The 68,576-nt window shown below is 54.1% G+C and overlaps 9 protein-coding genes across 9 annotated transcripts in view; 3 read left to right on the top strand and 6 right to left on the bottom strand.

Annotated features, from left to right (window-relative positions):
• Window positions 1-1,582: 1,582 nt before the first annotated feature.
• Window positions 1,583-4,491, bottom strand: NCLIV_044090 (putative cytochrome c oxidase assembly protein; the record flags this gene model as incomplete). The annotated part of the gene is made up of 4 exons (XM_003881328.1): window positions 1,583-1,711; window positions 2,270-2,476; window positions 3,043-3,286; window positions 3,626-4,491. The coding sequence occupies 4 exons, from the start codon at window positions 4,489-4,491 to the stop codon at window positions 1,583-1,585; spliced, it is 1,446 nt and encodes a 481-aa protein (XP_003881377.1).
• A 4,361-nt stretch (window positions 4,492-8,852) lies between these two features.
• NCLIV_044100 (conserved hypothetical protein) lies at window positions 8,853-10,949 on the bottom strand (the record flags this gene model as incomplete). The annotated part of the gene is made up of 5 exons (XM_003881329.1): window positions 8,853-8,995; window positions 9,146-9,250; window positions 9,647-9,842; window positions 10,079-10,185; window positions 10,802-10,949. The coding sequence occupies 5 exons, from the start codon at window positions 10,947-10,949 to the stop codon at window positions 8,853-8,855; spliced, it is 699 nt and encodes a 232-aa protein (XP_003881378.1).
• Window positions 10,950-14,239: 3,290 nt separating this feature from the next.
• NCLIV_044110 (putative PHD-zinc finger (C3HC4 type) protein) lies at window positions 14,240-17,543 on the bottom strand (the record flags this gene model as incomplete). The annotated part of the gene is made up of 3 exons (XM_003881330.1): window positions 14,240-15,478; window positions 15,959-16,116; window positions 16,244-17,543. 3 exons carry the CDS (start codon window positions 17,541-17,543, stop codon window positions 14,240-14,242), a joined length of 2,697 nt encoding a protein of 898 aa, XP_003881379.1.
• A 2,003-nt stretch (window positions 17,544-19,546) lies between these two features.
• On the top strand, window positions 19,547-20,949 carry NCLIV_044120 (conserved hypothetical protein; the record flags this gene model as incomplete). The annotated part of the gene is made up of 2 exons (XM_003881331.1): window positions 19,547-19,958; window positions 20,783-20,949. The coding sequence occupies 2 exons, from the start codon at window positions 19,547-19,549 to the stop codon at window positions 20,947-20,949; spliced, it is 579 nt and encodes a 192-aa protein (XP_003881380.1).
• A 1,874-nt stretch (window positions 20,950-22,823) lies between these two features.
• NCLIV_044130 (putative ER lumen protein retaining receptor 1) lies at window positions 22,824-24,883 on the bottom strand (the record flags this gene model as incomplete). The annotated part of the gene is made up of 5 exons (XM_003881332.1): window positions 22,824-22,942; window positions 23,447-23,534; window positions 23,972-24,060; window positions 24,248-24,380; window positions 24,707-24,883. The coding sequence occupies 5 exons, from the start codon at window positions 24,881-24,883 to the stop codon at window positions 22,824-22,826; spliced, it is 606 nt and encodes a 201-aa protein (XP_003881381.1).
• Window positions 24,884-32,063: 7,180 nt separating this feature from the next.
• Window positions 32,064-41,634, bottom strand: NCLIV_044140 (conserved hypothetical protein; the record flags this gene model as incomplete). Its single annotated transcript, XM_003881333.1, has 6 exons — window positions 32,064-33,229; window positions 33,552-33,955; window positions 34,241-34,301; window positions 34,698-34,834; window positions 35,912-40,730; window positions 41,268-41,634. 6 exons carry the CDS (start codon window positions 41,632-41,634, stop codon window positions 32,064-32,066), a joined length of 6,954 nt encoding a protein of 2,317 aa, XP_003881382.1.
• A 4,717-nt stretch (window positions 41,635-46,351) lies between these two features.
• Window positions 46,352-51,787, top strand: NCLIV_044150 (conserved hypothetical protein; the record flags this gene model as incomplete). Its single annotated transcript, XM_003881334.1, has 11 exons — window positions 46,352-46,400; window positions 46,725-46,888; window positions 47,258-47,394; window positions 47,703-47,772; window positions 48,387-48,458; window positions 49,071-49,134; window positions 49,413-49,487; window positions 50,279-50,343; window positions 50,788-50,839; window positions 51,211-51,269; window positions 51,698-51,787. 11 exons carry the CDS (start codon window positions 46,352-46,354, stop codon window positions 51,785-51,787), a joined length of 897 nt encoding a protein of 298 aa, XP_003881383.1.
• A 5,604-nt stretch (window positions 51,788-57,391) lies between these two features.
• Window positions 57,392-60,259, top strand: NCLIV_044160 (hypothetical protein; the record flags this gene model as incomplete). Its single annotated transcript, XM_003881335.1, has 5 exons — window positions 57,392-57,703; window positions 58,020-58,291; window positions 58,507-58,624; window positions 58,786-59,974; window positions 60,240-60,259. The coding sequence occupies 5 exons, from the start codon at window positions 57,392-57,394 to the stop codon at window positions 60,257-60,259; spliced, it is 1,911 nt and encodes a 636-aa protein (XP_003881384.1).
• A 1,899-nt stretch (window positions 60,260-62,158) lies between these two features.
• The window catches only part of NCLIV_044170 (putative myosin head motor domain-containing protein), a gene marked incomplete at both ends in the record, with an annotated part of 16,516 nt that continues 10,098 nt past the window's right edge, over window positions 62,159-68,576 (bottom strand). Inside the window, 8 exons of the mRNA XM_003881336.1 lie at window positions 62,159-62,535; window positions 63,187-63,679; window positions 64,377-65,597; window positions 65,822-65,985; window positions 66,463-66,777; window positions 67,023-67,077; window positions 67,470-67,581; window positions 68,009-68,100. Coding sequence (XP_003881385.1) covers window positions 62,159-62,535; window positions 63,187-63,679; window positions 64,377-65,597; window positions 65,822-65,985; window positions 66,463-66,777; window positions 67,023-67,077; window positions 67,470-67,581; window positions 68,009-68,100 — 2,829 coding nt within the window. The remainder of the gene's footprint in view (window positions 62,536-63,186; window positions 63,680-64,376; window positions 65,598-65,821; window positions 65,986-66,462; window positions 66,778-67,022; window positions 67,078-67,469; window positions 67,582-68,008; window positions 68,101-68,576) is intronic.

The following is a 68,576-nucleotide window of genomic DNA, read 5'->3' on the forward strand; positions in this document are numbered from 1 at the left end:
TGATAATCCTGCCAACATAGCGACTCTACAATACCGCGACTGCAATGCTATTACAAGTAGCGGACCGCCGTCAGGTGAAACACTGATTGACATTCACTTCGTTCCAGCCCAGTTGAGTAAGTCAAAAGACACTTAATAGGACACTCCCAGCAAAAGGAGTTCTCCTTTTCCAGACGCGTTGTCGTTGCTACACAAATCAGCTGGGTTTATACAATTACCGCTGGCGGACCACGTCTGCTCTTTCTCTCCAAGGAGCCATTCAGTGTCGGAACGACAAACAGAAAGCGCTGTTTCTTGTACAGACAACTTCCACTCCTTCCGCGAGTTCTCTTCTCCTGAACTTGGGGACCTCGACAGCACCTGCGTGCGCCTGCGCCCTGCGGCTCTTCTGCTCTCCACAGTCTATACTTTCTGGTATACATTTCAGTTTGTCTACCAGAATTTGGTGGAGTCATAAACCCTCTCGTACACATTCAACTTTCCTTCTGCACCCACGCTCTAAACGGCGGAGAGTCATACGTTTTTTTAGAAAAAATTGCGACTGTAGAAACAAGAGACTCCATGCTCAAACTTTTTTCAGACACAATAGGCCGTTATCCACCGCACTGTCGACTGCTGAGCAGAGCTCCTTTGAGAAGGCGTCCCGGCTCTGAAACTGACTCGGATCTATGCACAAGTCGAGGCGGAATTCATGGCGACGGCGGCTTTGGCCGTTCTGAAGGTTCCCGGCAGCTTGGCGACGGGTGCCCATCTGTTTTTCTTCCCTCGCATGCGCCAGAGCCAAACTGCGGGAAAAAAAGTGACGCGGCCTGGCTGATGGGACAACCTCGCTGCAGGCCAAACAGGTGTTCGTGTGGACAGAACTGCGATAAGGTGCATCTCACCCGCCCAACGAAAGTACTCTCGGGGTGCCCAGGAGGTCGTCCGTGGAAGAATTGAAAAGCACAGCCAGCGTGTGTCTTTTCGGCGGATGCGTTGCGTGACACGGAAGGCTGTTGTGAGGAGGCAGACACAGTGGAGGGCTTTGCTTCGCCTTCCCCTAGCACACGCAACTGGCAAGTCGGTTCTGCATCGGCGTTCGTGCTTGTTCCGTGTGACATGGGGCTCACGCCCATTCCAGATGTCGAAAAACCTGCTTCATCTCCGTCTTCTCTCGCAGAACGCGAGCACTCCGCTGAAGCTGCATCGCTGAACGTCTCCAGATGGCTTTCTCTGGCGCGATCCTCTCCCACCACTCCTGTCGGAGGCACGCCTTTGCCCTCACATGTTACCTGTTTCCGTCTGTCTTCGTCTCCAGCACTCAGGGCCGGCCGCGCTGTCCCTCGCTGTTGCTCGTGCTGATCTACCGGTTGCTGGTTTTCACAACGCTTCCGACGCAGGATGGGGCAAAGCTGAACGACTCCCAATTCCACTTTTCCGTAGAGAAAGCACAACGTCCGAAGTGGTGTAGTGAGCACCATTTGGACGTATGAGCAGCCCCCACGGTCTGCGCAAACTTCCTCCTCTGCTGAGGCCACGCGACTGGAGGTTCGGCAGTCCTTTTTCGAAGGACGATCAAACGGGGAAGCGGGTGTGACTGGTTTCATGTGGTAGACGGCAAGTCCGAGTAGAAGCATAATATGCCACAGGGAGTGAAGAAAGAAATGCCTCCCGCTCGCCTTCTCAGGACGGGCACAGAACCGTCGAAAAGACTGCGCGATAAAGGCATTTGCTGGGAGAGAAGAAACCACGAACATCCACGTTGTCACGCCCATTGTCGACGCTGCCTGAAAAAAACGTAACAGTGAACAGTTTCCTGCGTGCGAAATTCGGACGAATGGAAGATTAACACCTGACACGGCAAAGACACTCAAGGACCACGTTTCCTCGCGGGGCATACTGCTGGATTCTAAAGTGCCGTCCTTCCTTCACGCAAAAGGACATCGTATACCCAGCAAGACGGGTATGCTCACAGCGCTTGCAGCAGCGTTTCCCCGAATTCCTACACCACCCCTCTTGTCGGATACGCCTGCTTCGCCCGTCGGTGAAGAGCGTCTTGTAAGCGGAACACTGAGTTTGCACCGACGCACTGTAGCGCTCACTTCCCAGGAGAACAAATAGCAGGAGAGGCAAACTGGCCCTCGTGATCCGAAAGAACACTTCCTCCTCGCAGCAGTGGTGAGGGAGCTCATAAGCATGCAGCAGATGACGGTGCACCAGCTGCGCGAGGACCCGTAAGAAGAAACCAAAAGAAGCCATTGAAGAAAAGAATCCGCAACGAGTGGCCTACCAAGGGAGTGAGAAGAAGGGCACCCAAGTATCGCCGACAAAGAAACTTGGTTTGTACCGCGTGCTTGTCGTCCGTGACACCAAACATTTTGTATCCGCCGCGCTGGTAATCTGCCCGGTGAAGCCAGCAGAGCATGTAGAAGTGTGGAAACTGCCACAGGTACTGCAGCGCGAATAAAATCCATGGATGCAAGCACGCCAGGGAGCCCTGAACAGACACCCGCAAAACATAACGCACGGAAACGCACGAGTGAGTCCTCTCTCGTCAGAAAGGGGCAAAAGCTCGAAGTCCGTCGAGAACGGACGAACTGTCCTGTACCCACGTCCACAGCGTGAACTCCACGAACTATCATCTTCACTTGGACGACACACTAACGGGGTCACGTATAGACCACAAACGTTTGCAGTCGCGTCCCCTACATGATGGTGTAGATAAATCAACCTCTCCGCAAAATAGTCCTCAGCAGCTGCCAAGCGGTGTCTGACTTCACGTGCGGGCGAGTCAGGTAACTGCCGTGTAGGGCGCGGTCGTCTCTTCCCCCTCCGCCAGCGCCTCATCGCATGTCTCGCGAAGAGCCCCACAGAGACAAAAACACGAAGAGGTGGACACGTTGGAACGATACACAAAGGCATTGACGCGTACGCATTAATACCGGAGCAGAGAGGCTTATCTACGCACGCGTCCCGAATTCTTTGTAAGAGAGCATTTGTGCTCAAGACAGCCACGTCAGGACCCAGGAAAGGCAAAATATCAACTTAAGGTTTCAGTCTTACTCCAGCAGCGCTCCAACCAATCAACAAGGGAATGGCGCCTACAACCGCGCCAACGTGAGTGCTATACGGATTCTTCGTCTTCAGAGGTGTGTACACTCCCGCGTAGAGGGCAATGTTGAAGGTGGCCAAGGCGGCAGCCGTCATGTTAGGGAAGTGCGCAGACAGCAGCGAGACTCCCGCCACAGCCGACAGTGCCGCGAAAGCGGCACAAGCAGGAGGTGAGAGGTAACCGCTTGCAACTGGGCTGCAGGCAAGGAACGATTCGCGGCCGCGTTAGAAATGACGGGTGCTACACGTTTTCCTGGTGTAGGCGATTTTCCACAGTTCCACAAGTCCGCAAGAGAAAATGCGCAACGGTTCCATCTTTGGAGTCGTGGACGGTCAATGGTCGCCAGAGGTTTCCCCTGTATCACGGTTTCGCCGCTCAACACGATGATTGTGAATGATTGTGACGGCAGCACTGTGAGCGGGAAGCGACAGCGCCGGAGAAGATGGAAAACAGGAAAGAAGAACAAACGCTACACACGCGAGTTTTCTCTAAAACCTAGACGGACTCGTTTTCTCTACTTCATATGTTTCTCACCGGTGTCGTGTACGCTTCATCAAACTATCTAGCTTCCGCTCGTAGAGTTGATTCAGTGCATTCGCCGCAGCAGAACTTCCAAAGACCCCCGCGAACAACGCCCCGACGGATGCCGCAAGTTGCGCCGCTGTTACCCCGGACACGACCGCCGCCAACGCACTGGCCGCCCCTGTCGAGGCGCCAGATTCTGCAGCTTCCTGGAGCAGGAGCAGACCAGTGGAGCCCACGCCGCTGTCTGCACCCGCCGCAAGACCCGTCCAGAAGTCGGGCAGAGCCTGGATCCCACCCCCGTAGCCAGCGAGAGTGGAAAGTGCTACCCACACACTCAGGCGACCCTTCGACAGAGCCCAATATGCAGCGCAGTCCCTGGGGAAGCTCCAGGGACGAAGCGGTGCAATCGGGCCGTTGCTGGGCGACAGCAGTCCTGCTTGACGCTCACAGGCTCTCGACGTAGACGGGGGACAGGCTGCGTTCTCATCTCCAGTTGTCTCTTCCAAAGATGACGCTCGCACCTTCCTCGAAAGGCTTTCGCCGTCAGCGGAGCCTGACGAGCCGCCAGCCGACGCGAAAGAGCCTCCTGGGGCCTCGCACTTGGGTGCGTACGACGCGACGCGTCTGGACTCAGCGCTATCCACCAAAGCGGGGGAGTCACCGCAAATCCGAGTCTGGGAAGAGAAAACTCGAGACCGATTTCCAGTGCAGAGCAACTGCCATGACGGAAAGATAGACCGCCCAAAATGTCGAAGTAGGAGGGCCTTCGTGTGGATCATCCTCCCGTGTGTCCGCTTGAGCAGGTGGCGCTCCGGAACAAGGTCGCAGTACGACCAGAAATATCCCCACGCGGGGCATTCAGATTGCCTTTCCATGCAAAAGCCGGCTTGGGGGCCCGCTCTACGGTGCCCAGAGCCATTGTATGCCAGCCTTCTCGAGTCCTTCCAACTGCATCGGGCTCCCGGGAAATGGCGAGCAGTCGCGTTCGGCCGCACATGCCCACTCAAAAGTGGAGTGAAGTTGGGTTGCTGTCGGCCACGGTGAGACTGTGCTCCCATGCCTACGGCAATAGTGCAAGCTTCTGTAACGCACGGTGTGGCCGACACCCCAGTTTCCAGTGAAGAGAGAGACGGCAGGAAACTCCTTGTTGGCCTCATTCGGTAACGCGCACACGCCACACTGGGGGGATCACAAGACCATGCATGCCGACGATGGCAGCTATGGAGGAGATGCTTCGAGCCCACACCCTGCATTTTTCAGATTTCAAAACGAGGTCAGCGGGTGAGGAACTACATGGTAGCTACAAATTTGCCACCCCAGAACAATTTTAGTTGTCGGCCACCTTAGGTAAACGAATTCCGGGAGCGGAGCCGTTTGACGAAATCAAGGTGGCAGGTCATGGATTCCCGGCTACGCAGTCCACGGGTATTATCCTGGAGCCGCCGATGCGGTAAAAGACGCAAAATGGGAACCCAGTGAACGAGTCATGGAGATTCCTCAAAAAGCATATCGAAAGAAAACCAATTCCAATTCGATACGCAAAATGGAAAGCCACACCGTGATTCCAAATGTGGATTTATTGTCACAGAAGGGGACCTATCTACGCGGCTCGTTTATGTCGTTTTATCCCCGACTTGCCCAAGACCTGCGGTCACATCCATCGCGCCTCTTGTGTCGTTACAGCCGAAACAGGACAGTCTCATCGCCTCAGAGTTCCTGCAGTGGACTCGAGGAAATTCACTCACGCGTTGTTACACATGCAACGCACGTTTTAGCGGGCCTGTGAGTACACAGAAGGCTTTTGTCCGCATGAGACTTATTCAACGGAAGCGGCGGCGTGTAGATGTGCTCCAGTGGAGGCTCAGGACGATTCGCTAAAACAGATGTGCGTTCAGCAAAAGCCTACGGACGCACCTACTGAACGAATCAACAACCTCACCGGGCAGAAAAATGCGGAAAGAAAAAACGGTACCATCAGAACATGGCAGGATTCGCCTGGTCTACTCGTGTCGCTGACTGCAGAGCACGCAGCAGCGGGTGAACGCATGCAGTTCTGTTCGCCGGAACTGTCAGCAGCCTTGTTACTCCGCCGCATGCTGCATGCTGGTAAAGATTTGTCCAGCAGGGGCTTGAGTGTACTTTGGGGTACTGTCCGGTACCGGCATGCATCAACCTCAACTCGGTCTTGAGGTGTCCCAAACAGTACACGAGCGCTACGTTTTGCAATTCAACAAGTGTTGCAGCCTTTAACAGGATCCCAAAATTTCCACGGCCATTAGCGTGTCCCAGCCCTTCCTCACGTAGAGAATGCTTGATAGGGGCTGGCTGTTATCTTACTCGGCTTGTGAATATTTCTCAGCAGGTGCACGTAATCACCAAAGTGTACATGTGGAAGTGTATCAATATCTCCGTACTAGCGGCAAGAATCTGCAAAGGTAGGTGCAATGCAAGGGGAAGCAGAAGTTATGGTCTAGCGACCCCGTGTTCGATCGGCTGTGACGTGGTACTCATGATGCTCAACAAACTAGCGATGTAAAGCAGACGTCGTTGCAGAAGAACCCACGATCAAACCTGAAGCCAAAGATAAAATCATTATGCACGAATATAGAGAAAAAAAATGCTCACGCAAACACTGAAACCTTCTGCTGGGACACTGTCGAACAGTACCTATGTTTAGGTGAAGCTGGTTCGGGGAGTGTAGTGTAGAAGGAGCTTGGAAAAGACATATGTAAGCGACAACAGGCCATATTTATCGGTGCACAGTAAAGAAGGTTGAAGCGAACTAGTGGATATCGCGAGAGGACAGTAGCCTTGTGTAGCCTGAACTTTCACCAGACAACTGACTGACCCTCGGCACCAAAGAAACCTGTAGCGTCTGCTCGCCTTCTAGACACTGCCCATGCCGACTTCTGTTTCATGTCTTGGTGCTTAATGCATATGGATGCCCATCTTACGGCTACATATAGAGGCGTAAGTTCGGAAGAATATATTGGTGCATTGTCGTCGACCTGGATGTTCATAAAATCTGTCAGGGATAAAAAATTGAATAACTACATTTTTAGAATTTGAAGTGTCCGAAGGCTTCTGTTGATGAAATGTACAGACTCGTGTTCTCTGGGAACTGTTGGATACTCTCCCATCGTCTACCGATATCATCAACCCTGAAGACCAGCATCTATTGTTTTATAAGTCAGCCCCTGTTCTTATCCTGGACGGCAACTCGGAAAGACACACCGATAGGTGAGCCCATATACCTATATACAAATATTTTGCTACCCGCTGCAACGCTACAGATTCAGAGGACGGCCTGTCTCCAGATGTTGGCTGACAGTGGGCAATGTACCCCATCGACTGAAGGGAATAGAAGAGGGAATTCGCTCAAATCGGAAACGTGTGTCGCAAAGGAAAGCGGTATCATTCTAATACTAATAGGAGGCTGATCCGGAATGAAAACAAGTAGTGAGAAGTAACCGCCAGCAAACGTCGTTGCTGTCTGTGAGCTCTTACTGGTTTATTTGTGGAGGACTCGCCCGTCGCAACCGGAGACACCCCGAAGGAAATTGACACGGAAAAAATCAAAGACACTTCAGAGACACACCGCCACTACGGAAACCTTTTTCAGCGCGTGGACGAACTCAATACAACGCAAATATACCAACCCACATTAGGGAGGGAAGGACTAATACGTGATAAACAGCCTCCCAAAACGACCACTGAAGCAGAACAAATATTCCCTCCTTGCGTGCATGCGCGTTCACTATAGCTGCAACCCAGTTATGTCGAACTCGCGGACGCAGTGTTCTTTTCGGCAAACAAGTAAAAACACGTTCATCCATATACATGTGTTTCCATCCACCGTTCGCTATATCGACGCGTCCTCAGCGAAAAGATTACATCACTGGCTTCCAAACCGTGTATTTATGGTGCAAACCCGCGTCATGTCACCGACTGTGCACCGCCGTTCGTTTGCTGCGGACTCAAACTATCGTGGTTCTTTGCCGTTGTAGAACCCTTGGAACGACATACGGCGCTCATAAGTTGCAGCTCTCCCAATCTCGAAATAAACTTGAAAGACAATGCTAGCAACCCACGCTCCCCGGCACGAGCTGTGTGGTCCTTTGTTGCATTCATTCTCAGGCTTCTGCCGTCGGTGAACAAGAAAACAATGCACTAGCTTCTGTCATATTCTCCCTCTGGAATGCGTGCCTGTAAGAGTTTTCTGAATGCAAGACTTTTACTGACCCGCCGGACTGAGGTGAAGACGGTCGCTCAAGCCTCACAAACCATGCCGCTTCGGCGTAGACTGTTGATCAACACATCCAGCAGCTGCCAAAGATCGAACTAACGATTCCGGGACTCGATAAGTAGGTATACGCATTCCGGACAAGGAACAAATTCATTAGCCCTGGCAACTACAAGTACCCGTGGATCGTCTCCGCTGCTCATATCCTAGATACACCATCTACCCATACGGACACTGGAAGTTCCCACGTTTTGTCCGACCCCCACAAGATGCCAGTCGGAGCCAAAAGACGCCGGAATGCAGCGACCGCCACACCCCGTGAACCTTTTTCCAGAGACGGAACTCGAAACAGGGCGTGGTGCTGTTCTCTGCTTCTGCTTCCCTCACGAGAACGTAATTTCTCGGACATTCACAGTCAAAGTTATGCCAAAGAAAGCCAGTTTACAAACTTTAGACACGGAGGCGGGCCTCATGAATGGCGGCGCCATCCCGCCCCACCCGCTTGAGAACCCAAGCACTAACGGTAACTCGACACGAGATAGCTAGAGCGCCTGCTGCCCCTTATGTATGGGAAGAAGGCGGCGAGTACGAGAACTGAGATTCAGGTTGCGGGCCTATATACGGCTGCAAAGCCGTCTCCTCACGTTTCCCAAGCCTGCACACAGTAAGGTGTGTGCACTCCCTATCGTGAAGGACAGCAGAGCAGTTGGGGCTTGTACGTCGGATTCTTCCGTTCTCGCGTTGCTAGCGAGGCACTGATTACATCCGAAAACCGGAGCGCCTCTCTGAAGCCGTCACATACTTTTCGTAACTAAAAAAAGGCCGCATAGCAATTAAACGAGACGATCGCATGCCCCGCTCTACAACGTCAAAACAATACCGAGTACCATGAGCTACCATGTTGGAACACTTTCTCAAGTCTCGGCCGCGGCCTCAGGGATTACGGGTTCCAAATACGATGCCCAGAGCCTGCTCTCATCGAGGGCAAGGTACTTAGTTGTTCTCGTCTTCCTCTCCTTCGGATGCCATGTCCTCACTCTCATCTTCGTCCTCCTCGTGTTGCTCAGCCTTCCGTTTCTGCCAGTTCCACGCTTCGCTCCCTTGGACTGCGCGCTGCGCCTTCAGCTTGAGAAACTCTGCATTTTTATATGGCAACACCCACACCCGACACACGGCAAGTCTATCACACGACTAGATCGGAGACGTGTAACCCAGCCGCTGCTTAGAAACGTAACAAGGGACTGCCTCGAGGCCGACGATACAATGAACCGTAGAGTTCCTGTTACCTGGATCTTTCATAAGCTGGGCAAGAGCTTGGTACGTGAATCGCCGATCTGCGAACTGTTCTGGTGTCATGGTATTCGAGCAGTACATGTGTTGGGGAGGCGACACTGCAAAATCAGACCACAGCACATGACCGTTCGGCACGTTGCCCCAGTAGAGAACCCTGGACAGTCTGAACAGTCACTCAAACAAGCTGCCATCTGGGAAACTGCCAAAGCTCTAGCCACTAAATGGGAGCATTGTTTTGTGCACCGAGGCATCGAACCCGATTGCTCCCTGCGGCTTCACCCTTGAACATAAGGCACAGGCCTCCACAAAAGAGTCAAAGTAACCATTACATTCACAACAAATCAGCAGTCTCATATAGAACAGATTTTGTCCTGTAAGCCACCAAGTGGTCTCTGAGTGTGTCCCTTGGAGCGGGATGTACCAGCGAAGGGTGCCCGATTGTGGACTGGAGACGAACCAGGAGGAAGCATCGGTAGGATACACCACTGACATACCCTCGATTTCTCTCTCCTTCTTGTACAGCCAAAGACCTCGTACGACAGTCATTGCCAGAAGAAGAGCAATGGCCGCGAAGCCGGTTAGAAAGGCACACTCAGTGTGGGGCCACGCAACGGCCCTGTCCAGGTACTCGGCCACGCGTAGATGACCCGCCTCTCTGAGTGCGTCCGCCGCTTGTGCGAGAAAGGGAGTCTGAAAACAAAGTGGAAAAAATCCAAGCAAAAAAGGAGAGCACGTGCATGAACAGTCTTTCTGCCACTGGAACAACGAGAAGGTGAACCGTCTCGAGTAGTCGATAGAGAGGGTACGGTGCAGAGCTTGGTAGGACGATTGAACTGCTCAGATGGCCTATAACTCAGTCACAGGAACCATCTGTCTACCCTGCGGCAGCGAAGCGCTAGACACTCACTAGCAGTCTAACGACCTACCACCTCAAGCGCGCGGGAAAGACCCAAACGAGGGGCGTGATCAAGCACGAAGCCAATGTACTCCTGTAGGGGGTGATTCGACGGAAGGGAGAGGTGAGCAATTCCAGCTGCACAGGCGACCACAAGGGACACTTTGAAAACAGGGTTTCCCAAGGCAGGCAACGAATTCCGTCTGAAGGGTGTAAATCCTCGCATCCCCTTGCACTGTGATATCCTCCATGACCCCCCCTCAGGACTAGCGGCTTCTGGAGATGCACCGCCTCGTCCACGCCTCCCAGTGAAACGGAACTGCCATAGAATGGGTGTCCCCCGCAGGTGATACTGCAAGGAACGACGAGTTCAGGGAAAACTTTGACGTCGCACTAGCAGCCCATTTCACAAACAACAGACCCAAACAAGTCCCGACGCACCATTTGTGACTGATGCTGTGGCAAATTGCGTGCGGGCTCAGCTGTACCTTCACAACAAACGGAATATATGAGTAAGATCTCGAGCTTTTCGTGCAAGCAGGAACGTGGCATGGCACGCTGAAACCTGTGCAATCTGATCTAGCAGTTTTGTCTCCTGAGAGGTTCGGTTTCCCAGAAATGCTGAGTGGTATCTTTTTTCTTCCTGCCATCCCCCCCCCCCCCCACACTAGGGCAATTATAGAAATAAAGGCTTCGGCCACAGAGTTACATGCAATGCACGTTCCGGATACAGCCTGTGCAGTACATAGCTCACCAGCGGTGACCACCACGATTACGGACAAGAGCAGGCCGAAGAGGAAGTTAACAAGGGCGCTTATAGGGAGATGCGACCCTCCTCTGTGATGCACCACTGATCCGCCTGGAAGCTGTTTTCCGCCGTTTTTCGTTTGGGGTTGTTGCATGTCTCGCGTAGCGAACCCCCTCGTCGACGAAGCATCTCCCCTCGTCGACGAAGCATCTCCCCTCTGGTCGTTGTTCGAAGTACTGTTGTCAGATGCGGATGGGGCCGTAGTTCTACGCGTCGTCGAACCAGAGTCTCGAGGAGACCGAACCCCTGACTGGCTCTGGGGAGCCGGTGCCTGAGATTGGGAGGAAATGGTGGCAGATGTCATTGTTTGGAAGCTGTCTGCGGGAGGGGGTGAACGACGGAACTTTTGATGACGTTGGTTTATTGACGAATGCTACTGAAGTAAAAATTTTACTGTAGACAAGAAGACGGGATGGCCAGAGCAAATAAGCTGGTTTGCACCGGAGAGACCAGAGTGGAGAAACTTTCGGAACAGACACACACAAGGAAAAATAAGCGCGGCGACAACAGCAGAAGGCGAGAAGAAAAGACTGTCCAAGAAGCCACACACTTCGAGACAAGATCCCTCTGGGGTGATGTTTATCCCCTTCACAGAGTTTCGCAAGGAGTAACTTTCTGGAACTTGAGTGTGCACACGAAAAAACCATCGGTTGTTACCTCGTTGCAAGCGACTGTGTGCTGCTACTCTCCTAGTTACTAAGCTGCTTGGTAGCGGTATGCACATCTGCGTTATGTTGTGCGGGAGAAGTGGCTGTACCCGGCTGGTCTGAATAACACGAGTTTTCTCCAGCGGGTGGTAAGTGCAACGCTCGCATCGTTCTCCACATACGGATTATCGCTGCGGTGGTACCACACTTCTCTCTCATGGGAAATTTGGACAGGCAGTTCCGCACATGTATTTTCGGCAGTTGAAATTGCTCCCTTTATCACAAATGCGTAGAAATAGAAAAACTATAGAAAAAATTATCAGGAGCAACAACGATAACAATGGAAAAATTGTTCTTCGCGTCTGCCAAGCAATTTTGAACTGGTAGAGGAATGCATTAGGGTACCTGTCTGCTTTCACCTAAAACGAAGCTGACAAATATTTGCTTTATAATGGACCAGTTTTCTGCGTTTTGGAAGACGCTGCAAGTCTGTCCTAGTATGCTGCCGAAAAAGTTGCTCTTTTTATTCCATGACGGTGGCCGGCAACCCTCGGTGCTCCGCGGAGGCACCAGCACACCGGAGATGTGCTTCCCCGTAGACTGAAACTTTTTTCCGCGTTCGCATTTGCGTTAGCGTGGTAAGGAAATGGTTCCACTCGGTACAACTCTACGAATTCGAGACAAACCTTCGCTTCTCTCGTTAGCAGTGGCGGGACCGGCAAGCGGTTCGCCAGACACATGCACACACCCGACAGACGTAATCTTCCACAGACAGCTATTACTCCTGCTTGATAAGAAAGACGCCGGCTGGCCACGCAAGACAGGAGAAGATGGTTTCAGTACGTTCGCCGATCCGCTTTATACACCTCTTCTCAAGTGGGATGTGTCTCTGCTGCTGCACCACTCAGAGGCGTTACGCAGCACGGAAAACTGCAAGCGGTCCAACACTCAATCCGTTCAGTGCGAACGAGAGAGCCAGCTCAGCACGGTAATTCACAAAAACACAGATACGAACCCGCACAAGGCTCACGTGGTACAAGTCAGTAGTTATGTTGTGCTTGGTTCAACGATAATCGTTCTTCGCTGGGCTGTGACTCCGTATACTCACGTGGACCGTGGCACACTGGTCTCTAATTGACACATCCATGGCTGTTGCTGCGCAGACAGCTGATGAAACAGCAGTGCTGCGAAAAACACACGATGCTCCCTAAGACTCATGCCAACAGCCGAGAGCTGGCCACTTTCAGCAAATGGTACAACATGAGAACGCAGCACCCTAACGCGCGTTGATGGCATTATGTTTGCCAGGGGGCTTCACTGGGCCACTCTCTACGGGACAGTCTTCGGTGTGCAATTGCTTGGTGAAAAACTAGCTTGTTGACGCTCGTGAAGCTGCGCCTTTACACTCCACAGTGTGTGTCAAAACAAACAGATCGATGACTGCCTGGTTGCAAATCTGATTCTCCTCTACAACTCTGCCGATGTCGTCAGTGAGCCCTTCCACGGAGCCTCTTTTTTCACAAGCACTGTCCTACTCGAGGTTGTTTCGGAGGTATTTTAGGGCTGAAGTCAGCTATGATCTTCATAACCGAAACGCAATAGGTGTTTTGGATCAGAGCTGCAGACGTGTTCAGCCACTTAGGGCATCCAGCCCTGCGAAGAGTGGCTCATGACAGTGGATTCAGTACCTTCGTGGGACCACGGCGATACCTTCGAGCCTCTTGCTGTCTCTTCGATTCACCCGGCGGAAAAATTCCCTACACGGATGAGGCGGAAATGCCCCACTTCACCCGCTCCCCAATAGAGGACTAGAAGACACTCTAGTGGTAAAACAGAAATTCCACAAATGACACACTGGCACGACGGTGGCCGCTGGCCAGCACCTTGATACAAATGGAGTCGCCAAAAATCCGGCCACGGTGACCGCGAATCGCTTGCAGTCCCACTCACACCGAAAAGCAGCGAACAACAGACACAGCAAGACTGTCAAAAAACCGTTACAACATCCCTTCGGAATTCTCGCACGGTTTGGACCACCGCTCAGCTTGGCCCTGCAGACTCCCCAGCATCAGAAGAGAGGAATGCCTTAGAGACAGCGGCACGAATGATATGCTCGTGCTGTTGCCAGAAGCTGCTGGTTGCAGATTTGTCCATTGGCAGACTGGAGGCATATTTCTCGGTGAGATCTTCACAGATCTTTCGACATCTTGCCTTGAATTCCAAGCGGTAAGCCTCAAAACTTGACCAACGTTGGGCCTTTAACTGAGGCTTCACAAGCTGCTTTACGAGGTCAATCTGCATTCAAGAAAAGTTGCAACGCACAACAACTCGGTGGACACACTCCACGTGGTTTTGCTCATTGTATCCACCACCCTCAGAAACAAGACTACCCTCTAGAGCCCACCTCTGAAATGGACAGAGAACCTCACACGATTGGTAACCGCTGAAGCAACAAAGTAAGCTTACCAGCGCGGACGACGGCCTAATCTTTTTCCGCAGGCGCGCTGCGGCAACGGCACCAAGCGACTCGTGACTGTCCGCATCAGTCCCGAGGGCTTCGAAACCTTGGCCTGGTCGCTTTTTCTGCTCTCCACCTCGACCGCTTGGGGCATCCGGCACAGCCTTTCCCTCAAAAAGTAACACCTGCTTGGACGATCCTCTCTCCGGATGTACGCCTCCTAAAAAAACACGGGCAAATGCTGCACGTGCTCGTAGTTACGAGTAAAAGAAGCGCATTTTACGCCGGAGTACAAGGTGCGTGAGGAGTCCTGAAAGACACTTCATGACCAGAATTTCCTCCGAGCGCCAACAAAGTCTCACCTGGACGGTCAACGCGGGCGGAAGTATTGTGGTGGACCACTGCGTCGGAATCTCCCTGGCTCCTCTGAAGCGAGTGATGGACACGATATGCCTCTCTGCCACCAATGAGGTGACCCGCATGAGAGAAGCCATCTTTGCCTTCTGATGTGGCAGGAAAGCCTTCTCGTCCATCTTCCGAATGATGCGAGGCGACGTCCACTTTGTTCCTCCTTTGCTTGCGAAGTAAAATGCCCTCAGCATAATCCGGGTCTTTGCTACGACCAGGCGCGGGTGCATCGTTCCCGCCGACGGCAGCTACATTTCTGCTACAGTCCCCTTTGGCGATGCCGACAAACGGAGGGGGATTACGAGATGCAGACACGCCCTTCAACGGAGCAGAGGAAGAAGACACAGACGCATTCGAAGAACAGATTGGTGAAGAATCTCTAGAGGCTGCAGCAGCCAAAGAGGAAGGGTACGCACCAGGGCGGGCGAAGGCGACACCGGACAGCGCTGAAGCCGGGGTAGCTGACAGTGTGGACCTAGAACCGTTGCAAGTCCCGGACTTGGCGTCCAGCGCCTTATCTGTGAAAGTGCGTCCGGCCACAGAAACTTCACTCGAATCCGCTGAAATACCTGACTTTGACCGCGTGTCTTCGAAGAAAACAGATTGACAGTTTGGTGTGTACTGATTATGATCACAGTCCCGATACTCAACAAAACGGGAGCCTGCCGCAGTTTCTGGTCTGCTGGAGACACGTCTGTGGCACGGGGCCGCCTGGCGTGGCACACCACTGCGTCGATTAGAAACAGAAGAAAATTGCCTGCGTCGCGCGAGCAGAACTGACGAGGGACCAGGAAAATGAATCTGACGTTTAGGTCGAAATGCGCCACAAGTAAGCATTTCCGTATTGATCGGGATCCGCCGGCGGGGCGGAGGACGCCAGGGCAGCCCAGGAACCGGCTCCGGAGACCCTGTTGCGACGCCGCAGCCAGACACGGATTCTTTCCTCACCGCTTCTTCGTCCCTGTCCTCATTCGGCGAACTTGGTGCCAAGGTAGCTGGCTGACCCACAGTCGTGTTCAGACAGTCGCTCGGACCTGGACACCGGGAATACTCCCAGCCCATTTCCACCAGTCTGGTTAAGTGCTTCTCCAGCGTTAAAGCTCTCTGTTGCTGAAAAGCATCCGCTTGGAGACCTGAGCGGTCGGACGAGGATGCCGACGAGAATGCGGCGCTGCCACCAGCAACAGATGACGAGGAGGAAGACGAAGAAGATGAAGATGAGCAGTTCGACGACGAAGAAGACGAAACGGACAGGGAAGACGAAGAAGATAAAGACGAAGAGGAAGACGAAGCCGAAGAAGATGAAGACGAAGAAGATGAAGACGAAGAGGAAGACGAAGCCGAAGAAGATGAAGACGAAGAAGATGAAGACGAAGAGGAAGACGAAGAAGATGAAGACGAAGAAGATAAAGACGAAGAGGAAGACAACGAAGAAGACGAAGAGGAAGCAGCCTGCGACAGCGCATGACCTGAAGATGACGATGGCGCTGCAGATGACGAAAGTGAAGTTGCCGAAGTAGTACATGTAACGGTGCGAGAGGAGGCAGAAGCCGATGACGTACAAGAGGAATGAGCCGATCCCCGTTGTACAATAGAGTCGCCCCAGTTGAGAATGTCCTCGAGCCAGTGGACTGATGTATCGTCTCCCTGTGGCGTCCCCGCCTTCTGGGGCCCTTGAGCGGGTTCCCCATCGCGATTGCTCTTCCGAGTAGCCCTTCTACCGCCGTCCTCCGAGGCAGATCCTGATCCTTGAGAAAACGCGTCCACAACATTCCACACACAGCAGAGACGAGGCTGTGCGGAGCTCGCAGCAACACGACCCTCGCGTCTTGTCATCCTCTCACCCTTCTGGAGTTCACGAGAGCAACCAGATACGGTAGGACACAGGTGCTCCACCCCTCTGGTATAGTGCTGTACCTACGCCTTCACCAAATCTTGCGTTGTCCTTGTTCCCCCCGGTTGTGACTTTCTCACCTGTCGTTTCCTGTCCTGCCGCGGCAGCCGCAGCATCGCTGCGGTCCGTCAGAGGCGGTTTCTCGTCGCCTCCCAAAGTCTGAGCAGTGACCACCCTGTTGTTAGCACGAGTGTCATCGCGCCGCGATTGCAAAGATTGGGTCTCCTCCAACTCTCGCACGTTCGCGCGGTCGCTGGTGGGCCCGTCTGGAAAATCGCTCTCGCTGAGCTCCCTCAGGGACAGCGCCCGCCTTGACGTGGCCGAGCGACTTCGCCGCTCTCGGCGGCTCGACACACTCGACCTGCCTTGCCTTCTCTGTGGCCTTCGTCGCAGCCTCCGTCTCGAGTCCACGAATCCATTTTCCATGATCTGATGCCGCGGAATCCGCCTGCCCTCTTCATCTATACAGGGGCGACCGGACTCCCGACAGAGTGGACAGATCCACGGCCCGCTGTGGTCCACGCGAGACGGAAAAAGGATGCAGCACGCGCGATGGTACCGCTCACCGCAGAACTGGTCCTCACACACGAGGATGTTGTCGTCATTGTGGACGTTCTGACCGCAAGCGGGGCACTTCCCAGATCCATAAACATTTTCGACAAGGGCGATAAGGTCGTCAGAACTATCCTCCTCTAGCTGCGTATTCTTTTGATCCCGTTTCCGAACTGGTACTAGAGTCTGTCGCTCGCCTGTTCGTGAATAGCGCGCCAACCAGGAGAACCTGGACTTGCACTGGGGGCAAGAATTCTCCCTCGTGCAACCCCATTTTTCGATGCAGAAATGGTGAAAAACGTGAGTGCAGCCGGAGATCAAGCCGAGAGGCAGAAGAGACGGCGGGGAATATGACAGTAAGCCGCGTGAAGAACGAGCAGGTGGTGGCAACCGAGACGGATTTCGCTCGGGGCGAAGAGACGTTGAGGAGGAGGATGGATAACGGGAAGACGAAGGATCGCCGAGAGAGAGTTCTTCAACAGGACTCTCCGAAATCTCGATGAGAACTTCACTCGGCGAGGGTTTCGTGGCAGTTGTGTCATGGCTAGTGTGATGCCCTTCTGAGCAATGGTCATCTTGGAATTCCCCGAGACACACGCCACATGCGAGGTCTAGATGTAACCGAGAACGTGGCACCACTTCGGGGAAAACCTCCGTCATCACATAGTGCTTCGTCAGGCGCTTCTTCGCCGCAGGTTTGTTCCTGGCAGGCGGTTGTGAAGTCGCCATCACGTCCAAACTCCACAGTCTAGTGTTTCCTTCCCCGACCGTCTCAAAAACATGACATGCCTCAACAGCGGCAACGTCTGACCGACGCCCATCCCGAGGACAACACGGATGGAAACGGCAACTCGGGTTCAAATCAGAACGGAATGAGAAGCGAAAGTATTCTTGTGTCTCTACCGGTCAAAGGCAGAGACAAATACGAATCAACGAAAGGTCAAACATGAGGCGAACTTGACTGAACTACAGGGCCTTGCTTTCCCGAGCCAGCTGAAGCGTCGCGTGGCAACTCGTGGCCGTACTATAATTCCTCGAGGAAGATGCAGAGGGCAGTCTACGTAAATGAGAAGGGAACATCCGCAAAAAAGGCAAGAGCAGCTACGAAGACATCACCGACCAGCTCAGAAAGGAACTACTCATTTCATTGGTCGCCTGAACGCGGATACTAACGCGCAAAATCGCGCTGTCGTGACAGTTCGTTTCCTACTTCTGTCAGGCAGCTCTTTTTTCCGCGACGAATCTGGACGAGTGCGGCAGCTGCTGCAGAGAGCTATGGCATGTAGATCTCTATAGGAGAACACGCGTTTCTCCTCTTACCCTTTTTAAACCTTAAGCGAAACTCGCATATGGCCGGCGCATGTGAAGAGACACTGCGGGTGTGGACTCTACTTGAATATAAAGGGCCTCTCCCTTCAACTCTTTAACTCCCCGTGCTCCCCGCCTTCCACGTGTCCGCGATGTTTGTGACCCCCCCTCCCCCCCCGACTGTAGTGCGATAGGCAACCGTAACAGTGGTACGTGTGGTCTGTGACAGTACCAGAGAAACGCGGTTTAAGTGACGCAGTAGAAGGGTCCATCATTACGAATCCACCCCAGATGTGTATTTCATACGCCATACAATTGTCTGTGTTGCTTGCGAATTCCGTGCTAGATGCAGAGCGGTAATTCTGCACTTCTCGTGTTGGCGGATAGGGAACCACGCCTGGTATGTATGATGATACATGGTCGTGGCTGGGTTGCTGGCCTAGAGAGATATGGACGACGGGCTAGCCGGTGGCTGTTCCGATGTGCCGCCCTCTAGGAGCCTGCTAGTGGTGGTGGCAGCAGTACGTCGCAAAGGCTTTCAAAAATGCCGTGTTTTTAGTAATCAAGAACAACTTCTACGACTTCCTCCCTGTGGCGCAGTTCTCCTTGGGAATGATGATCCCTTTTTTTCGAGTCATGCTATTTCCGAGAAACGGGCGCGTCGCAATGCATAATCGATGTTGTCGTGTGAATTCCGCCTGATCTCTGCATATAATTTATGGGCACACCAGAAAGTGATCACATCGCTGCTGCTGCCGTCCAACAGCCTCGTCTTTTCTGAGTGCTAGGGGCACCGAAACGTCCACGACCACCGTTAATCATGCAGTTCGTACGATTTGGATTTGGTGTAGTGACTTGGTGAGCACGGTGCCCGCACTTAGGGCTTTAGCCCCGATTGCATAAGTACTCGCGAAACAGGTTTGGTGACACGATTCTCATTTGTTTCCCCCCTGAAAACGTCCAGATATTTCCGCTCGCGGACGCAAAGTGATTCCGGTTAACGTTGTGTACAAATCTGGCAACAGGTACTTCTTTTGTTGCGGCACGGTACTGTTGGCCTAGCTGTACAGTGACTCTTGTTCGTAACCTCCTCACTCGGAAGCTTTCCCCATAGGAAACGCGAGACGTTTCTCCTCTTGAGCGTTCAAACGTTTGCAAGAGTTCAGTCTCCAGTCTTCTATGACATGACCTACTGTTTCCCATTCCTGAACGACGAATCGTGGCATTCTTTTTCGGACGTTGGCAAAACGCAGGCTTTCCCTGTTGCACTTTGTACATCTTCCTTCGGAACTTGTTTTCAAGAGTCACTGTGCTCTCTTCTTGACGTTCGAAGGCAAAAGAAAGCCTGACTGGTTTAGGGCGGGGTTATTTCACCTTCCCTTCGTTTCACTCTTTAAAACCGTGCCCCGTCTGCCCGGTGGACCATGGATCCGCGTGTAGCACAAGCATCTGTTTCCCCTGTTACTGACCGGTTGGCAATATTGACGGCCCGCTGCAGAGGGCTTGTCACAGGTGCCGGTTCTATGGTCTGTGTTCTGGTGGTGTTTCTTACTTTTCTTGGATGCTTCGAGGCATCGCTTGTGGTCGGTGTCGACGCACGGATTGCAAAAAATGATGGTCTAGCGGTGCCTAGTTCTCGGATGGAAGCTGTCATCAGAGCGCAACGAATCAGCGGGACTGACGATGATACGGCAGGAGAGAGTTCATGGGGATCGATCATCACAGCGAGAGTCCCTGGAGAAATCCGGATTGTTGTGCCGGAAAATTCTTCTAAGCGTTCAGTGAGCAGCGACGCTGCATCGAGGATCGACACACTCGCTTTCTCGCGGCATGAAAGTAAGCTTAGCTTGACATACTCGAAGAATGCAACGCGTTGCAGGGATTCACTCGACTCACATCGAGACGTGTAATGTAGGCACTTGCCTCAACGTACAAATTACATATTAACTGACACGCAGACGGCTGCAGGCAGGCATGCGTACGCACGTAGACTTACGTGGATGCTTGCGGAGGCACGTTCTCAGGAAGAAGTTGAAGCCACTTGTGGGATCTCTATTGGTGGGACGTCAGCTAGGGCAGACACTCGCAAGTTTTGACGTCGTTGAAGTGAATCATGACCTCTTCCGCTCAGTTGTAGAAGCAGTACGTTACAGAAGGAATATGATCGTTTGTGGCACCGTGTCCCATAGTTGCCGCTTTGAGCCGTTACTACATCTCTTGCGATGAAAAAGCAAGAGAAGCTGTGTAGGACTGGTAGGGTAGACCGGCTGTCAGCACGGGCGAACATTTGCATACTCCGATCGTTCTGTGTAGCAGGGTAGGTGAAGAGTGGTGCGGTTTCAGAAGAGTTCTTGCTGAATTAAGGACGGCGTTCACGCTTGCTACTGTTTGCCTGTTGGGTGTCGCGTGAATGAGCGCAGGCGTGTTTTGTCACGACTGACTCTTTCTGTTCTCCACGTTAGCTGACACGCTGGCTGGCGCAACGCCAAAGCCTTGGCAATTCACTAACACTATGTCTTTCTGTGGTTCCAAACGTCCATGGGATAACACCAGTTTGAATAGCAAGCATCAAATTTTGCAGGGCGGGGGTGTATTGCTCTGCAGGACACGGTATTGAATGCCGTTAGGAAACTGCTGTGGATTGATGTGTGCGTTTGCAGGGCCAGCCGACCTCCCAACCTCCTTTTGGGACGAAGATTCTGTGGACAACTGGGGAGATGCCGACGACGATGCCGATGATGCAGCGGACTTCATGCGTCCAAACAGAAGTCTGTGGTCGTTCTTTATGCCTGGTTTTTCTGGACCCGGCGTGAGAGCGAAATATTAGTGCGAAATCAAGGCTGTTCAATGTAGATGCCACAGGCGTTTTCCGTGGCTTTTGGAATTTGTGTCCCGTCCTGTATTCAAGTTCAAAAGATCTTTTGTCTACAGTACCGAAGAACGGACCGCCGCCTTGCGCTTGAATGCAGTAATAATGACACTAAATCATGATTTAGGAACAATTGGCAATTGAAGGGATTAAGCACGAATTGGCGGCAAAATCGCATTTGATGAGGATTCCTTGGCTCATTTGCGTTTCCATTGAGAACTAGGATAGCCATGCGGTGTTTCGTGTGTAGTGGCAACTCACTATCGCAAAGCAACTTGCTTACATGAATAAGCTCTTCTCATTTCAGGAGGAACTGTTGGTTCGATCACAGCCCCGTACGGTAGGATGAGCTTGTACTTATTTTGATCGACACACAGGAGTTATTGGTTACGCTTCGGCCGCACACCAAGCGGACCGGGGTGGACAGATCAGAGGGAGGGGCGAATAATTCTTTAAAGCTCAGTGAATTTCTCTTCCCCAAAGGCACCGCTCCCACAATTCTTTCCAGTCAGAAAGAGTGTGTGACTTGGGAAGCTGCTGAACAGATATATATTCCTGTGGTGTCTCTGCAGCCACCAGGAAATAAACACGGGTGACTCCGTACACTGCAAACGAACGCTGTCTAACGGCTCCAGTATAGCTGTACTTGTTGCTCTTTCAGGACGACTGTCAGTGCCTGATTTGGGATGGGATGTGTAGAAGAATAGATGATGTGAGCTGTGCATATCTGCCCTCTGTTGGTAACGGGGCACATCCTCTACGATGGTATCCTTGAGATGCGTGGGGCGAACTTGCCTGCGCGTACTCGGGTCAACGTAAAGGCCACCTCTGGCAACGATGCCGCAAAATAACGCTGAACGAGTTTTAGTTGTCTGCGAATTTGGTCACGACCCGAGGCCGCAGGCCACAGACTTAACGCCAGGCTCTCACCCGTGCAAAACAAAAATTGGATCACCAGAGAACACGAAAACAGAATATCCTTCGTAGGCCTCCCGAATTCTAAACTGGCCATCAGTCGTTCACCTGCAAAATACCCTTCTTCGGTGGCAGCCTTTCGGCAGCTACCCGAAAAATGAACACTTTCACTAGAAAAAGGCAAGCGCGCTCTTTCATCATACTCAATTGCACTAAGCGCATCTACAGCACACTCTGTACCTGAATTTTTTTCGGGATCGAAAATTGGTGTCTCAAGTTCGTGAGCTAACTCTCCCGTGCTCTATGTACTCACAGGTGGGAACTACACTACGTTAGCTTCTCACAAACCACCCCTCTGCTGAGTAACCTCCAAGTGCAAGACGGAAACGGTCCTAACTCCTGAGTTATTGGTAATCTTTATCCACAAACGGATCTTCACGTTCTGATGCGCTTTGTTACCCCAAGTTTACATTGCCACGGTTTGTTTGCTTTACATCCGTAAGCTACTGACGATTCCTTCAGCGTTCAGTAGACTAGTGCTCTAAACCTCAAGTATCCCACGTTGTCGTAACTCAACAGGCGCAGCACTGCAGCAGGCGAATATTTTTCGGGGCTTCACGATGAATGGCTGGTATACCTTGGTACTTTTTTCCCCTAGCCACAAACTGCCTCGGAAAAAGAATCCGCTTCCAGAGGCCGGCCTACAAGTGACACAAACTCTGAACACAAGAGGCAAGCCGCTCATACACCTAGTATAACCAATAGGCTAAGTCCACTCTGACTGCGCCAAGAAATGATTTCTAAGTGGCATGTTGGAACAATTCGAACTCAGGATCGCTCATTTGCTCTCTGTTGAAGAAAGCAGATGATTCTTTCACTATCCATTCGGACTCCGTACTACTGGAGACCTTGCCTAGCTATATCTTGTAGATGAGCGCTCCGCCGTGCCGCAGCTTCCGACACCACATAACGAAGTAGTCGGCAGCCAGGACGCTATGAAGAAGGTCCGCGAGAAACAGACCCAGAAAATGTTCGCCTGTGAATGCAAAGCAACCACACACGCAATTAGACAATTTTCTTTTGCATATTGCCGTCTTGGTTCAGGCGGAGTCGTATATTTTAAATATCCCGGCGCTGCCTCTGAAGCAATGAAATCATTGCCATTGACCCAACAGAACGGAAGCAAGGATTGAAAGTACCTCAACAGGGCTTACAGGAATTGTGCGTTTCTTATACCCACCAATCTGCGCTACTCATGCTTTTCTGCTACTCCTCCCACAGGAAGGCTGTACCTGAATCTCCGTCTGTTGCAATGCCGAGATACTAACGGTTCGCAACAACGGTAAAACAAAAACTTTAAGGCAAGCACAGAGCAAATTCTTCTGCAGTTCTGTGTGTCGACGTCCTCCGAAGGACTGGAGGGTATCTTTAATTTGCTCTAACAATCGTGCCACGAATGAGTTTGTTGCCCCTAGCATCACTGACACCGAAATAAAAATCCACTACTAGTGCGTGGAAACATTCTAGCTCCAAGACGTACCCTGGAAATAAAGGGTGACCCAAAAGAAGAGTCTCACGACGCGAGACAGCACAAGGAGACCAACGTAGTGAGACGTCAAAGGCTCGATCTGCGAGACAGAAAGGCATGAAGGCAACGTTGACCAAAACTCTAATTTCACCTAAACAGATTCTTGATTTAATGCGTCACGTTCGTCGGTTCACCATTTGCGCACCCTGGAGCAGCCTGCAGGGTTCTGCTCTCCGGAAACCCCTGGGCGGTGGCAAAAAGCCATACTTTTCCTAGGTAGCGTTTCGTATAGTGGTTTCCGACACCAAATATAGACTCGTTTTTTCCTTTCGCTTCCCTTCTGCCTTTTTCCTCTATTGCTTCGTCTTGCCCCTCGTACTCATCTGCAGCGCAAGCTACATGTATGCTTCTCTTGGTTTCGTATCTTCAGCAGAGGGACTGAGCAGGTTGGGAAGTCCACGCAGAGGACTGCCTGCCCTCCCAAAGGCATACCTCCAGCATTCGTCGCATATACCACAGCTGTGGAAGAAGGCCTACAGCTTCGGTGTAAATTGAGAAGGCAACGAGAATCTGGACTGTCCACCACTGCCGACCCGGGTGGATAAAAAATGCCGTAAGCATGGAAACTACCAAGAGATACACACATCAGAAAGACATTCTCTGTATAACCAGCCGAAGCAGAATCGTGTGGGAGAGCGCGTTAGTGACCCAACCAATAGCAGAAATGTGCGGACCATCCACTGTTTCTCTGCTGTCCTTCCTGGTGAGGTATCGGATGCATCCCCCCCCTTCAGAATCTATGCGTTAGCTTACCAGGAATGATGACGGCAGCTTGGCATGGAGTCCAGACGGTCTTAGTATTTGTGTGACGGTAACGCCACAAATAGTAAGTGAGCACGACTGAAATAACAGTGCTACACAAGAGCTCCAAATAGGCCAGCCAGGTCTGCACACACATGGCATTTCCACAGGAGAAATCCGGTAATTGCGCGAAAACCGTGTGGATTTGTTCCCGCAACGGCTTTCACCGACACTCTCGACACCGCTAAGCGCCATGCTCCAAAGAAGCATGTCAAACTGACCCACTCGCACCCTTAACAAGTGGACATTTTTGACCGAGACCCAAAAGAGTGTTTGAAACCCGACTGTGACTAGACCGGTAGCTTGGCCAGGGGTACAAGATAACATCACCGTGGAGGCCTGCGATGAAATGAAACGCGAGTCCTGAGCTGTAAACGCTTGAAGTGGCAAGCAGCAAAGCTTCAGGCGTACCTCCACTAGGCGGGTGTCCAGGTACCAGACACAGCGCGAGAGAGACGCAGCCAGAAAACAAATCTGCGTGTCTATTGACAATCCGTAGACCGTACGTTGCTGATGGATCTTGTACACCAGCACACAGCTCGCCACGAAGTGGATCAGATACCCCAGAATAAAGAGCCACACTTCCATCTTGCTACAGTTTTGCAGTATACGGGAAACCAGATCTTCAGGAGACAAGGAGAAACGTCCGACACTTCCGACTCCTTCCTTCCCCCTTTAGACAGTTCCCGTGTGGACGTCCCTATTAAATCGGCGCCCTCTCTACAGTCAAACACAACGAAGGTAGCGGAGACCACGAGCTTCCTTCACAGCGGACTGCGTCCACGAACCACCTTCGACCGGATGACCTCCACGCAGACCTGGGGGGGTTGGCGCTCAACGGCAGAAGACGAGTGTCAGCTTTTCTGCAGAGAATAATCGCTTTTTCAGGCTTCTGTAACTCGCTCGGAAGCCAGCATCATCCAGATCCCATTTGTAAGATCCCTTCCAGCAAATTCTCAGGCACAGAATCGCCGGTATATCCGCTGTGAGAAGCTTCACAGATTCTTTCGAAAACGAAGTAAAGACTGGAAACCTGTTGTGACACGACAAACAGGATATGTTTCATGGAAGAGAGCCCCCGGCCTTGGAGCTGTCACCGTTTTCGTTGAGTGAGGACGACCTGAAAAGTATCCACAACAGGAAGAAATTGCCAAGGAAGTATACCTGCACCAGGGAGATACGTGCGGTGAGGGAAAAACGAGAGACGACGGCGCCGGCGATAGTGTCAGATTTCAGAAATACACTCTCGCCCTAAGGAAATTAACATGGACCTGAGCACACTGCTACGATACCCCATTCTCAGGCACGCGGCAAAACCTGCTGTTTACAGCCGACGACCAAATGGGCTCCGGGCATCTCCCCCAGGAATTCTTCCGAACAAAACGGGATTCATCCGTACTTCACTCCAAAGTTCTCGACATGAGAAAGCATCAGCAAAACACCACCGACCGTTTTGGCTACACTCATATGACCTCAAAGCCGCAAAACCAGGCCACCCGTGTACAGTCCTTCTGCGGGACACACAGTTCGCGCCCCGTACGGGACCAATCAATACAACGTGTCGGGTGAGAAGAGCAGTGACAACAAAGTATAACACATCCGCGGATTGGGTCTTCTTCGTTACAGCTGGTTTTCAGTCACGATGCTGAAGCGGTTGACTCTCGTAGGTAGCCTCTTCTGTGTGTTTTTTGCCCTACAGAGGAGATCAAGATACTCAACTGCTTGGCCAGCTATATTTGGTAGCACGAAAAAGCAGGGGGGACGAAAGGCAAGTAAAAGCGATAATAGAAGACTGCCTTCGTGGCAGACTACCTGACGAGGAACTGTTGATGAAGATTATTCCTGTATTTTTCCTTTTTTGCCAGCACCACCGTGAGCTTTGTTTACGACAGGTATTTCTGCATGGGCGGGGCGTGCACTTTTCCGCAAAGAATTCACCGTCGTGATGAAAGCCGCCCCGAGAAGCCAAAAAAAAGATAGCCCCCCCCCCCCCCCCTCTCCCAAAATACAGCTGAAACTATACCTTGCGCGTATATATCCAGGCCAACCCTTCATTCCCCCCCGTTGTCGCCGACCACTTACCTATTCGTTCTCCGGACAAGCAACAGCAGGCCTCTGGAAGCTTCTTGCGGGGAAATCTTGCAATGGCTTACAAAAGTTTTCCTTCAAATCTCCCACGTTGCCGGTCCTGCTTAAGGAATGAAGAAAAGTATTGATGCAGTAGGGGTAACTCTGTCACATGAAGAAAGCGTGTTCCCCTCTCAAATCAATAATGGCTCTTCTTTTTTGTCAGAAACGATTCGACATTTCAGTTTCGTTCCACTGTTCGGTAATGCTATAGGGTTTCCTCGAGGCAACACACAGCATGCACAACAACTGCGGCGGCACACAGCCTCTCCCGACAAGACAGAGTGCCACCCAGTGCAGAAATATGAACTGTGACGCAGAATGCGTCCCCCTATTAGTCTCACATGTTCAGTTCCAGACACAGTATGTTTCCACTACCCTCGGTTTCTCGGTTTCAGCATGGACAGGTGACACCAAAAATGGACCACAGGCAAGGCGGGGGGAGGCTACGAATATGACGGATACACGACACAGCAGATCGAAAAGGATGGGTACTGCGAGGAAGAGAAGAAATATCACTTGCGCACGAACGATCCTTCTAAAAGACAGTGTCCTCGTATGTCGCTGTTGGCTCACACAGCTACAAAGCGGCCGGACCGGCCAGCTCACAAAACGCAAAGTAGCCAGCCAAACAGAAACGCCTTTGCCGCATCCAGCAGCAGCAGGCTGCCCAGATTTCCTGAAGACAACCGCATGCCACCCAACTCTCGATAGTACCAATGACCCGAATGGCATCATTAATAAGACATCGCGTCATTCTGTAACATATCAAGGTCCTAACGTCGAAGGTCCGATGGCACCAAGAAAGAAGCCTCGTATTTTTCGCATACAGTGTGACAACGAGGTGAAACCGCACGCCGTTCGTGATTCCCGGCCTCGATCACCCGGCATGTGAAAGAACCGCGATACAGCCTCATATAGCCTTTCGCCGTCAGCGCCTCTATGCCTTTTGTTTTTCAGGGTTAATCACAAACCAGCGTCTTTCGTGGCTGAGAGAAAGGCACACCGCTTTTCCGTCAGCTCTTCCTGCAGTGAAGTCAGGCCTCCTGAGAGGGTGAGTTGTGGCCCTCCAAGAGTGCCCTATCTTCTCGCTGGTTGCGGCAGAGCGACGCGCCGAAATACAGAAGCGCAAATAAGTATAAGTACCCCTCTGTGTCATAAGACTATTCGCTTGTTCTCGCCCGTTCTCAAGTACTCTGTCGCATTCGTTGCCCCGCCCTACATTGTGGGTCGGCGTGCGACCATGTGGCGACGCATGCACACAGCACAGACGCCGGGATGTGTGCCCATTACGATGTATAATACCTCTTTTACCTTCCCTTCTTGATGCATTTGCTTGTAGTACACATTGGAGCAGTTGGTGCGCGCCATCTGTGTAACGCGCTCTGTGGTCCGGTACAAGTCTCGATGTGTTGTCACTGTGGGCAGGTTAAACCGCCGGTATGCCTCGACTTGTACAGAGGCTGGTGATAAAACGAGTGGCCGAGTACTCTGTACTCTCAACATATTTTTGGCCTGTTGGTAGTGCTGACTACGAAATCCGTGGGTGTTTTCAGCGGTATCAGCCACGGTGTGCTGCTACGATGTGGAACGAAAGTCTCCGTGATCCTGTGGGATCCGCTGAAGTGGCCGCTGTACTTCTGTCTACAGTCTTCTACCACTCTGACGTCCCGGTGATTGAGACTAATTTCCGAACTGGGAGGATACATGAATATTTTTTTGGAACTCGCTTGCCGCTGTACAGAAACTCGGCAGGGGAGTTCCGAATTGCTCTCCCCTTTCCCTCTTTCGCTGCTTGCTGAAACTCCGATGTGTCTTCTGCCATTGCCAAGCGTAGTCTGGCTAAACCACATGTGGCTTGGGTTCTCAGTTTCAGCCGCGTCTCTTATGGACGTTCCCAGTCACAGGCCTACGGGCGGCAGAGTCCCTGGAGACTTCTTCTTTCCACAAGGCTTACCACTGTATGCAGGATTCTCTTCGGCGCAAGTGCACTAGTGCTCTTTGAGGTCTTCTCGCTCCATAAAGAGCCAGTTAACAATTGTACCGACGACCTTGTACGGGACAGTTTCTTCGCCATGCGCATTGCTAGCGCTATCAAGGGACCAACGCTGGCCCGGAATGAAGGTGCAGAGCTTCACGTTTCTGGACTGCGTATGTAGCGCGTCACTTTTTCGAAAGAGGAGGCTATCCACATGGGTTGCTTTCCTTTTTTTGACACTGTGCGGATTTTGTCGTCTCGCTCGTTTCCAGTCACACTGCTTGAGGATTTCTGATCTTGGACGACACTCATTTGCACACCTTCAGTCGCCGAACAGACTGTCCTTACTCTTCGCTCCTCACGGTAGGGAGGAAAATGACTGTTTTGTGGACCGAGCTGCGCCTCCGCATCTGGGCGTGAGGCACCATGCCCACCAGCACCGACACTCGCTTTCCAGCGGATCACGGAGTTACCGATATCCAATAAAACCATCAAGCCGTGCGGCGTTCCACGAATTCGACGCATTCTGTTTTACGAGCAAAGAGGTGCGACTATCAAGCATCACTAGGGAGTCTCTTTCAGTATCTTCCCCGCAACTTCTTCCTGGTACTGAAGGAGTTCCCGCGTTCTTTTCCTCCCGTGGCCTGTCTGGGTGCTTCTCCGCTGGATCGTTTTTACAGACCGTGGCAAGCTTTCGGTTTCGCTCACCCTCACGGCCGCAACGTCCACGTGGCAGGTGGAATGATATGCTAGCACCGCCGAGTGCCTTGCCGCTCCTTCAGAGCACGAGCGGCCACCAGTCTGTCTTCCCTGCCTTGCTAGAGAGGTCTGAAACGAGACCCGCTGTGTCCTCCCTGCACCACAGGGCGCCGGTTGATTTTCGAGAAGTACGGCACTCGACGTCGGGCGGAAGTCTCGTAGCTCCCACAGACAGAGACGGGTTCCTTGCACGAACAGATGACGCGAAACTAGACCCTCCGGAGAATTCGCAGGAAGCATGTCACCTGCCGGGTTCCGAGAGAACGTTCCAGTCCAGTGAGACAGCGGACCTCCTGTGCAGCCGGGGAGGAGAATGCTTGCTGGATCGTAGTGTGTGGGCTCGAAAACTTTCTGAATTTGGCACCAACGTGGAAGACGTGGTAGAGCAATGCGTAAAAGGGGGCGGGAAAGGAGGCCAGAAAATCAACAAGACAAACAGCTGCGTGGTGATTGTGCACCTTCCTCGGGGTCTCGTAATTCGCTGTCAGCAGAGCAGGTAAACGTCAAGCGTAGAACGGCTTCGCCAGAAAGACCGTGGTACGGGAAGAGCATCTGCATCCTGGTCGACCTGCCACCCTCTTTCGATGGTCCTGGTGCAAGCAAACGAGTATTGAGAATGCTGGTTTACTGGGCGTGCTTTCCTGAATTCGACGTTGCTCGGTGATGTGAACATCTTGAAACACATCCGTAATGGCCAAACGCTGCACAGTACTTGTTACCTTGCACTGTTCGCTCGTCCTGTCTCTCTTGACCAAGCTTCCTCAGGCCCCGTCTCTGGTTTTCTACGTTCGTGTGCTTTTTTCCGGTGGGCGCCGCATCGCTGTGACGTGGAGCGCAGGTAGACACGCCCATTTTTTGCTGTCTCATGTGTTACCATGTCCTTAGGTCCCAGCGGAAAAACCGGATCCGCGCTCGCGGGCTCCTCCTTCAAAAGCTGCAGGAATCCCTGCTTCAACACCATCAGCACATCCGTGACACTGAGGAGGTAAACCTTTCATTTCTCACTGACCCAAGTATCATGACTGCAGGCGCTGATAACACTCATCTTGCCTGCAGCGCCGACCGAAACAGAAACATGGAGTGAACTTCGAAAGTGTACAGGAGTACTTGCGCGTTTGGTGCTTCAATGTGATTTCCTCATACGCATGATACAAGAAGTGGAACTTCCAGTTTCTGAAGTCACAGGACATCCTTCCGAGTCGTACGGAACTTTCCGCAAGAGAAAACGACGACGATGTGTGGACGGAATTTTGTGCATATGCCCTGTCTTCGCAGAAAGAGAGGCGGCGCAACCGCCAACCGACGGAGGCACAAAAGGCGCGTGTGCGGGCCGAGAAGCAGCGCCATTCTGAGAGAAAAGAGCAGCGACGGAGGATTTCCTCCTTCGATGTGTAGGCCGATAGGCTAGGGGAATTAGTGAACGAGCACGGGAGTTATTTTCCTACTGGATCATGTCTAGGGAGGCCAACCTGGCTTCCGAAGGTATGCCGCATGGACTCGCGGCCATACGCTCTCCCGTCGGAAAAGCATCGTCTCTTATTTTATTGTCCTGCTCCGCTTCTGCATATACGACGCCAAACTTGGAAAAAACTATCCACTGCTCGCTCTCGCCCACGAGAGCGCAAACGCTTCATAAGGTCATTTTCCGACAGAGAGACATCCAAACCATTTCGCCGAGCGGCGTTCGTTTCATCCAAGTCTTTCCACGAACTGGCGGTGGAACCTTCATGTTCACCAACTCACGTCGTTCATGAGAACCTGTGTGAATGCCCGTCCTTGGATACCGACGGTTTCAACCCTGCTCACTACATTACTACACCCAACATTCAGCGCAGCTTCCCACAGCATAACCCGTGCACACCTGTACTTTCTAGGACCGCTGCGAGCACATCGCATCCCGTCAAAAGGTCTTTTTCGACAAGAATGTACACGTTCACTGGGAAAAACTCAGTTCAAAACGCCCCGCCATGATCTCTCGGCACCCCGAGAGTCTCTCGAATTTACAGTGTGCCTGCATGAGCAACAAGCTGAGGAAGGCTGCTAGAAGTTCCAGCACATCGTTTGCTGAATACGCCTGGTGCGTTATCTTCGCGTTCGAGTCAACTTGCTTGTTCAGTTAACGACCTGTAGTATTTGAAAAAAAACGCGTCATACCCAGCATTTTCAAGCCTGCACATACCAACCGACCACTTGACGAGATGCCTCTCACATATGCCAATGTCACCCAGACCTAACAGAGCGAAGTGGGGAGGTGTGAAAAGACGCATCCGTGTCCTTCAGAAGCTGCCCAGGCTGTCTGAAACTTCGAGGGCAAACGAAGGTTCCGCGTAAAAGTTCCTGAAGCACGAAAAAAACTCCAGCCGTTTTGCGAAAGCCAGCGACGCGAGCACCAAGGACCGCGAACCGAAGGCAGTTTATATATCCTCACGCAGTCCCATTCTCAGACTTCTCATTCTCAGAGATGTCGAAATATCTGTCCACAGCTGAGGGCACTACAGACTAGTCGTTGCAAACAATCGGTTTTTCCAGTGTTGAGCGGCCCCCGTCCAATCGAACGGAGTAAGGATGGAACGCCCCCCGGAGAGACACGCGGAAGATCGGCGGATATCCTGCGAGATGGACTGTTGGTTTTTTTACCTTGAATGTTGTTACCGGATCCACGTTCTATTCCGCGCCGCGATCGTGATGTGAGAGGCGAACGCCGGGGGAACCAGCCGTGAATCTGAACTCTTCTAACTGCCCCGTTATCTTAGCGTCTCTGCGGCGGCAGGTTGTGTAGAGAGCCCTCCCTGTGGCCGAGGCAGGGACACGTGAACAGCTGCCTGAATTCGGATATCCTCTCCTTCCCTTGCCGCCGGAGAAGGTCAAGTCGTAGCCCCTGCGGGTCTGGCGTTGGTGTAGAGATCAGTCTTCTCCGTGGTCGGTTGGTATTTCCAGCGCGCCTTCTGCTCGTTTCGTGCACGGGCTCAGCGAGAATGAAACACCAGGACACGTTACCTTCGAAAAAGAAGACGGAGCGGCCGGGAAAAGAGTCTCGTCTTCACGCGCAGACAAAAACGCAGGTGTCTCAGCGCTACCCCCTCTTCGAGCTCCGTGAACGGCCTGCGATCCAGCAGCAAAATCCCTAGCCTGTAAGGCGCGACGCACTCTCGGAGTTTCCCCCCGCAAGAAGGAAGTCTCCCGCGGGGAGGAATGCTCGCCTGGCAGTGCCCCGTCGACGGAGGTCTGGTGTGCTGGCTGTGGCGTCGCTGAGCATGCGAGCGGAGACCCTGGCCTGCTGCGTCCCTCCGCCGCATAAACGACCTGAAGGAACTGCCTGTGAGGCGCGAAGCATTCTGTCTTTCGGGCCTCTTCTTCGTTTTCTTCTTCGTCTTCCCTCTCTTCATCATCGTCGGCAAGGGCAGGAAGAAACTCGCATTCGACAACTGGCTGGAGACGGCCTCGGCGGCCTCCATCGCACAAAGAAGGTGGCCAGACCAGATCAACAGTCTCCGGATCTTTCCGAAGAAAGAACGCATGGCTCCGCACTCTTTCCTTTCGTTGCCCACGGGCATCTGCCGCCGGCTCAAACCCCTCTGGAAGCGCCGTTTCAACTCGTTGGAGACGCAAGTGCCTGTCAACCACCCTAGCCGTCTCCGTCCGCTCTGTCGATCGCACCGCCAACTGGCTGACGAGCAACTCCTGCGAGACGTTTGTCGAAGTCGGAGACCTGGCGCCGTGGCAAAGTTCAAGAGTTCCCCCGGGTGTCTCCCCCGCAAAAGCCTGCTGCTCCTCCCGAGAAGCACTTTCCTCGCCCTCCCTCGAGGGCGCGTTTCCGTGTTCCGAGTCTCGTGGAACTGGAGTTCTCGGCGACTCTCGATGCTCCGCAGAAGACACTTCGTCGTTCCCTGAGGCCTCCTGAACGGTTTCCCCTCCTCTCTGGGCCGCCACGGAAGATCCGGAAACGCGAGACGGAACAGTTCCCAGAGCCGAAGCGCCGCGGCCGCCTTCCAAGTCCGCAGGTCCAGGGTCAATGAGCATCCACCCGTCCTCTTCAGGCTCATCGAGCAACGAACAGACTGAGGGAAGACCTGAGAAAGCTACAGAGACACATTCACACAGCTCCCATGCTATTAGGAAGAACCCGGGACACCGCGGCAGCGATGGCACAAAACAAACAAAAGGCTGCTTGCATCGCCGTGCCGGAAGACATGTGCAAGCCTGTGTGGATATGCATGCGTGTGCACCTTTGTCGCGCTTGCAGTCCCCGAGCCTGAGTGGCACGTGTGCTGGATACGTAGGCAAGGACGAGCTGAGGCATTCTGCGAGGTGCGCCCTACGGACCGGGCAACTCAAGGGACGTTGGCCTGCGAACCACACGCTTCGCGCGTTTTTCCAGGCGAGAGGTCGCACCTGCAAGCATTTCGCCACTCGCGGCGTGTTGTTCGTCACCCCTCGCGACGCGTCCGTCATCACGCTCGCCTGCATGTCGATTTCCGCCTGCGGCTCCGCTGCGCTCGAGGAGGACGATCGAGCCTCTTTGCGCTGTCGGCTGCTCAGAAGAAAGCTCGGGCGTTCGGGCGTTCTGTCTGGAGACCGGCCCCGTTGGAGAGGCTCGACCCCACATCGCTGCGCCAAGGAGCAGGAGAGGAGGGAACGACTGCATCGTGGCGGAGAGACGGCTCCAGCCAGCTCCGCCGCCAGGCGCCCGCGACGGCGCGGCTCCGCGCAACCAACGCGAGGACCGCGGCGCTCTGCGGGCACTTTCGGGCCCTGCGTGCGGCCGGAGGTCTGCGCTTCCGAAGGACGAGAGGAACCTGGGAGAGCACGCACACCCCCCAGTGAGGGACACAGCGAGGAATGCGCAACGGCACGGAGAACGGGTAAAGGTCGAGCGGACGCTGCAGGGCACGCGGCAAAGCAGCTGCCCAGCCTACACCTGATCTCCTGGGGCTGAAACCGACCCTGTCTCTTTCGCCAGGGACGCACACCGCTCCCGAGTGTCGAGTATTGAGAGAGGTGACTCGGGAGAAGGGGAGAAAGAAAACGAGGAAAGTAAAACAGGCGTGCCTTCCCGGTGGCGACTCTGAGAGATGTCTTACGGGCCACACGCTGAAAACGCCTCGGAATTCATCAACGCGGCGAGGAGCGCCAGTGTGTCGCCTGCGCAAAACAGGTAGAGAGTCGGGGGATTTCACGTTCCCAACAGAAACGCATCGCACGCGTGGCAGCCTAGACGGCTTGGCCGGCATGAAGGGTACCCAGTGAGGCGCCGGCGTCCGCTGGGCCTCAACGATCTCCCTTCACCGCACTCGAAGACTCTGCGGTCCTGCCTCACAGGCGACAGGCACGAGACCACCATGGCGGTGTCACCTGGAGTCCGTGTGTTTTTGCCTTTTCGAATTCGTTCTCCGACTTAAACTTCGCAACAGCTGTGTCCAGGTTTGGTGCACCTGAAAGCTTTACTTCTCCGGCCAGTCTATACGCCTGGCACAGCTCCACCGGAGGCATAAGCCGTCGTGGTAAGCGAGGCCGTCGAGCGACGCAACTTTTGCTTACGCCAGATGGCCGCAGGAGGCAAGACGCCTTCCTTGCCCAAGTGAAGCGCGAGGAGATCCCAGTTGAGCAGCTGCAGGGTCGTCTGCAGCCTCTCGAGCTTGACGTCGCCATCAACCGCACTCAAGCGGAATGCTTCTCTGCAGGTACGTGAAAGAGCATACAGAGAGGGAGACTCGAAGACAAGGTTTTTATGCACACCGTGCACTGAAAGCAAACCTCGCTCGTTTCGGAAAGGGCCAGGCGAGCAAGCTGTTCCCCTCTCCGCTGGGGAACGTACGCGACAGACGCCCAGAGATCTACACACTTGTCTGCCTTCTCAAGGCCGGCACGCCTCTGCGCCGGAACAGGGCAGAGCTTGGCGAGTGTTTCTGTTTGTTGCCAGTGGCCAGACAGGTCCTGGGGAACGTTGATTAAATCCAGGCTGTTCCCTGCTTCGTTTTCGTCTCCCGCAGCCCCGAAAGTGTTGCGGTAACAAGACAGCGCCGGTGAAGCGCGCTTCCGTGCAGGGAGAAAGCTGCGCCCCTCACTCTCCCCCTTTCCTACGCGTCGCCTAAGTTGCGCGTCTCCCGCTGTGGTGTCGGCAGCGCTTATATGAGAGACGGGAGTGCCGCCCTATCTACTCCTCCCTACATGGCACCCTACGTATTCGAAAACTCCCAGGCTCCTCTATTCCACGTTTCCAAGCACCCCGGGGCGACCCCACACACTCCCTCCTGTGGCGCGCTGTGGCAGCTGAAAGAACGCATTTCGGGCCCACGTCGCTCACGCGAGGATAGGAAGATAAGGGGGCCAAGGTTGCCTATGCACCCGACCGCACTTGGAGACAGGGGGCAAACAACTGGCTGCTCTGCACCAGAAGCACTCGCGGTCTTCCCGCCGCTCGACCGCCGCTCCCCCCAGCTTCGTAACTGTCCGCAAATGACAGTGTTTTATTTGCGCGCACCTCGGGTGGACTGACGCACTCCCAGGTATCCGCACAAACACACTCCGGGACTTTCACCAAGGTTCCGGCGACCAAACCGGCACTTTGGGCACACGCAGGTAGCGAGAGGCTCGACAAGAGACCGTGCCAGGAGCGAGCGCCTGACCCACGTCCACCAAAAATCTGAAGACGAGTCAGGTGAACGGCGCAACGCGAGCTGTCAGCAGCTTTTCTGGCAGCCCTAAACCGCACGCATTCACCGCAAAAGCGAGATGTCTCTCGATTTACCTACCCAGTGCCTCTGTGGACAATGATTGCTCGCGCGATGCGGAAGTCGACGTTGGCGGCCTCTGCGCATCCCCCTTCGTCTTCGGTCTCATCGCCGTCGTCTTCACAATGTTCCATTCGCCACGAAGCTGCAAACTCCTGGGCACCACTGGTATGTTTCTTTCCGGAAACTCGCGTTGCGTCTTTCCCACTCGCTTCCTCGAGCGATGCTTTTCTTCCGCAACCACTCGTTTCCACGCCGCTTTCCTCCTGGCCCAAAGTGAAGCGGCCGTACCCTCCTGACGGAGACTCGAGCATCTCCGCCTCCATTCCTCCGCGCATTCTTCGACAAGTTTCCATCTCCATACGCGCCTGCGTGTCTCTTGCGAGCTTCTCTGCACTGCTCGTCTCGTTCGGCTCCTCTGGAGGCCGCCTGGAGGCACTGGCGTCCAAGCTTTGCACTCGCTGGGCCTCCCTCTCTGTATGCGGGTGATGAGAAAAAGGAGACAGGCCCTGGGAGGGCGTGGACGCCTGGGCTGAGGCGGGAAACCTGTCCCTCTGACTCTCCTTTTCGCCGGTCTCGTCTAGCTTCGCAGGCTTCGTCGCCATCGGTGTCGCTGTCTCTACGGCGGCGGAAGAGTCGCCGCTGTCGTTGCTCCGAGAAGACCCTGGCGCATTCCATTGGACGGGGCGCCATCCACAAGCAGACAGCCTAGCCACGCCGTTGCGGTCGCCGAGCCCTTCCGCTGTTTGTTGCCCTCGCTCTCGCCGCCCGTGCGCATCAGCGCTGCTTCCAGGCGCCTTGTATGTGTCCTTCGACGAGGCTTCGTCGCTGGGCACGCGCTTCAGGCTGCCAGCCAGCCCCCCGCAGCTGTGCGTGGCCGGAGTCTTGGTCTGCTCCACGGCGAGAAGAGACGAACAGGGGGACGGGGAGGAAGACGGCGTCGATGTTGGGGAGAAAACCCCAGAAGCGCCCAAGACCTCCCGCGTCGCGTTGTCGCCATTGAGAATCTGGCGCCACACCAGAACGTCTCCCCCTCGTCGCGTCCCCGTTCCCCGGTGTCTCGGTGCATTCCCGTCCTCTCCGTCCGCCTCTTCTCTCAGTGACTGAGAGACCCGCCCCTCCCCGAAACCGACGTCGAGTCTCCTACTCCCCCCACGGAACGCCGCCTTTCTCCGCGACGCCTGGGCAACTTGTCGGTCCCGAGCCGCTGCCGCAGCTGCCGCCATCGTGGCGCCACTCCACGAGAACAACGGCAGCGCGGGTCTTCCTCTGGGTTGGCCGGTCGAGGCATCTTGGCCGGCAGTCGCTGCTGGAGACGTGGACAACCGGGAGAAGACCGCTCCCACCTTTCTCGACATAAAAAGGGTTTTGTTTCCGGTCACCTCGAACACTTGCGTACTCCCTTCTCTGCCCCACCGGTCCTCTCGACTTGTTCGCGGAGCCGCCATCCCTGCGGATCGCCCGTCGAGTCGCCGGGCGGATCTCGGGGAATCTTCCCCTTCGCCTGAAGTATTGGGCGCAGAAGGAGAGAACGAAGAAATGGGCTCGAGCCTGCAGTCTCCAGGGCTCGACTCCCGGTGAGGACCCCCCCTATCTGGCACCTTCCCGAGTTCTGGAGTCACGGCCCCAGAGGCTCCTTCGTCCCTACCGACAGCAGAGAAGCGTGGTGCGCCAAACGCCGGAGTGTCGTCTCTCTCGCTCGTGGCGCCGCCTCCTTCGCAGTCTCTTTCCATCAGCTGGTCTTCTTTCCAACTGACATCGACTCTGTTCCCCGCTGTTCTCTGGTCTATCGCCCGTCTCTCTTCCGCACGTGTCGCCACGGGCACAGTGGGTTCTCCACACACGCCGCAGCCGAGGAGCCGAGGCGAGAAGCGCGCGGCTGCGGGCCCAACAGAATGGAGGACAGCAGGGAGGCGCTCTGCGAGAAGCCGAGCCAAGCTGCGACCGCTGAAAACTGGGCTGTCTCCTCCATGGTGGGGCCGCTGTGGCAAGCGCCGTGAGAAACCACTTCGAGCGGCTGACCCCCGCAAGAGCTCGGCTGCAGGAGGGAAGAGACTGTCCACTACAGACCAGCGACTGCCTGAGCTCCCTCGGCTCTCGTCAGTCCCTTCCTCCGGATGCGAGGATGACGAGGATAGCGACAGAGGGTGCCTTCCCGGAGCCAGGCTCCCGGGAAAAGGCGCGGAAAGATGGAAATCCGAGGGAGGGGCGTTCACGAGGAGACAACCGTCTCCGGGATGCGAGGCACGGTTTTCCAATAAAGCCCCAAGGCTTTGCCCGTCACGCACCTGAACCGTCGATGTGTCGGGAACGGAAGAAGAGAAGCGCGAAGGAGCAAGGGCCTCCTCTCTTGACACCCAGCTATCCGTAGGTGAGGAACGGGGGGCTACACGGCGTGCGTTTCGAGCGGGGACGAGCGTCGCTGCTTGTTGCAAGGAAGAAGGCGGAGGACAAGGCGGGGAACAGCACGACGAATCGGAAGGAGTGCAAGATCCGGAAGCACCGGGAGAGAGAGACGACGGAACAGGTGAGCTGGAGTGCGTGTGTTGACCAGTTGGTGTCCCTGTCTCAGCCAGCGATGCCCGCGCCTCGGTTCCGTTCTGATCAGTTCTTCCTGCGCAGTCCGCCTCCAACCGTGTCGGCGCCGCTGCACGTTCACAGGGTTTGTCTTTGCCGTTCGCCAAAGGCAAAGTGCCTCCGTCGGACCCACGTCGTTCGCTCCCCCCGACTCGCGCCGCTGCCAGATGGGCGACTGTCCCACCGCGTTGCAGAGGTCGCGCGCTGCCTGCATCCGGAGATGGAGCAGTCGATTGTTGAGGCGTGCGTCCCCGTCCCAAAACACTCAGAGACAGAGCTGCGGCCGAAGACGAGGGCGACAGCCAAGACGAACCGTCCGGGCCAGCAGAAAAAGAAGGGGCTCCGAGAAGGACGGATCCCTCTTGCGTATCACTCTGACCTGGAAGTGTCTGCCGCGGCCACGTGTTTGGCGGCCTTTGCTTCGTGCCAGTGTCTGTACGGCCTTTGTTTCGATCCTGCTCATGCACTTGCCGCTCCCCCAGTTCTGTCCGCGATCGCCCAAGCGCGTCGTCGTTCGGTCGAGGGCCCGGTATCTGCGCGTTTCTTCCGCTGTCGCCTGTCTCGGCCCTCAGAGCCATCTCTGGAGCGGCGGCGGGGTCTCCCCCGTCTGGCGATCCCAGTGGGCTGCAGGATGACGGAGGGGCTGCTGACGTCGCAGGAAAATCAGCGGAGCTCCGCTTGACTCCTTCCAATCCCGTGATGCCAGTTCCCAGTTGGACACTTGGTCTCCGCGAGGCCCCGCTTCGACAGGCGAGACTGGCCCGAGAAGAATGCTGCAGGTGATTTGAAGACGAACCTCGCCGGAGGCGGGATTTCCTCTTCTGTTGTTCACTTGGAGACGAAGAAGGCAGGAGGTAGACGGGAAAAGGCAAGAGGACGTCGAGGTAAGAGGCTAACGCAGCGACAATGTAAGCCAAGAGATTGAGCGCAGCCTGCAGGTCAAGCAGCGCCTCTTTTCGAGATGAGAAGAACGGTTCTGGCTTCCACAGACCTCCATCCAAGGACGAAACCTGAGTCCAAGTCCCTTTCTTTTGATCTTCCTCGTTTTCCTCGTTCTCGCCTCTGGGCAAGTCACCCGGCGACACACGAGTGCCCAATGGGGAAGCGCCTTTTTCTGTTTTGTCGAGTCTTGCAACTGGAGATGCACCACCCGTCACGGCTTCGGGTCCGCACGCCTTGCAGGCTGAGTTGCCCGCGCGCTCGGACCGCTGAAAGGCAAACAAGCCGAGGAGCTCTTGACAGCGCAGTGCACGCATCTGATAAAGCGCTTCCTTCGTAATGCGCAGTTCTGCCGAGACATCACTGAACGCAGAGGGCCCCGCACCAGACACCCGGAAGGGGGCGTCGACGAGCGGATGCCTGTGGTGGGGAATCCGGAGACCGGACGGCGCCGCGAAAGACGAATGCGGGCGTCCCAACTTCGCCAAAGGGTCGAACTCTTCAGAGGCCTCATCGCCGCAACTGCGGCTGCTGTCTGCCGCGTGTTGGGTTTCTTGAGCGACGGCTTTGGCGACGCGGAGGAGGACTTGGAGAGGCACACTGGCCACGCCCTTTCCCTCGAAGAAATGGCTTTCGCCGCAGTGATCGACCTCCCACAGAACTGCTTTTCCTTGCACATGCGTGAAGGCTGGGGGCCCTTCTCCGTCGCCCACTCTCCTTCGCACGCAGTCGTTCAGGAGACAAATGACGTTCCGGCGCAGTCGTTGAACGTGTGCTTGGAGCAGCGGTCGTCTGCGACGCACGTCGGACACCTGTCGCCTGACAGACTGGAGGGTCGACTGTAGCTCGGATACGGTCGGGCGATGCAGAGGGCCCCGTGGACTCCTTCCGCCAGCCTGGCGTTCACTTAGAGCCTCGCTTGCTGTGAGTAGTCCCCAGGTCGGCTCTCGCGTGTCTTGCAGTTGTCTAAAATCTGCGATTCCCTTCAATCGGCCCGGATGCTCGCCACGTTCCGCCTCCGTCTCAAAATTTCCGTTCTGCGTTCCTCCTACAGACACATCGACTTCATTTTCTGTTGTTCTAGACCCTCTACCGCGAAGGCCGTCCCAGGTCAGTCCCGTGCGCAGCCCTTCCTCGCCGCTGCCAACCGTGAGCGTAACCCGATCACTCAGTAAGGAGGACCGCGTGTGTGAGCTTGCGGTTGCGGCCTCGTCGACTGTAGGGACTTCACTGACGGCACTGCGTCGGCTCAGTTGACTATACGCACTCAGAAAACTGCTGCGTCGGCTGGATATAACCACGTTCCCCTCCGGATCTTCTCTGGCTGGACAAGATCCACAGGGGCTTTCTGCGAAACATGAACGTTCACTCTCGCTGGAAGACTTCCTTTCCCTTCTTGACCCGATGCATTCTTTCTTTGACAGCGTATTGTTTTCTGCCTCCTCAAGTGCCTCCGGTGGAAAAGAAGCGTCTTTCACAGGCACGAGCGGACCCTGCAGTTTAGCGAGACGTGCATCCACTTGAAACGCTTGGTTGTTTCCTACCCTCTCATGTCTCCCGCCAGTGTGATCCAGCTCGGCCTGGAGACGGTGTCTGATAGCCTCAATCGCCTGCCTCTGCTTTCGTAGCCTCTCTTGAAGCTCTCGGACTCGTATTGCAGAGCACGGACCACAATAACGAGCGAATTGTTCTTCTGCTACAAACTTCTCCTCCTCTCCCGCCCTTCCGCAGACCGGACATCTCAACCAACATGGCCCTTCGTCGCTTCCGCGCCTTGATTCCATGGACCTGACTTCATCGCAACGGCGCCCCTCAGTCACGTCTTGTTTGCATGCCGCGGAGGTTCGAAGCTCCGCATTACCTTCCTCTGTCCCCCGAGACGGGAGAATCTCGTACGAACCGTCTGGTAGCGGCTGCTGCGAATGCAGAGTCGGAACGCCTTTGACGAGTGCGCCGGTCATCCCCAATTGAAACGCAATGGATTCGCGCGCCTCAGGCGGCTGACAGAGAGCCTGACCTGCCCACCGAAGGCATTCGGCGAGATCGCCTGTGGAATCCCCTGCTGCGGCCTGGACAGCGCCACGGACAAGCAGAGCCCCTCTACCCTCCGCTTGCTGAAGTTGTTCCATCTGGAAGAAAACCCGTTTGTCTTGCGCAACTGTTTGCTGCTCGGAGAGCGCGCTGCCCTGTGTTCCTGCAATGGCACGAGGTGAAACAATGCCGGCCATGGGGCTGCATGAAACGTGACGACCTGCAGCGAGATCCACGGGTGCCCGGTAAGTTCCACGGCCATCTGATTCCAAACCTCGCGTACGGGTCTCTATAACTTCGGAGAAACGAACTCGAGGGAAACCTTCACACGGGCGCTGATCCGTGAGCCCTTCAGGTGGAACGGCACGCTCTAAATTTGAGAAACTTCCACCGTGCTGTCCAGCTTCAACGGCAAACTTTTCCGGGGGAGGAATCTTACTGTGACCGGCCTCAAGCTGCAGAGGCGTTACAACAGGATTGCGTGCCTCAACCGTACAGCAGGACAAAGGGTTCTGTGCCCTATCATATTTACAGTTACTCACATCCTCAGCTGGCAAACTCCGCCGGAAGTCCGCCTGTCTACCGGCCCAAGAACAACCCACAGAGCATGCGGAGGTGGAATCTCCTGTATCCTGCCGCTCGGACTCTAAGCTGAACTCTGCCTCCATTGTATTCAAGGTCTTTAGCCCGCCCACTGGCCCACAGATATCCACAGGCGGGGTAAAATCTTCTGGTGCGTGAGATCTTTTGACTCTTAAGTGCACGGGACTGCTGCTCTGTCCTCTGTGCATGGCCGCAAAATTAGGAAACCTCTCAGTAGTCAAATGCTGATGCTGTGGGGTAAATTCAGACGGGGGACAGTCAGGTTCACAAGATCGGGTGCGAGGGAAGGCAGGTGCGCCTTTCCTTTGCAAACAGAACCCACTGCAAGGCTCGGCAGGACTGACCGATCCGCGTATCGATTTCCTATGACGACGTGATTGTTCCATCTCCTGTATGTATAAACATGCTCGAGGGAAGGAATATGGCTTCAACAACCTCAGGCTCGCCTGTACGGCAGCAGACACATTCAAGGTCCATCGCAAAACTGGATGACAAAACTGAGGGCAGTGCGGTAGATCGACACGCGACACGGTAAATAATACCCATATCGGGCCAATCTCGTCAGGCGCGAGAACCTACGCCCCAGAAAGGCGTTCCTGGCACTGAAGGTACGCGGTTCCCATCCTCCCGCCTCACAAGCTGAGAAAATTCTTGCAGGAGGAATCGACGGTTGTTGTGGATCCTTCTCGGTAAGAGTATGACACACTGAGATGGCTTAAGTGGCTTCCGTATTCTACTGGAACCGCCACAATGAGGAAAACTGGAGACCTTCGTCAGCCTCTACGAAAAGCGAATTATTACCGCACAATCCTGTTCCTGAGACATTTCGCTGCGACCGTAGTTTCGCACACCGCGGAAATCGCGTTAGTACCACGGCGGACAGCACTCAGGTCCGCCGCTTGTTAGCACAGGGAAGCGTGCTGAGGGGAATCCGGAAAAAAGACATTCAATTCCCTGTAGTGTCGCGGAGGCAATAACATTCATAAAACGCTCTGAGTACACTATTCCTACAGATAGCTGTGCTACTAAGCACAATTCCCCATGACGCAGTAGTTGCACGGCTCCGCGAAACACCACACCCACTACTAGTCTTGAAACGTCTCAGCAGACTTCGCGATGGCGTCGTTGCCGAGCGGAACCAAAACCACATAGATTTCAAAAAGTTAGTAAACCAAAATACTCCGATTCTTCAGCCAGAGTTCGCCCCTGGTTTCGTCTACCATCGCGACGCGACGCTACAACGGATTCCAAGCAGACAAGCGACTGTACACAAAAAGCTTGAGGCTTCGATAGTTGCTCGTCCACCAAGTCGCAGTGCTTGAGGCCGACTCATAGGAAGGACGGTTCACAAATCTTCCTTGCCACTATCTTGCGTCGATAATTTTCGATTGTTTGCACTGGATTCGCTCGCTTTGCTACCCTTCCCGTGGTCCTTTTATATCAATTTAGGGCTGACTAGGGAGTCGCATGTTCTACGCTTTTTGACCATTGCAGCCGACGATAAGCGGAGCTTCTGAGGCGCCTCCCCTGGAGCTGTAGGGTCGGAAACACACATACTTGCGAAGCAAGTGGCGACAATCACTCTTCTTCCCAACGACCCTAGTGGCGAGAAAACTCTTTACGCTGTCTCGCAACTCCTCGCTGGTTTTTTTATTGAAAAGTCACGAGGTAGTTAATTCAGCGCGATTGACAGGTTCGACTGGGAGCCGACCCCTTCCCTCGCTAGCACGTAGCCTAATTCATGCTGCTGCATAGACTAGTGATTCCTTTAAAGTGGAGAAGGCCAAAACAAGTCACTGTTAACATTTTCATGCAATTCCTTCGGTAGATGAAGAGGACACTCCTATCAGCAGTACGATGTACAGTCTCAAGAACAGTGGCTGCAACTGTCGCCGCAGAGCCAGCCGTTGCTCTTCCGCATCAGACACGAACTAGAGAAATGACAGAATCCTATGATTCAATGTACTCAGGAGATTGGGTGTAATCAAACCACATAGTTCAAAGGGCTACCAGCATGAATGGCGATCCATGTGTTTGTGTCAATTCTATCACAGGGTCTGCCACTGGTCAGTCATAAAACCGTTTCATTGCTGCAGCGGCAAGCACGTTGTGCATAGCCGGACGGTCATTTTGAAGCACCCACGCTTGAAATCTTCCAAATTAGAATTAAGGGGATTTTTAAAATGAATGTTCAAATCCTAAAAAGACTAATTCTAGATTTCCATTATATATTCTAAAAATAGATTCCCATACATTACTCACCATTACACTGAGATCTAATAATACCATTCAATTACCATGCGTTAAGCACATCCATTGCGTTCTTCCGGAGCCAGGATCAATCTCGACAGTCGGAGGGGCTAAGAACTGGCTATTTTTTCTTGGCCACATGGGTCTGGTAACGCATCTCATCGGGAGCAGCGAAGACACAGTCTAACCACTTTACGGTGCACAGGCCGGGCTTCGCAGCAACCGTGCACTGCCTACCGAAATCCAAGCTGTTTTTCCTGCTCTGATGTCAATCCGCTGAGCGGTTCCTTTCCTCCTCGACTGCTTTCACGCACAAGACTGACACCAATCGTCTGGTGAATAGGGAGACAATGGCATCCGAACAGCTCTACGCGAATAGTCGTCGCAAAACAGTCGTACAGGAGTTAGTGCCGCCCCCCGAAGCCACCAGCGCTTGAATATTGTTTTCGACTCTTTAGACTTCTTTAGGGGAGCGCAGTGTTTCCACTCAAAAAAGGCTGTACACGCGCCGAAATGCGGACAACCGGGGTGACATGTCGAAGTCGGGGGAAGGCCACGATCCCGCGACCACTGCCCCTCGCACACTCGTCGGATTGCAGTACGAGTTGGAGTGGTGTTCAAATCGACGCACAACACAGCTTTTCTGCAGCTCACAGTCGCCCTGAGAGTTACTGGTGAATGCGGTTGTAGCACAGTGAGAGGGTCAGTGGGGAGTGGTTGTCGCGCCATTGAGGTAAAAAATGATAACGGGGCATGGAACACCTTAGTGGCTGTGTGTAAACCAACCGATGGTCCGCTGTTGCGTGTGTGCGAACATCTGGCGGCGCGAGTTCATTGGAAGTTTGCTGTCCAAGTGACGTCTTCCATGCTCTCCCGAGTCGTTTCTGCAGCTGTTTCACGGGCAAAAGAGCACTGGGTAGAACATCTATTTAATCAGAAGTTCACTTTTTTGCACATGGTTAGTATATCTCCGGCACTAAAAACCAGTATAGTTTCCACTGTGGAGCGTGCCCGAGTTTGGGCCCTTGGAAAAGACTCCGTATTATCTCAGAGACCTTCACGCGGCATAAAGGCGTGTTCAGCCGTATAACCTAACATCTCGTTCAGCATATTCCTGAAACCCACAGTTATATGAATTGCTGTTTTCCTTCTTGTGTTCTGTGTTGATCCCAACTGGGGAGCAGGATCGTAGAAAAACATGCAGCGCTGGACACGCGCTGGTCACTCGTGTTGCATGCTGCATGCAGATGAAGCTGCAGCTGAGCCGAGCATGGCCACCGACACCTGAAAGAGGCCTGCCGTTCGCCATTTCTTTCTCCGTATACGCACAGAGAATTTAGATGGGCTCGATTCCCTTCAGTTTGGCCGAACATTGAACTAAGTGGCCAAAGCCTGTATGGAGTTCGAGCAAGGGTTCTCGTCGGTGTGTTCGTCCCAAGGCAACCGCCCAGAGAGCCCGCTGGCGACGGGGGGTCCGCACATTTCTCGTACCCTCAGCCTTGCTCCGTGCTTCCGCTTGGTTTTTTGTATTTTCCCTGGCATAGAAGGTTCCTGGAAGTTCGTCGTCCTGCTGTGGCGTTGCACACTCCCACTCAAGGTTTGCTCGTTCGTGCTTCGCCGGCCCCGATTGTCTTATACGGCAGTTGTCCGGGTGTCGTGTTCAACGTTACCGGCTGGGCGCCATGCGTCACTGTCAACTTCAGGGCGTAATGTGCGCCGAGCGAACCCGACCACGTCTGGGACTCTGCGACAACTTGGTTGATTTTCATCCTCGAAATGAGGCAGCGCCTAGCAGCAAATGCCCGCGAGAAGCCTAACGTGGAGAGAGATTCTCATTGCCTGCTAATGGTGGGATCCGTGTCAGACATGTATTGTACTCGCGCCATTCACGAGAGAGAGGATGTACCTAACAGGGGGAGCGAGAAACTCGCATCGTGGTAGACAGAGCCCGACAAGACAGCTTTCCAGAGAAAGACGCCCTCGAATGGTCAACATCTCCAGAGAAAGACACTCTCGAATTGTCGAGATCTTGGCAGGGGGGAGTCTGGCTGGTGACCAACAATGAAGTTCAAGGCATCTTTGCGCTTGGATACCCTCCAGTACCTTCTGGGTACGCGACCAGGGGAAAGAAGAAAAACCGGCGCGTGCCTTCCCCTGTGATGTGTCTTCACTGTGCCGTTCAGCACCACTGCTGCGTGCACCCGTCACTGTTTTGCACTTTGTGCTTTGCCAGATATCGCGAGGTACTGCCCCACGAGCTGTTGCTGTCTCCTCAGTTCGCGTGTCGTTGCCCTTGCGCGTCCATGCATCTGTCTAGCAAGCGTACGCCTCCACTCCCTATCGGTTTCCCTAGTTTGGGTTCTGAACGGGAAGTTGCATGCAAGAGTTCGTAGCTACCAAAATGTGGCTTTCTCCCGTCTTTCCGACGTTTCAGGGGCCACTGCCGCACTCGCTCGCATGGCAAAGATAGGCGCTGCAAGCCGATCGACGTCTTCGGCCTTGGGGGCACCCATATGCTACCTAAAACTAACGCCTAGTCAAGTTTTCCTCAACGTGCGACACTGCGATGAAATGGAAGCCTACGTCGAGGCTGAGGCCGTAAGAACGTTCAGCGTCGCTTGACGCTTGCCGGATCATCTGTAATATATCTATCTGAATCTGAGAGCTTTTGGTCGTCTTTCTTCGTCGTGTGTGGACGCGGCAAGGCAGTCTGATGCGGTACGCGTGGCACAGCAGCAAGGGGTCCTTCTGGTTGGTGGTGCTGCTTTGTCTCCAGCTCCAGATTTTGCTCCACTTGCGTGGTTTGCGTGGACACAGCCAAAAACTCCATGGGCTGGGGCCTCCCGGTGTTCAGAGGCCCTCGCGGGTTACGAAGCTTTTCAAAAGGGATATGGCAATACGATGTGCCTTAGACGGTGTATCTCCCAGAATGTATCTGGTTTCGCCTTTTTTCCTCCGCGTAATCAGAGGGCACTCTTCCACCCCGGCTGGGTAATTGAGAGCAAGCGTCAGAACAACATTGGACTGGTCGTGGACATCCTTCACTTACACAATACTCTAAAACTGGCCTCGCACTGCAGCAGGATCACCATGAAACTCGCCAAGTAAGACCCATCCGTGAAACCGGTGTCTCAGCATTGTAGGAGCGGGTGCAGGAACGGACACTTTCCTTCGCGCCCACTTCTTCGGGCGCACGTTTTTTGTTCAAGGTTAGGGCGGGTAGCCAGCCTATAACTTCGTGGCTGTACTGTCGTTTCAGCGCGTCAGTTCCGTCGGCTCAGCGTAAGTAGTTACCACGGCCACTGGAACTACGTCAGCAGCCTCCCTGATCGCACATGGAGTGAGGCGGCCGTAAACGGAAGTCAAGGTTTTCACGTGAACGTTTGCTCTCCCCCTGCGGTGTGCGATACAGACGGCAAGGTCAGGGTGTCCTCTCTTTCGATTTCACGGATGCACTCATGGAAAATCTCTGGATTACTCAGGTACGGGAGCGTTTGACTCGTGCGTGGAGGATAGCTTCGCGTGCTGGCAAGAAATCGGTGGAGAGACTCGAATCATATTCCGCGTTCCCCCACTTCCGCATACCGCCTGTCAGAGGCTCGTCTGCCGTCGGAAGATGAAGACGTTTTCTGGGCTCGACCCTCCCTGTAGGCGCCGTCTAAGTTGATAGGCCGGAAGCGTCGCGCCGTTTATAATCATCTTTCCCCCGCCAAGATGCACGTACTGCAGAAGCGAAGAATTTGCACCACAAATCGATCGCCGGTTCTGCGTGCGGGTTCGTGTGTTGCTTTTTGTCGCGAGTATCGTTCATCCACAGCGGCGCCGTAATGTAGTTCGAAACGACTTCCGGTGGTTTCGGGCGCCTTCCGTCCGTGAGTTAATCCCGGAACAGGGAGAGGGAGCGTGGCCACTTCTGTTCTGTCCTTGCTCACGGCCCTCTTCTGGGGTGGAACGCGTTTCTGTGCTCTCCCGTCTGGCTGGTGTGTGCTCGAGATGCATCCTCTTGTCATTGCGCTCTGCTGGAAACCAGTCAGGCAGCGTCAACACTGGAGGTTGAGTACGTCGCTTTGTTTCAATACCCTCTGCTGCCGCTCAGGACTGTCCCGTACAGACACTTCAAGGGGAGGACGTCGACACCGCCGGCACGCCAGATATTCCTGCCTGCGAGGTGCGTCCACGTGGAGACTTTCGCTTGTCATAGGACCGTCCGCAAAAGAAAAAGTGATGTGGAATGGTAGTTTTGGCGTAGTCAATTGCTTAGCGAGATTCCGCAGCAACGGCTGCCTAGGGTTGCTAGAGACCAGCCCACAGGAGCAGCGGGGATGCTTGGCCCTGTTACGCCGAGCCGGGACAGTGTTCAAGCCGATTACCACCAGCTTTACGGGTTATTGATATGCGAGGGTGCCGGATCAAAAATGACGACACCCCGTCTGTTGGTGAGTCGTTTTTTGCACTGCTTCCGGTGAACGTCTGGGACGAATCCGTTATGTCACGCTCAAGCGAGACATCGCAAACCGCCAAGCCTCCCCCGTTGCACAGCGATTTCGTGAACGCTCACAAAACCCTCACAGTTGTGAGAGTGCTTGACGAATCATCGGTGTCAGCCCCATGAACACGAGTGAAGATGAAGCCCACAAAATGTCCATCAAGGTTCACAGTCTGGAGCAGTATTTGCCAATGCACACTTCATGGCTTTCCATGGCCGAACTCCCTCTGGACCGACATTGGCCTCTGTCTCTTTAAACCATTTTATCTGCCTCCGATGTCGTTTTCTTTGCAGTGGAACGTGGAAGCTCCGAGGCTGCGTCTGGTCCTCAGCGTTCTGGATCGGATGTCACGGTTAAGTAAGCCGCGACGGCGGTCGAAAATACTTTTTTAGGCCTTGAAAAATCCCGGCGCTTCTCTCCTCTTGTTGTGTTCCGTTTCGTTTCGTGCACAGAGCTGCAATGTTCTCTTGGTTTTCTCTGCCGATTTTGTGTGTGGCTTACCCCCATGCATCTACACGTCGTGCTCGGAAGAGCGCGGCAACAGCCTGTGTTCATCACCTCGAGTGTGTGCCGACTGTACGTCTCTGTGAGAGAACATTTAATTGTGCAGTGCATTGCCTTCTTGTCTTCTTCAGAGGCGGAATCGGTCATGGTCGATGTCACACCATCTGCAGCCGACGACGGACTGTGTGAACTAACGTTTATTGGGGGTGAGATTCAGGAAAGAGAAGACCACCAAGATGTCACTGAACCATTGCCATGACTGAGCCTTCCATTCTCTGTGTCGAGCTAGGAACTCGTAGCGTTTTTCTCCGAACACCGTCTAGACTTTACGTGGGTGAACTGGGTTGGACCTATGAACCTGGGCAGTTCCGCAGGCGTTTCAATCGCCGGGGTAGAACTCTGAGCTTCACGCGGCTGCAGAAGCACTGGGGAAAGGTTTGCCACCTTCTGTGTCCGGTGTATGAGCAGCTTCGGATCTAGTGAGCGTTAAAACGGCCTTCCCGAAGTGCTCGCTGCTGGTAGCAGACACGAACGCAAGTAAGTGAATCCGAAACTTTGGAAGTCCGTCTGACCAGATAGGGACATGACTGCGCGTGTGGAGCGTGCTGTGGTTCTGACGTTACGCAGTCCGAAACAGGGTTCAGTCGTAAACCGCAGACAAGGAAGTCTGAACCGTTAGCCAGGGCGTGGAGCATGGCGACGCGTGCGTCTCATCTGATTGAAAGCACGTTTTCCAGCTGCAGGGCACGCCGCCGACTCGAAGGGTGACGCGTCTGCAGAGCTCGACGAAAATGCGTGTGTCTCTGATTAGTGTGAATTTTAAGAAAGCATCGCAGTCAATAGGCGGCACTGTTTCGTGTGACTCTCGGGCTTCCACGGTGTTTGCGATCTACTTTCTTTTGAGTCGTGGGGGCTTTTTCGTGCGTTCGCCTCTCACAGAGAGTCTCGGCTGCTAGTAGATATGTCCGATTGTTCACTACGATCCTTCTCTTTTTAGAACAACCTACCGAGCCCCGTGTGTCACGGTGTTTCAAGACACGACGCCTCGCTGCAGCCCTCAGGGTAAGGCTCCTCGAAACGAGGACCAGTCGGGTTTCTCACAGTTGCTTGTAGAATCTACAGAGTGCCCCCCGGCATCCTCCATGGCACACACAACCTACCCTCTATACTCGACGCGCTCATCACGAGCTCATGAGCCTGCAGATCCGGAGCCATGAACAGTCAGTCTCCACACACGTAGCCTCGTCGCCGCGTTTCGTTTTTCCCCAGTAAGGAGCGTATTTGCGACTTCCCGGGCACGGCATACTCACCCCATGCTTTGCTGCTGCTCGCCGTGTATTTGCGGCCCCCAGGAACATTCACTGTCTCCAGTGATGGGGTGCACGAAGTATGGTGGCGAACGGAGGAGCTGGACAGAATAGTTCGACTGTGTTGGCGGTGTAGGAAAGGAGCATTTGAACAGTGGGTTTGCGAAATTGACCCGCTGTCCTTTGTTTTCAACTGCAGGTGGCTCTCGATATGGCGCATGGACGGAGCAATGACGGCCTCGTCGCCTGCGGTGAGATTCCAAGACACTTTGTCGAAGCGACGCGCCGCACGTTCCTTGAAGCGTGTTGGTCCGTCGGTGCGCAACTTGAGACGCATGATCGCGCTACATGCTTAACGGCCAGGTGCACAGGAGACTCTTGTGTGGCCACAAACGGCAGATCTTGGGCGATATTCAGCTTGGGGAGGGGCGGCTGCTGGGGCTCTGGGTCGGTCGCAGCGGACGAGCGTAGATCGGCAAGATGCGGAGTTCGCGGTCGTTTTGTACGCGTAGAGTTTAGGCCGGGACTTAGACTAAGAGAGGGATAGATAGAAAGTGTCTGAGCGTCCGTAGCCCCGTTCCTTCAGCGTGACGCTGCACGAATGCGCTTCTGTTCTCTGCAGTCATCCCAGAAGACGAACACTCGTATCCGTGGGCCTGCGTAGTTTTCCATTCCTCCAAGGTACAGCATCCCTTTTCTATAGAGCGCAGATGGTGACTCCTCGAGCGTTGCTACGCTCGACTGCCTCAAGAAAAGCGGCCTGTGGTGGCGCGCCGCGGCTTCGACGCGCTCGAAGCTAATTCGGCAGTGGGTGGGCGACAAACTGGTGAATGCCTTTCGCCCCAATGAGCTTGAGTAGCGTTTTCTTTCGATCGGCTCTGGACGATACCCTGGAACCGTGATGCAGTGACGAGCATCCCTCGCTCCAGTATAGCCGCGCACACCACGGTTCAGAGATGCCCATCCCACCACACAGAGTGCAAGCTGAAGGAAGCATGCCAGAACGGTTTTGACAAGCACGTGTACCTAAAGATATCTACGTTTATCAATGTATGCACATGGACCGTGTCGCCACGTGAGCCCGCCTTTTTTGTCTGGGCTTTTGCCAGCGCGTGGATCGGGAGAATCGGCGTTGCGGCGTTGCCGACAGTCATATGATCTTCGTCTTCGCGCCGAGCGGCCGAACGTCGCATGCATAAGCTGGCTGCCGGCGGGGCGGTGCGTCACGGGAAGCGAAGGATGGAGCCAGATCGGATTGCGTGTATGATTGCAGCCTCTCTGCAGTGCGCGTGTTTTCGTCTGTGCAGCTGGCGAGTTTGAAGCTGTTCTGTGTCCTGCCCACGCTACGTCGGCCCAGAGATGAAATCATTTGAGGCTTCAGTGCCGGTCTCCCACGGTGATCTGCTCTGCAAGGCTGCATGCCACGCCCACAGACACCGCGAACGGAGTCGAACAGAGATCGCCTGCTGCCGGCGATATCGAGTACTTCGTCAATCCGAGGGATCGAATGCGATCGAAGCCCCCATGACCAAATCACACTTTATGTTCATATGTTTCACTCGTTGAGTGAGCGCCAGCAGACAGCGCAGTCTGCCGTAAAGATATAAAAAACTTCAGGGTAGCGCGAAGAGTGTCCGGTGTTGAGCGTTACTGGTACAGCCGTGCTGATGTGATCCAGGCAGTTTGCCTCATCATCTCGCGATTTATTGTCTCCAAGGTGGGAAAGAGCAGGGGATTCACGACTGACCCCTGTTCATCGATCTGCAACTTTTCACAGGCAAAGGCCGTGTCTTTTCCAATGTAGTCAGCCTCTGGCTGCCCCGTTCTAGCTAAATTTTACCTCTCGAAGAACCCGTTGCTCCGAGGGTATCGCTTTCCATGGAATTCAGCCTTTGGCTGGGGCCTGATGAGATTGTTTTGTTCGTTTTATTACAATTTTTTGATGTTACTTCGGTCTCTAATATAAAACGGTGAAAAGGTGTGCTTTTCAGATGACTGCACAGCAAAAATTCCACATATTGCTGTGTAACCGTTGCTGCAACTCTATTTGGTTCTTATCCGCCCACAGTGTTTGCTCTCTCGCCAGGTTCCTGGTCCTTTTGTCAAAGTCCTCTTCGGAGGTGCGTTCTGTTTCTTGCTGACACGCCGGCCACTAGCAGTCGCTTAGCCACGAGCTCGACTCTCCACATATTTCCCTTGTTTCCTCATGGTGTCTATATATTCGGAGCTCTGCATATTGTCTGAAAACGGGTTTGCATATTTACCAGGAAGCACCCATTGAAACCCCGTTCCGTCCACTAAGGCGGAGCAACACTTTTCCTGTGAAATGCCTCTGCATGTATTGAGCGCTGCAACCGCACGACTGGTCCAATACGCCGGTTTGAGGGATACTGAAGCCTCGGGGGGCCTCCGCATCTATGTCCAAGCCGGACGAGAATACTTGCTCTCATACTCTTTGCGTTGGTACCCGTGGCGCCGCGAAATAAAACACCAGTGTATTCACTTCTATACTGAACCGCCTTCTTGTGCAGACGCGACGCTGATGTTCAGGCAAGCGTGAAGCATTTTGGCCTTTGTTGAACACAGCTGCCCAGTCTGGCAAGGCGACCCGAGACAGAGGAAACCGCGAATCGGACGGCCTGTAACCTGCCGGGACGGGAGTTTTCTGCGATACCCCTGCCATACCGGTGGCGCACATTTCGTTGATTTCTCTCGCGAAGCAGGCTTTCTCAACTCCCGGCTAGGAAGACGGGACGGGGACGGGTACACGCAAGTAAGCCGTCTCCAGAATCGAGAGCAGTGAAATTGTGCGCACAATTTCCCGACGTGTTTAGCGTCCATTCCTCGCTAGGATTTTACTTGACGTGGCTTATCCTGCTTTGCCTTAGAACCATTATCGTTCGGTGAAATTAATCCACGATTTTAACGGAAGGTCACACTCGTGGCATCTCTAGGCACGAGGGACTCAGCAGGAACAGGCACTCGTTTGTGTCACGCGCGTTCAAGACAGCGTACGTGTGCCATCCTCGAGCAACTGTGCGCGGCTTCTCGAACCTACCCTTCGACCCAGGATCGACAGCAAGGGCTGTTGCGAAAACTCTGCCCCACAGGGCCGTCGCCCCGCCTCCCCCCCGCTTCCACATCGTCTGCGGGAGACCGGAAGTTGTACACCACACACTCCCGTCGTGGTCGGCATCCCGTTCATTGCATTTCATCTTCCGTTTTCCCCCGCGTTTATTCGCGGAGAGGAAGCCGCTGTGGATCAACGCACGATTTGCAGGCGGCTCTTGTATCGGCGAGAGGAAATGCAATCCGCAACGGAGAAAAATTTACCGTTGCGTCGGATTTTGTGTCCGTACACTTAACACCGCGCTGCGGGTATAGTCTGCGGTACAAGCAGGTGTTTTTCCGGTCACTTTTTAGGTTATTCCCTTTTTAAAGTTTCTTGGGGCGGGGGTTGCCGCGTATTCCAGGCAACATGGTGACACACCAAACCGCAAGCGTCGCCGTCGGAGTGCTGCAGTCAGCACCGTCGATCAGACGAGCTTGAGGGAAGCACTCAATCTTCTCACTTTGTCACAAGTAAGTTTTCGCCACAGTGGAGGCCCAAGCGGCGTAGTCTTCCAGTTTTGCGTAAAGGAGAATTGCTCGAGAGACACGGATTCCGTGTCGGACACTGGCGCAGCTGGTGTGTCGCGTCTGCTTCGCTGAGAGTGCCGCCCCCCCCCCCCCCCCCCCCCTCGGCGGGCCGATTCGCGCCATTCCGTGATGTGTGCATTTCACCCGTCTTTTGTATGTTTACATCTAATGAGGGGTTAAAGGCACCAAGCGGATGATAACGATGGAGCAGCCGCGCTTTGTGCTGCGCATCTGACGTCCTGTTGACATCACCCATCAATGCTGCCTTCCTTCTGATACGCAGTGCCATGGTTGAAAACGAACCCGTGTTTGTAGGGTGTTTGAAGCTCGTATTTTGACGCATTTGAGTGCTGGGAATATATTTGGTATGGCTGCCGAACTCAGAACCGTGACCAGAAGGATGGACAACAGAAATCCAACCCTGACCAACACTGTGGGGAGAGCATAAACAAATCGAGCTTTTTAACCCTGATGGTCTGGTGTGCGGCGCCGGTGTGTCTTGTGCTTTTTGCCGGTTTTTCCATGATGACAACTTTACTTCTCCTTCCACTGAGTGGGGCGTTCCCTAGGATCGCTCCTTGGAGAGATTCTTTTTTATCCTCTAAGAAGTTCTGAACGAAGAAACCGTCTCGCTGCAAGCCAACGTGTCGTGCCATCTCCGTTTCGTTTGCTTGTTCTGTGCGACGTTGACTTTGTTGCCTTTCAGAACCGGTCTCTCTTTTTGAATCAATGTGGAGCCGCCGTGTTTGACGACTGTGTACATTGCCTCTTTGACGCGATGATGATACATGTTTTCTATCTGTCAATCCGCTGACGCCCATAATCTGGGTTTAGGGTGGAGACACCTTTTCTGTTTTTCTGACGGTTGATACGCGTCTTCCCTTAGAATGATGATCGAAGTCTCCCAGCAGTGCTCTGCACTCAAGTTGCTGTGTGTGGTCAAACATCATTCTACACTGTCCTGGTCCGTGGGTGACGGGTGGCACCAGTGCTTACCAGCATTTCTAGTGGCCTTTCCCGTCAATCAACGGTTCCCACATTCATGTGGTTTTTCTGTCCGTTTTCCCAGGGAGTGGTGTGTGTGGTGTCTCATCGAAATGGTTTGCAGGGTCAAATCCAGCCTTTTGCACACGAGACGTATTCGTGTTACGTGCTTTCCTTGCAGACTGCGTTTCGGCAAACGTGCGAGCTTCTGGGAGCAGCAAGCGAGTTGCATCATAGCGTTCCAACGAGGGCGTGAAGATCTTCGCTGTGATCGTTCGTACTCTGTGCGTCGGCCACGCAGTCTTCGGCGCTCTTCACAAGCTATGGGGAAAGTCTCCGTGCCATGGGATCGAGAGGATCGATGAGAAATTCGTGGACGCCTCTCAGCTGTGTTGTCGCCTGATGTGTTCTGCACGTCTCCTCTGTGACCGGCAATCTTTTGCCTGGAGAAGAGGCAGAGCGACGGCTGGAGGTTGATTGCAGTTGCCGCTTACATGCGGGCTCTTCCAAGGATTGAGTTCATGCGACTGGCGGGACGCTCTCCTTACGGATGGCGTTCCGCTTACAGAATGGAGCTTACGCCTTTGCTGTTCCCAACCACCCCGAAGCAAGCGCGTGAACCGAAATGGATTCTGGCGAAATAGAAGTGTATTTGAGAAGAGCGTCACTTTTGGGTGAGTGTCAGAGCTCGGAAATCTCTGCGCCCCTACGGTGTTTCCCGGTGTGTTCTCGCTGAGAGCTCTCAGTGTCCCACCGCGAGCGACACGAAAAGGCAGAGGGGAGGGTCTGAGATGCCGTTTTCTGACCTAGAGGTCACATGCCACGAGGTGTGGGTCGCCAACCAGAAAAAGTCAGATTCGACGGACCGAGTGCACCCTGTAGCGCTTGTTTACGGCCGAGTGCCTTGGTCCGGGTGTCTGCTTGAAAGAGGCAGACTGGCACGGGCGCCAGGATTGGCTGGGTTTCGCTCCAGGATCCTGTCGTTTAAAGCTTGAGTTCAATTTCCGAGGCGTCTACTTGTCCAATTCTGGTGCTCGTAGATGAACTTGATTCAGACTACTCCTGGCACTCACCCCACACCATGACGCTGTTTTCCTTCATTGTTCTTGTCTTGGCAACGTTTGCGTGGGTTTTACGTGTACCAAACACTGCCCTGTCTAACAAGCTTTTCAATTTTACAACTCGGCGCAGTTTCCCAGCAACTTGCCGCTGGCTTCATTGTCTGACTGATTCCCGAAAGGGATCACCCGGGGTAAAAGGCCCGTACAAATGCAGCTCCACCACTACCAATATACTACAAACAAACGTCTGTAGTTGAGCTCCACATAAACATAGCAAACAGCAGTCAGCTTGCATTTAACATGGAAGAGCGGTCCCGACGGTCGTTAATCTGTTTTGAGGCGTTCGCTCAATCGTAACGGTGGGGAATCATCGTCGGAGAAACGTCTCGATCTTCGTTTGTCGGAAGATGAAAGCGGTTTTCGTGGAAACAAAATACCAGAGTGGAGGTCCACTCGACAGCTCGAATCTCGTATTCACCTCAGGCTTTCGGACGCGGTTACATGGCTAACCACGAAAGGGAAACAGCTGTCCAAAAACGCGCTGCATCAGTTGCAGAGTCGGATTTTTGACCGCGTTCCAGCTGTGCACAGCTTGCGGGGCCTGTGTTTTATCAACAGGAAAGCACTTCCCGCATGACACAATGCAAAACAAACAAGGCGCAGAACTGTTCTCTTGTTTTGTCGGCGCCTTTGAAATTCACGCTGGCAAGCCTGGCTAGGCCCCCCCCCTCCTCCCTACCGGAACACGGTCATGCTTGCAAATGTGACAACCCGGCACAGCGAAATAACTTTTTGGACTGGCCCTCGAGAGGAGTAGAGCTAGCGAGCACACCCTCGCCCAAATCGGGTTTCACTTCCTGCAGGCCCTCCGGTACTCGGGGTATTCGGAGAGACCTCGCAAGCAACTCACTTTATCGTGACTTCACCTTGTCATTTGTCATTACTTGGCGTGCGTTCGACAACCGCGTTGGGTTTTTTGAACCTCTTTGTTTTCGAGCTATAGCGTAGAGCACGTTTGAAGAGCCACCTTGCCAATATTTTTTTAACCTTGTATTAGCAGCGCTTCTACGAGTAGATTTTCCAACGCCAATCATCAGCTGATACGCCGCTGAAAGGAAGATGCCGCATCCTACGCAGACGTCTCCCCCGCACAAGGCGGCGAGTCCACAAACTAAGGGACTGAAGAGATCCGCCTCAGCAGAAAGCGAACACAAACCCGAGAAGAAAACGAAGAAGGCTGCCACGCTTCCAGAAACCAGCCGCATGCATCGTGGCGAACAGGAATGGATAAAGAACGGCTGCGTAGATGAGCGTCGAGTTCGTCTGGTGACAGAGGGAATCCGAGAACCCAAGGCCGACGGAAAGGTCGTGATATGCTATCTCCAACGTGATCTTCGTGTTCAAGAAAACTGGGCGCTTCTCTTGGCACAGGTGAGACGGAGTGACCACCATGTGTTGGTCTTTCAGTGACAGTCCTGACTGATTGCTATACACCTGGATTAGAAACGAAATCTTTTTTAGTGCCTGGTTGCTCGGTGTGCACGAATATAATGGAACATGCTACGACGCACCACCTGTCGATATTTGTTGTGCCGGAATGGCTTCGACACCCAAGATGGTGCATAACTTTTGGCTGCAAGCTCTAAGCAGATGTCACAGCTCTCCGTGTCCTCGCAAGACAGGCGACGTCGCGTGGTTGCCATATTACTCATGTGCATTACGCTGTTCACTTTGTTGCACCACTCAGGAAGCGGCTCGAGCACTGAATAAGCCCCTCGTAGTGATTCACCTTCTCGTTCCCGGCCTAGCATTCCAACCGACGCGGCGCCATCTGTCCTTTTTTATTGGGGGAGCCCGAGAGGTTGAAGCCGAGTTGAAGTCCTTGAACATCGGATTTGAATTGCCCATAGTTGCCAAGAAAGACCCCAAAGGCAGACTCGATGAGGCTAATAAGAAAATCGAAGAGGTGTTTGCTGCACTGCAGCCAGCCTTGGCTGTTTGTGACTTCAACCCCCTCAGGTATAGACTGCTGAATATATATATATATATATATATACGTATCTGTAAGTGCATGTAGTACAAAAAAGGCGAGAACAACATCCACGCGGACGGCCAGGTAGTTGAAACAACAACGAAAGAGGCTGTGGATTGTTCCGGACTTTTCTTCTGCCGTCATTCTGCCCCGCTGTATTGATCATTTGCTTTGGATGTGACGTGGTGTCTGTCATTTGCAGACTGCCGACACAGATCGTCGAAGCCCTAGCGAGAGTGTATGGGAAAGGCCTCTCGCCACTTTACCAGGTGGACACACATGCAGTGGTTCCCTGCTGGGTTGCTTCGAACAAGGCAGAGGTAGGTCTGCTTTTATTTACCACTTCTCCTGTCGAGATTTGCACGTTTGATTTCCAATCTGGAAGCGAATACCTTTGCTCCGTATTGGTTTATATGTAGTTGTGGAGGAAAAGACTGGGAACTGGCTATACCCCTGTCGAGTGGTTGTGTTGTTCTAACAGACATCAGCCCGCACAATGCGACCAAAACTCCAGGCGATGCTGAAGGAATTTGCAGTGCCTTTCCCCAAGGTTGAACCGCATCCGGTTCCGTGGACATCCAAGCAATTGTTTCCCTTGGATGAGGACAGAGTCCTCTCAGCAGTGAAGCCAGATCCCCCAGAGCCTCTGGACTCCTGGAAACCAGGAACGAAGGCTGCGCTCAGGTTGCTTCAGTCTTTCGCAACTCCTCAGAATATTGCGAAATACGGCAAAGCACGGAACGATCCGTTGGCCGACTGTCAAAGTGATTTATCCCCGTATATTCACTTCGGACACATTGCTGTGCAACGCTGTTTGATGGAAGTTTCGAAGCTGAAGGATACGACAGGCGATAGGGCGGTACATGAAGGCGTCAGGGCCTTCATTGATGAAGTTGTTGTGAGAAGTCAGCTCTCAGACAACTTTGTTTTCTTTAATCCGCACTATGACGACATCAAAGGTGCACCGGACTGGGCAAAACAGACGTTGGAGAAGCACGCGAAAGACAAACGTGAACCTCAATATGAGTTTACGGCGCTTGAAGAAGGGAAGACTTACGACTCACTGTGGAATGCTGCGCAACTGCAACTCGTACGTGACGGCAAAATGCATGGATACCTGAGAATGTACTGGGCAAAAAAGCTGCTGGAATGGACGAAATCGCCTCAAGAAGCATTGAAAACAGCCATCGCTTTGAATGACAAGTATCACTTGGACGGCACAGACCCCAACGGTGTGACAGGTTGCATGTGGAGTATCGGCGGCGTCCACGATCAGGGTTTTAAGGAGCGACCGGTCTTCGGCAAAATTAGATACATGAATTACCCGGGTTGCGAGCGCAAATTCGACGTTAAAGCATTTGTTCGCAAGTTCCCGGGCGCAGCAGAGAATGCAGTTAACGCAGCGAAGCAGGGACTGATTCCTTTCAGCGGTAAAATGAAGAAGGAACTCCAGGAAATACCAAAGGGACGGGACTCAGAACAAGCAACGGCTACCATGATGAAGAAGATAGAGCAGCATAAGGCGCAAAATACAAACGCAGGTCCATCATCGAGCAAGGAGACGAAGACGGACGAGCCAAAGAAACGCCAGAGAAAAGGAAGCGTGGATGAGCGGGCCCCCGCAAAATCTGGTGCTGCCAAGGAAGAAGCGGAAGTTGAAGCTGAGGAAGGTAAGGGACTCAGAAGCCAAATACTGAGCACTGGTAGAGGCTTCAGAATGCGTTGTCGTCATAGCGGTGATGTGTGGGGTAATAACTCAGCGGCACACGTTGTCATTCAGCACTGTGCAAATACCAGCTTTCTGAGAGGCAGCTGCACTGCGTCAAGTGGTACCATCCGGCCAGGGCTGGGGCACACACACACGACGCCACGTAAACAGTTCATCTGCGTGGTCACCGCAGCAGGACCTCCTGTGTTTTCTCTTCCTTCTCTCAGAGGCCGGTAGCGACGAATAAGCCAAAAGAAACACTTGCCGTCGCCGTTCCATATCAAAAATTCGATCTGCAGGGGTATCTTCTTCGCATTAAGTCGGCTGACGCAAAAACGGGCGTGAAAGGGGAGTTCGCGAAGCTCTCAGAGGGGACCGTATCCAAGCAGAGCGACTTGAAGGCCGGTTGTCATTCCTTTTTATGGACAGACTTAATCTGTGAGTGCGGCTCCGGGTGAATGCAAACAGAGGAACACGTGAACAGTACTTTGTTCAGCGGTGCCCTGTCGCTGAGCCCCTCAGATGTTGTCGACGTGAGTGATTTTTTTCCCTCCCTAACCATTAAATCTTGCGTATAGTGAAAGAAACCTGTGAAGGTAGCAACTCCGTGCGGGCGAAAGCATGCCCGTGTTCATAGAGGTGCAAATAAATGTATGAAACAGCTACTGGACGGAATTCTGAGCTCCATTCTTTCCTGGTGTCGTTCGAACCGTCCTGCGATGTGACGACACGGCTGACCGAGGAGTTTATTTCCGTACACTCCCGTTCAGGATAAGCAGTATCTGAGTACAGCTTCTGAGCGTGTGGTCCAAACAAGAGAAAAGTAGCGGAGACATGCCAGAGGAGCTGGTCTGCCATACACTGTACGCCTTCTGTGATCGCGGAAGTAGTAAGCTAAATGCACGTGACCAGTATGGTGACAGTGAATCAAGATGACTGAAAGTGTTTCAACCTCATGCATAGCTGGTCGTGTTCCCGGATCTTAGCCACATATGAGGACCATAAACAATCAAAGAATGCTTCTGTCTTTGACCCAACCATTAGCCTCCCAGGAAGAATGACCAGCATTAACTGAATTCCCAAGTTTGGGTATAGTGACATGCCTGTTTTCTCCGTGAAGCTGCTACCACGCACCTCTCCAGGAATGGAAAGCTCCGCACAGAAAGACCAGGGGCGATACATGTCTGGAAAAAAGTTGGAAAATGAAGAAGGCGTTTGCTTTTTGACTTCGCTAGTGAGAAAATGATCGGACCGAGCGCTGCCGCGATCAACGCAGTATTACGTATATTAATATCTTTAGCAAAAATATTTCGTAAGCCTCCCATTTGAAGCGCCACCCCTGAAACAGTATGGGGGTTGATGCTCCACAGGAATAGTTTCCTGGAGCTACTACAGAAACTCATCACTTACTGACTGTGATCTCATCAGCTGAAGATTGGCAACGTTTCCATTTAAACAGGTGGTGCTAGCACTCATGAAAGCCCTACTCTTATTGTTCCGCTGTTAGCCTCGTACTTGTCCCACAATGAAAACGCTTCAAAGTGCGTGATACAGCACGATGAGACTAAGCTAGGGCTTCCGAAAACAAGGCAGTGCGCCGGATAGACGGACTTTTCCCCGCCCTTACGGCTCTACTACTTATCTTGAAGGCTGTTGGGAATACAAACGTTTTGTACAAATTCCTGATGAACGGTAACCAAGCAACCCCACAGCCTGCTGTTACCTACCTAAGATGAGCCCCTGGACGCTGGAAAATTTACTTGGGCCCCGGAAAAAGTATGTGCTCACAAGGCGGATGAAGGCACAAAGTGTGTGGAACTGAGAGATCAGGGCTGCGGCACGCAGTGTGCCTTTCCTTTTACCGTAACACGTGCAAACGTGCGTTGCTCTTTCTTTGGGAAACTGTTGACTCTGGCACAGTTCCTTGACAAGCTTCACCATAGATCAGACAACGAAACATACCCGATCACGAAAAGCCGAAGTCCGGAGCCTATACCCATGCCCTCGCGAAAAAGGTCGACACTGTTCTTGAAACCCACACGGCTTCCCTCGCAGAGAAGCCCCCTAAAAGGCGAAAAGGGCGTCTGATTTTCATTCGTTTCCGGCAGATACAACCCCCCAACTCGCAACGGGACCAATCACACCTTCATTGCGCGGCTGGGACGTCAGTTACCTTCCGTCTTTTCTGCTTCATAGCAGCCACGAACAGAGAAGGCGAAGGAATTTTTGTCTCGCAGACCAGTGGAGCCCTTCGCCCGGCAAAAACCAGCCCGGCACCGGTCAACGAGTCCGAGGACAAATCGTTAACATCGCCAAACACCTGTGCCCGCGCCTCACCCGCTCCACTGTCAACACCTGCACTGGCGGCGGTGAACGCCGCACAAATCTTTCCAGTTGCTGGTTCCTGTGCGACAGGTGACCCATCGATCTGCTTCGCCTCTGGCGTATCAAAAAAGCCTGCTGAAGGACTGTCTGTTCCTCTCGGCTCTCCGTCTGCGCCCGCTGCAGCTTTTGCGGTGGAAGCTTCAGCCCCACAGCACGCAGACGTTCTCCGGAGACTAGATGTCTCCTCTCGTCGAGAGGCCAGCCGGGAGATGCGTTGCTGGGAGAGAGATCGATCTTCTGGCTGCCGCGCTCCGCTCCATTTGGATTCGCTCCTGTTCCCCGTCCTGAGCCGCTCTCGATGCGGGTCTTTCGTTGTCGGCGGGGTCTTTCCACCACACGGCAATGTCCGTCTGGCCTTCTCTGACGCCGGGAGACAGTCCTCAGTTGGACTCCTTGAACCCGTTCGCTTCTCTCCCACGGAAACTGCTCGCAAGATACAAGGGCTAGCTACGCTCCTGGCGCTGGGCAAAGCTCGCGAACGCGCTTCACGCTTCGCCTCAGCCTCTCCTAGACGTCGCAGAGACGACCGGGAACCTCGACCCCCCTCGGACGGAGCCGAGGAGCGCGGCCAACGAGGCGATTGAGGCTGTGCACAGGCCGGCACGGACGGAGACGCTGACGGAGTCGCATGCACCCCTTGAGCCTTTTTTCGAGTGAGGGAAGGAATTCGGGAGGGTCGGACCGAGCGGGAACAACTTTGCCACTTCGCGGTCTCGAGAGGCAGACGTTCGCAGGAAGGCCCGGAGGGTGACTTGGGCGGTAGCAACGGAGACTGTGGACCTTTCGCACCTTGCGTGTCTTCACCGGTTTCTTCTTCGCCCTCACTGGAAGGCAAAAACGCCGTTTCGCCCCACGAGTCTGGCGTGGCTTTCTGGCTCTGCACGTCTGCGTGGTCTTTCTGCTCTTCCGGCTCCCTCTCCCGCTTGGCGCGTCCCGGTAGCGGCGCCTCACCTTTTTCGTTCTCTCCTCCCCGTTGTCGGTCGTTGTCTCGCCGTGGGGGCACCGTCCGCGCAGCGTGCGATGGCGCCGCGTCACGTCGGCGTCCCGACGGACACACGCTCGGCGCGCGCGTCACTCTCGCCACGACGGAGTCTCTCTCCCTCTCTCCCTCTAGCCTGTCCGACGCAGCGAACGCGCCGCAGGCTGCTGGAGAGCTGGCTGCATGCAGGCGCATCCCGGCGGCCGAGGAGGACGGCAGGCGACGACCGGAGGTGCCAAGAGGCTCACTCGAACTGCTCAGTGCAGCCCGCAGCAAAGCACCTCGCTCTGAGACGATGTCAGCCTAAGCAACCACCCAAAGACGAGACAGGTCTTCTGCCGCACAATGAGACAGCCACCAAAACACCACGACTTCGCATCCCAGCCCGCGCCAGCGGACTCTTACATTCACAGGGGGGCGACTCCTTTTCTGCTGGACATACGAAGCGGTGTAAGTGATAGACGCGCACCTACTTTCCAGCAGTTTCGCCGAACCACGGACGCGCGGGCACACCGGTCTACACAGAGCAACTCTTAAAGACAAGGATCTGCACATGCAGACGTGCATTCCTCCACGGGAAAACCACGATTCTACAGATGCATTGGGCGATACCGTTCCAAAAAGTCACAAGGGGGTGTCTTAGCCTGGCAACTCGAACGATAAATTGGTACGTCTCCTACGTTAGTTCCACTCTCTGCAACCACGGGACGGAATCGTCGAACGTGTATTGGAACAGAGTTGCAGCCTGCCTTCGCCTTGCCGATGCGGACACCAGTTGTCGCGCCCTTTCCCCCAGACTAGAGCAACCGACCTGTTGGCTGCTAGCGTCTGTCTTTTGTGAGAGTCTTCTCGTCCGCGTAAGTGGATGAACGCCGTTTACGGGACGTGTGCATAATACTCGACTCTTTGCATTCTCAAAAGCCTCTTGCGGAAGAAGAGGACTCTGCGTGGTTTCTGCTCGTGTCTTTTTATGCAAGATGGACCGTTTTTCGCAACTTACTTCGCTCCGCGTTGGCTGTCGATGACCAGGTTTGGGAATGCGACTCTCCTGGTTCTCAGCAACCGACGGGGCCACATCCCGCGCTGTATTCGCAGCTCTCGCCTTTGATGAGGCACGTGTGCACCCCGTCTGTTGCGTTTCTTCTTTGGCTTTTCCCCCTCTTGTCGCCAGCCCAGACGCCTCGGCGCCAGCTGCTGGCCTCAGAGCTGCGTCTTCCTGTTTTTCTACAAAGGCCTTCCTCTCAGCGCTCCGTTCCCACCCGGCGCTGCCTCGAAGTGAGGAAGTCGGGAACGTCAGACGCGGCGACCTCGGAGAAGCGTGTCCTGGGAGGACTCTCTCCTCGCCCTCAAAGTCGAGTTCTTCGCGGCCTCTTGGACGCTTCTCGAGTGCTTCCGCACCCCAAGTCGATGTAGCCTGTCCTGAGGCTCTGGACGACACAGCCGAGGGGAGGGAAAGTTGCCTTTCGTCTTTCCTCTCTTTTCTTGCTTTCGTCTCTTGCGAACTCGTGGTTCTCCGACCCTCGGCGCTCTGGCTACTCGCCAGCTCGCAGCAGCGGAAAGACGCAGAAAACGCACCCGAAGAGGCCGGAGACGTCGAGGGCGACGAGAGGCCAGGCGAGAGAGACAACGTGGAAGAGGAAGGAAGAGAGTGCGACGGCGAAGAGGCGCGCGGCTTCTGAGACTCCTGGGAAGGCGGCATCTGCCCCTGGCCACCGGAGGCTTCACGCTCCGGGCCCTCGGGGGACAGCTCGACTGCGGGCGGTGCCTCTCTTGCAGAGAACAGAGAAAACTCAGTTTCATCGCTGGCTGGGGCCACTCCGGAGGACTCGAAGAGGAGCTCGGCCGAGCGATACGCGTCGGAAGGCGCACGCGAAGCTCTCCCTTCGCGCCGCTCTGCCTCTGTCTTTACTCGCTCTCTCCTCTCTCGCCATCGCTTTCGAATCAGCCAGCGGCGAGTCGCTCGTTGCAGTTTGTGCAGTTGGAGAAAGAAGAAATGCTTGCCACGGCGATTTCGGAAACCCCACCAGTGACGCTGGATCGCCACTGCGGCGGCATGCTGCGCCTTCAGTGTTCTGCGAGTCAGGAGGCCTCGCCAGACGCTCTGCAGGACGACGGCGGCTTCCTCGCGCCTTTGCATGACCTTCTCTTCTTCCCTTTGGAGATGTTTCTCCTCTCGCAACCGCCGAGCGGTGTCGCGCGCGAGGCAGCCGCGGAAGAAGGCCTGAGAAAAAACCAGAGAAAACGAGCCGAAACGGAGACGCTGAAGAAGAATCGCCTCTCGCCGAGAGGCCGTACGTCGGCCTCGGAAAAGCTTCCAGTGAAAAAACCGACTCGTCCTATGTCTCGTCCGTTTTCGGGAGAAACGCCCGAGCCCAGTGTACCCCTTGCGTGCGCACTTCAAAGGACACTTTAAGTCTGTCTCTTCTTCCCCGCCTCTCTCCTCACCGCAAGTCTCGTCGCCGCCACAGCTCTCGCGTTCAGCTTCTTCTCGCGGGCGCCAGCTGCCGCCCGGAACGCCGCGACGAGCCCAGAGACGGCGGCCGAAATTTCCTGGCGAGGGTGAAGAGAACGGAGAACGCGAACGGCGCAGCAGACCGCCACGTGGGAAGCTGAAGGAGAAGGAAGAGAGCAAAAACGAATTAGGCACGACGCTAACAAAGCGCGATGCATTGTCCGAAAGACCAAGGATGTCAACTCTGGACCGGCAAACGCTCTGTCCCACACCTAATTAGTAGACGGTGGCGCTTGGAAATCTCAGGTATCTTTCCCAGTCGTTGGAGTTAGTAAGCGCGAGAGTGACTCAGCACACAGCATGCACGCACGTGGATGTATACACACACATAAACATATATTTATATATATGTATATATATGTATATGTGTATATATATGTTTATTGCATGACCATGCATACATATGCATAAAGGACGTAACTGCATATATATATATATATATATATATATGTATCTGTATGGATATGGGGATGTGTGGTAGTTCGCTTGAAAGGTCCTTCCTTGTAGGTCGGTGGCCCGTCCGTGTGCCCTTTAGAGTCGCTGTTTCTCTCGCGTTGCTTCCGAGTGTACCGACCTCTTTTCTTCGCGAAGGAGAGGCGCAACCGGGCCCCGATCCGCACGTGTCTGAGGAGTCGCCGGCGTTTCCTCCGGGCGTTCGCAGTCAGTACCGCCGTCACGAGGTCCAGCGAATACGCATCCAGCGCGCAGAGGGCGTCGGAACTGTTCGCCAGTTGGTCTTCTCCGTCGGGGACAGGCCGCGCACTCGTTGCAGGCGACTCCTCGCCGGACGGAAGGGAGCGCTTCGACACCTTTTTGCGCAGCAACTCGTCGACGGTGTCGAGACACCCGAGGCGAAAGAAGACGCGAGAAGACCCCAAACGGTAGGCGCCTGACGGAGGAACCCAGACCGAGAGGAGGAAAACGCGTGGAACAAGGAGTGGAAGGACAAGGAGTGGACGGACAATGAGTGCAAAGGGACGAGGAATCAGAAGCGGAAGGCAAAGCGACATCAATCGGCAACACCGCTTGTCCATGGACAGGGGAAAGTGTGCAAAGAACGCGCGCCTGTTTGACGCTAGAGCCGGCGAACGAAGGAGAGACACAAGACACTTCTTTGGCTCGGCTGGCGCGCACCTGAAGGAAGGCGCAGAGCTTCAAGGACGAGAGAGGCGAAATCTCGGGGAGTCAGCTGCACGACGCAGGGAAACCAAGCCACAGAGAGCGGAGACCTCTGAGAGAGCACCACGCGGGGCGCGAAAAGGAAGCAAAACGCAGGGGCTCGCGACGCAAAGGTGGACACCAGAAACCGCAAGACGCCGCGAGAGAATACGGGGAAAACGGAGCAAGGGAAAAACAGCAGAGGGAAGGCAAATGGCCCGACGGGACAGAGAAGGCACGAGACACACGAGTTCACACCGGGAAAGTGTAAAAACCGACACAGAGAAGAAAGTGGGGCACCGCGACAAAGGGAAGCGAAAAAAACAGCTACAGGCACACTTTTGTCTCTTTCTATCGGGATGCATGCACCACACACGGCTACTCGGAGCCACTCGAGTGTTTCGGCCCTTTCCAGCGCCCTACCGCCTCGCGTAACTCCCTTGGGAGCCGCGCTTCGTAACGACGCCACAAATCCGCGTACGGGAGGCGACATGGGAAGCCGTCTGCCATCACGTGGAGAAGATCGGTCATTCCGCTGAAGACACAAAAGAGAATCTCGAGATATGGGCAACAACCCCGTCCTTGTCCGCTTTCTCTCCTTTCGTTAAAACCCGCGCATATTTCACCCCTTTTGCGCTTCGTCGCCTCCTCTCTCCTCTTCCTAGCCGTTGCTGCCGCCGTGGTCCCCTCTCTGCGATCTGTTCCCGCTGGCTTTTTCCCTCTCGCCCTCTGTCCCTCCCTTCCTCTGTGTCCGAGACGCCGTTCCGATCTCGCTTTTCCGTCTCTTCAGAGTGCCCAGCTGCGGCCCACCTTGGCGGCGAGCCTCCTGTAGAAGCCTCGTGATCGAGAAGGGAAAGCCAAAAGGCCAAAGATCTCGTGATGTCTTTGCCATTTGATCTAAATCGCTTAATGCTCGTCAAGTTCCTTTTGTATCCGAAAAGGGGGGACACGTTTAGGCTCACCTGCATCGCAACTGAGTATGGACGTATGGTTCTTCGAAGACTCCGGGCTGCTGTCGCCGGTTCGGTTTGACGCAGCGAATGAAGTGACACGGCTGCAGAAGGCAAACAGGGTGGGCAACACACGCCACGCAGCACAGAAGAAAGCACGGACGCGTAGGCCTGAAGTGCTTCGTGGAAGTTCAAGAGCTTTTCGCGGATGCACTTTTTGAATTCAAGAGCATGGATCCTGCCGGGCGGTTTTGACGAGAAGCACCTGAAATTAGCTAGAAGAAATTCGCACTAAACGTGTCGGAAAGCGCGCAGAGAGAACAGAAACGCGAAAACGAGACCCGCCGCCTGGGGATACTGTCCGACAGCTGTATGCACACAGTCATCACACCTTTGAACCGTTTTCTGCGCTAACGTCTGCATCCACCTCTCTGCGCACTGGAAGACCTCCGCTTCTCTGCGGGTCTTCATCCCCCGCCCTGTCTGTCGAGTCCAATGTTGGCGGTAAGGGCTCTTGTCGAGTCCGTCAGGAGAGGCAACAGAGTGAGCGAGCGCGTAAACGAGTCTCCCGCCGTGTAAA

Source organism: Neospora caninum, chromosome IX (assembly GCF_000208865.1).
Source record: "Neospora caninum Liverpool complete genome, chromosome IX".
Taxonomy (NCBI): Eukaryota; Apicomplexa; class Conoidasida; order Eucoccidiorida; family Sarcocystidae; genus Neospora; species Neospora caninum.